The sequence below is a fragment of the Salmo trutta genome, chromosome 8 (assembly GCF_901001165.1).
Source record: "Salmo trutta chromosome 8, fSalTru1.1, whole genome shotgun sequence".
NCBI classification, from domain to species: domain Eukaryota; kingdom Metazoa; phylum Chordata; class Actinopteri; order Salmoniformes; family Salmonidae; genus Salmo; species Salmo trutta.
In genome coordinates this window covers 27,016,297-27,077,244 of record NC_042964.1, presented here as the reverse complement: position 1 = coordinate 27,077,244, position 60,948 = coordinate 27,016,297, and the positions used below count along the sequence as shown (strand labels likewise).

The following is a 60,948-nucleotide window of genomic DNA, read 5'->3' as shown; positions in this document are numbered from 1 at the left end:
GTCCAGCAACCTGGGTGGTGGACAATGGCATTTCAACACATGAAAGATCAATGTCGATGTATTATTTGGAAATATTGCAATGCTATTTTTCTTTTGAAAGAATATATAAACAAAAAAAACTTGTAAAAAGTGTGTGTGACCCTGCAAGCCAGCAGTTCAATCAAGCTGCTGTCTTCCTCATCACTGTGTATGAGAGAGAGAGAAAATCATGCACACCAGACTGCGCAAGGACACACGGCATGCAGCGCACAATAAGGAAGAGGAAGCGGCGGGTGGCGACTAGCGACGGACATAACCGAAATGTTTTCAGAAGTTAGAACTTTTTTCAAGACCATCAGCCACTTTTTTTCCCGTTTCAAAACTGTCTTAATTGTATTCAAATATTTAAATGACTCACAACGTTGAGAAAAGCGCATGGCTTGTGGAAGTAAGTAAAGTTGAGTTGAAGGAAGTTCGGATGGAGAATAAAAATAACCGAAAAGTTGTCTGCTGTCAAATTCTCTGCATTTGTTGGGCGATGGATACCCACGTAAAAGAGGGACAACTTTACGTTCAACACCAGAAGTTTGGCAAGGTAAGACGAGAAAATATTTTAAAAACGTATGTTAATCGTTGACAATTCCAAGAACGGGGTGGATGGACTACTAGGGACCTCACTTAATGTCATTAGAAATAGCGCACATATTGATCCAATTACAGTAAGCTATTGTATCCAGCCGAGTTCAAAGGGCCAACCCGACCATCCTGCAACACTTACAAGTTGTAGTCTCCTTCAGAGATCTTGTTTTGATATTGTGCAAAGTCCAATTATCAAAGAAGTTCCACATGAAGGGGAAGTTGAGGAGGGACCATTTTAGCGCTCTGATTTAGCCTATTGCAACTCAGCATCAATGTTTTGACATGTTAAGGCCCTACTGTGGCCATTTAACTATTTTAACTGCAACCGACTGGATGGGTATAACAGCAGTCTGAACTTGAACGTATCAGTGTTTCTATTCAATAAGTGTTTGAACTACAACATTTAAAAAAAATCCTGTAGTGTCAGCTGCAAGTTTAGTAGGCTATTAGTGTGAGTGGGTGCCATGTGCACGCCTGTGTGTTTACTAAGAAGCCCTAACACACTCTCTCCTCGCTCTCCCTCTCCTTAAAACACTTGTCAAAGACATCCAAATACACTGTACAAAAAACAGAGTTGGCTTGTGGTTTTGTCTTGCCAGCTAGGCTTCTATGCATCTATGCATGGTTGTTTAAACTGAGAGACTAGGAAAAGAGTACAGCACAGTATCAAAAACAACACAAAATCACTCAAAACGATCAACTACTTCTTACATATGCAATCAGATATGGATGCTATGCTTTGACTTAGTGATAAGTGACCTAAGAGACAGTGTTGGCTACAACCTAACTTCCTCTTGTTACTCATTGCTTAACATCCATAGAGTAATCAGGCCTGAAACCGGAGAGTGAGAGAGTTGCACAGCTATGGGTAGATTCCACAGATCTCTATATGGCTGAATTACTTAAAAAATGTGGGAATAGAGTCCAACAATTCATGTCTTACAGATTTACAATTTAGTAATTTAGCAGACATTATCCACTGCTTTTGACTAAGGTATGTAAAAACAACCACATACAGTATCACAATCATTGCAAGTAAAACCTATTAGATCAGTGGAGCTGTGCTGTTGATGTTTGTGAATGAGCAGAGTGGACCCTCCCCGTATAGCCTGTATAGCCTCAAAACATGGTTCAAACTATGATTTTGATATCATGGATGGTAGGTCCTTGCATCCATAGCTCTGTCTATGAATTTGTGTATGGTTACATTTCTCCAGCCCCATCCCTCAATCTTTTACCAAAACAGTTGTGGGGAAATACTTTGTTTCATCTGCGGCTTGCTGCTTTAATATGGAAAATAGTTTTCATTGAGCTCTTACATTTCTTTGCGTGCTCCTAAATGTTTCATTTCTGCTCCTTGTAAAAAAAAATGTCACAGAGAGCCCTGCAATTGGAATTAAATTGTATTAGTTTCAGGAAAATGTCTTACAAAGTTGTCTTTGACAAGAACATGACAGCAAGACACAAGGGTAGCTTAGTTGATTTATAGTCATGGGTGTAGGGGACCCTTAAATCAGACAGAGAGGATATGGCTTAGCAGAGAGACATATCCTGGAGGCATAACTTTCTCTCCAAACTATAGAAGATGAGCTTTGATGGTAAAGTGGTTGTTAAGTTGTAGTGACAGTTAACTTTGGAGTGTAGAGTGCTTTTGGGATCATTATGTCAAGTCCAGTCAGCTACAGAGGGCCTGAACCACAGACAGTCCCAAATGTCACCCTATTCCATATAGAGTTAATTCACAAGTCTGATATAGTCCTGTGTAAGGCTGCTAGGGGGCAATGCAGTTGAATCTACAACAGTCCTTGCTACCTACCAGACGGCGCTCACCTTATTGCTGTCCCCCACCCACTCAGCAATGATGGTGGCTAATGCCATTTTAGGTTCTCTGCTGTGTGCCTCCTGTTCTCAGTTGTCAGTAGGGCTGAGAATTGCCAGGGACCTCACGATATGATATTATTGTGATATTTAGGTGCCGATACGATATGTATTGCAATTCTCACGATTCTACAGTGCCTTCAGAAAGTATTAATTTACTTTGACTTATTCCACATTTTGTTGCATTACAGCCTGGATTAAAAATGTATTAAATAGATGTTTTTTGGTCTCACTCAGCTACACAGAATACCTCATAATGACAAAGTGAATTTTGAATTTTTATTTAATGAAATACAGCACTATCTAATTTAAATAAGTATTTCCACCCAAGTCAATACTTTGTAGAAATACATTTGGCAGCAATTAAAGCTGTGAGTCCTTTCTGGGTAAGTCTCTAAGAGCTTTCCACTCCTGGATTGTGCAAAATTTGTGACTGACGGCCTTGATTCGGTCTTATGTAGCAAAATTTGAATTTTACATTGGATGAAAGCAGAGACAGAGGGCTACAAAATGGTATATCATACACTGCATTTGGGGAACAATGGGAAAGTAATTCTGCTGTGAAAATTTATAAACGTGGAACCTCATTTTTGAGAAAATGGCCTTTTAATGTTTTGGTACCTACTGGAGAGCTCTCCTTTATGTACACCCATTCAGCATTGTTCACACCCTCTTCAGCCAGCCCAACCCATCTCTTTAAGAATTCACATCTGAATTCATGTGCTAAAGAGTGTAGTAAAGATTAAGACCAAAAGTGGTAAAAGTAGTAGCCTACAATAAGGAAATATTCCAGGTAAACAGAAAGTGTCCAAATTAAAAATATTTGTTTAACCTCTCTTGGGTATGTGGGACGTGACCGTCCCACCCGCGGTACACACTATCATCAGCCAGTGAAATAGCAGGGCGCCAAATTCAAAACAACAAAAATCTCATAATTCAAATTTCTCAAACATACAACTATTATATCCCATTTTAAAGATTAAGATTCTCGTTAATCCAACCACATTGCCCGATTTCAAAAAGGCTTTACGGTGAAAGCATAACATTAGATTGTTAGCACATCACCTTGACAAGAAAAACCACACAGCCATTTTCCAAGCAAGGAGAGGCGTCACAAAAACCAGAAATACAGCTAAAATTAATCACTAACCTTTGATCTTCATCAGATGGCATTCATAGGACTTCATGTTACACAATACATGTATGTTTTGCTCGATAAAGTTCATATTTATATCCAAAAACCCCATTTTACATTGGCGTGTAATGTTCAGAAATGTTTTATCTCCCAAAACTTCCGGTGAATGAGCACATCAATTTACAGAAATACTCATCATAAACGTCGATAAAATATTAAACTGTTATTCAAAGAATTATAGATACACCTCTCCTTAATGCAACCGCTGTGTCAGATTTAAAAAAAACTTTACAGCGAAAGCACACTTTGCAATAATCTGAGTACAGCGCTCAGAGACGAAACCAAACCCGCCATTTTGTGGAGTCAATAAAACTCAGAAATAATATTATAAATATTCACTTACCTTTGATCTTCATCAGAATGCACTCCTAGGAATTCCCAGCTCCACAATAAATGTTTATTTTGTTCAATAAAGTCCATCATTTATGTCCAAATACCTCCTTTTTGTTCGCGCGTTCAGTCCACTACTCCAAATGCAGGAAGCGTGCAAAAATGTCACAACGAAAAGTCCAAAAAAGTTATATTTACGTATGTCAAACGATGTATAGCATCAATCTTTAGAATGTTTTTAACATAAATCTTCAGTAATATTCCAACCGGACAATTCCAATGTCTTCAGAAAAGAAAAGGAACACAGCTCACACTCAAGTGAGCATGCACCTCTGAGCTCATGTCATTTCCTCACTCATCTGACTCCAGGCCCTCTCGTTCGCTCAATATTCACAGTAAAAGCCTGGAACAGCGTTCTAAAGACTGTTGACATCTAGTTGAAGCCTTGGGAAGTGCAAAATGAACCCTAAGTCACTGTGTAGGCAATAGGCAATCACTTGAAAAAACTACAACCCTCAGATTTCCCACTTCCTGGTTGGATTTTTCTCAGGTTTTTGCCTGCCATATGAGTTCTGTTATACTCACAGACATCATTCAAACAGTTTTAGAAACTTCAGAGTGTTTTCTATACAAATCTACTAATAATATGCATATCCTACCTTCTGAGCCTGAGTAGCAGGAAGTTTAATTTGGGCACGCAAAATACTGCCCCCTACCCTAGAGAAGTTAACTATTAGATTATGTTTACCCAGACATTTGTCTATATTGGTGGGTCAAATCATAACTCAGGATAAGACCCAGATGCAGACAGCTAGAGTCATATATGTTTATTGACCCAAACGGTGCAGGCAAAAGACAGGTCAAAGGCAGACAGAGGTCTGTAATCAAGGGAAGAGTCTAAGGTACAGAACAGCAGGCAGGCTCGGGCTCAGGACAGGCAGAGGTTTGTAAACGGGTCAGAGTCAGGCAGGTACAGAACGGCAGGCAGCCTCTGGGTCAGGGCAGGCAGAATGGTCAGAGCCAGGGTAACAGTAATTGAGAAAGCAGGGAGACGGGAAAACACGCTGATAATACCTGACAAGACAAACTGGCAACAGACAAACAGAGAACACAGGTATAACACAGGGCCGATAAAGCGGGGGGAAAGTTTGCGGGACTCCACCGGGAGGGGCAGGTCATGAGTGGACAGCCATACCCTCTGCCTGAGACGATACAGGGGAGCCGGGGTCCGGTGGCAGTCCATTTGTCATCGATACCTGGAGGTGGTCTTGAGAAGAGCCAACCGGGCTCTCTTCCAGGTCCCGCGACAGCGGCGTACAAACATCAGGGCCGAAGGTATTCCGACCTCTTCCTCTTGCTCCGGGAAGAACAGGGGCTGATAACCCAGGGAACACTCAAAAGCCGAGAGCTCAGTGTCAGAGCAGGGGAGGTGTTGCGGGCGTATTCAACCCACATGAGGTGCTGGCTCCAGGTGGTGGGGTTGGAGGAGACAAGGCAGTGAAGAGTCGTCTTGATTGGCTCGCTCCAACTGAGGGTGGGAACCCGGAGGACAGGCTGGCCGACGACCAAATGAGCGTGAAGAACGCCTTCCAGAACCAGGACGAGAACTGAGGGCCCCGGTCTGAGACCATGTGCACCGGGTGTCCATAGATCCGGAAGACGTGCTGCACCATGAGCTGGAAGTCTCTTTGGCGAAGGGTAGCTTGGGGAGAGGAATGAAGTGGGCGGCTTTGAAAACCGGTACACTATTGTCAGGATGGCAGTGTTGCCCTCAGACGGGGCAAGACCAATGACAAAGTCCAGGGATATGTGAGACCAGGGACAGTGAGGGACAGGCAGTGGTTGAAGAAAACCAGCTGGAGCTTGCCAAGGAGTCTTGTTCTGCACACAGACCGTGCAGGTGGTGATGAATGCGGAGACGTCCGGGACCATGGTAGGCCACCAAAAGTGCTGTCGCACAAAGGCCAGGGTCCGATGGGAGCCCGGGTGGCAGGCAAGCCTAGAAGAGTGGGCCCACTCCAGGACCGAGGAGCGGACAGCGTCAGGCACAAACATCCGGTTATCTGGGCCCCCACTCGGGATTCAGCTGGGAACACTGTGCCTCACGGTCCTGCTTCCCTATTCCCCAGATGAGTGCCGTCGCCAGAAATGAGGTAGGAAGGATGGTCTCGGGTTCGAGGATGAAATTGCAGGGATATAGCGGCGTGACAGCGCATCCGGCTTGATGTTCTTGGATCCTGGTTGGTAGGAGAGGGAGAAGTTAAACCAGGTGAAAAGCAGGGCCCATCTAGCTTGCCTGGAATTGAGATGCTTGGCGGTGTGGAGATATTCCAGGTTCTTGTGGTCCATCCACATAATGAACTGATGTTCCGTCCCCTCCAACCAGTGTCTCCACTCCTCCAATGCTATTGTCACCGCGAGAATCTCACGATTCCCCACATCGTAGTTCCTCTCCGTGGCGTTGAGGTGATGGGAGAAGGCGGCGCTGGGATGTAAATTGAGGTCCAGGGCAGAACGCTGGGACAGGACAGCCCCCACTCCGACATCCAAAGCATCGGCCTCTACCATGAACTGACGGGACGGGTCAGAATGAACCAATATGGGAGCAATGGTGAAGCGGTGCTTGAGGTCCCAGAACACCCGGTCAGCAGCTGGGGACATTGTGAACTGAATCTTGGGAGAGGTGAGTACAGACGGGGGAAGCCAGGGTGCTGTAACCCCGGATAAAGTGGCGATGGAAGTTGGCAAATCCCAGGAAAAGTTGCAGCTGCACTCTGGACATAGGCTGGGGCCAATCCACCCACCACTCTCACCTTCCCGGGATCCATCTGTACATTCCCTGCAGCGATGATGTAACCAAGGAAGGGGATGGTGGAGCGATGGAATTCGCATTTCTCTGCTTAGCTAGCTAGCTAGCTAACAGTAAGCTTCAACTTGAAATGAAAACAACTTTGGCAAAATTAGAATCATATAATATCTGAAACTGTAGCTATGCTCTTACCCGTATACATGGATGAACGCTTTACGACAGACTGAAACCCCTTTCATGAAATAAGAAGTTCCTTGTTGTTTCCGTTTTGTTTGTACAGCTTGCTTGGCCCATTGTGTCAAGTCACTCTGGTTCACACTGACTGTGTGTAATGCCATAAGAATCATCTTAAGCTTTAGCCCCCACCCAAACTCTGACCATTTTACTCACCCTAGCAGAGTTGGTTAGGCTGTTTTCATGTTATCTAGCGATTTGGTGACTGTAACTGTGCTCCTGGCAACAATTGAATTGTGCTTTTTTGCTGACATTTACTGACACAGGCCATATTCAACGGGTGTTGAGCTTTCGTAAATTCATCAGTTATTCTGCGCTCTGGCACATTCAGACGAGTGCTCTGAAACAGTAGTTGCGGTAACATTCTATTGAAATGTGTACTTGCATAGAGTCTTATGTTTTACTACGCAATACATTTTTTTTAAAGCCACGTTAGACAGGATTACCTACACATACTGACCAGCTCAAATAGACAGAAGCGTTCTACAGTGGTTCATCCTTTAAAAGTTGCGAACTTACGCCGCGGGATTTAGAGGTACCCAGCTTCATTGCTTAAGACCACCACAAGGGGGAGTTAGAGCACTCATTATGCATGTGTGTCCCAAGGTGTTTATATGACCAATTATATCAAGTGGTTAGATTAGAGTTCGACCGATTAATCGGAATGGCCGATTAATTAGGGCCGATTTCAAGTTTTCATAACAATCACTAATCGGTATTTTTGGCCACCGATTTGCCGAATTTTTTATTAATAGTTTTTTTTTCTTTTACACCTTTATTTAACTAGGCAAGTCAGATTAAGAACACATTCTTATTTTCAATGACGGCCTAGGAACGGGGGTTAACTGCCTTGTTCAGGGGGGATTCATTTTTGCAACCTTCTGGTTACTAGTCTAACGCTCTAACCACCTGCCTTATATTGCACTCCACGAGAAGCCTGCATGGCAGGCGGACTACCTGTTACGTGAGGGCAGCAAGAAGCCAAGGTAAGTTGCTAGCTAGCATTAAACTTATCTTAGAAAAAACGATCAATCTTAACATAATCACTAGTTAACTACACATGGTTGATGATATTACTAGTTTATCTAACGTGTCCTGCGTTGCATATAATCGATGCGGTGCCTGTTAATTTCTCATCGAATCACAGCCTACTTCGACAAACGAGTGATGATTTAACAAGCGCATTTGCGAAAAAAGCACTGTCGTTGCACCAATGTACCTAACCATGAACATCAATGCCTTTCTTTAAAATCAATACACAGGTATATATTTTTAAACCTGCATATTTAGTTAATATTGCCTGCTAACATGAATTTGTGTCACTTCTCTAGTGTTCCGTGCAAGCAGTCAGGGTATATACAGCAGTTTGGGCCACCTGGCTCATTGCGGACTGTGCGAAGTCCATTTATTCCTAACAAAGGCCGTAATTAATTTGCCAGAATTGTACATAATTATGACATAACATTGAAGGTTGTGCAATATAACAGGAATATTTAGACTTAGGGATGCCACCCGTTAGATAAAATACGGAAAGGTTCCATATTTCACTGAAATAATAAACGTTTCGTTTTCGAAATGATAGTTTCCAGATTCGACCATATTAATGACCAAAGGCTCGTATTTCTGTGTGTTATTATGTTATAATTAAGTCTATGATTTGATATTTGATAGAGCCGTCTGACTGAGCGATGGTAGGCACCAGCAGGCTCGTAAGCATTCATTCAAACAGCACCTTTGTGCGTTTTGCCAGCAGCTCTTCGCAATTCTTCAAGCATTGCGCTGTTTATGACTTCAAGCCTGTCAACTCCCAAGAGGCTGGTGTAACCGATGTGAAATGGCTAGCTAGTTAGCGGGTGCGCGCTAATAGCGTTTCAAACGTCACTCGCTCTGAGACTTGGAGTAGTTGTTCCCCTTGCTCTACATGGGTAACGCTGCTTCGAGGGTGGCTGTTGTCGATGTGTTCCTGGTTCGAGCCCAGGTAGGGGCGAGGAGAGGGACGGAAGCTATACTGTTACACTGGCAATACTAAAGTGCCTATAAGAACATCCAATAGTCAAAGGTATATGAAATACAAATCGTATAGAGAGAAATAGTCCTATAATAACTACAACCTAAAACTTATTACGTGGGAATATTGAAGACTCATGTTCAAAGGAACCACCAGCTTTCATATGTTCTCATGTTCTGAGCAAGGAACTTAAAAGTTAGCTTTTTTACATGGCACATATTGCACTTTTACTTTCTTCTCCAACACTTTGTTTTTGCATTATTTAAACCAAATTGAACATGTTTCATTATTTATTTGAGGCTAAATTGATAGTATTTATGTATTATATTAAGTTAAAATAAGTGTTCATTCAGTATTGTTGTAATTGTCATTATTACAAATAAATTAAAAAAATAAAAGTAAATCGTCCGATTAATCGGTATCGGCATTTTTGGTCCTCCAATAATCGGTATCGGCGTTGAAAAATCATAATCGGTCGACCTCTAGTTCCAATGACGAATTTGACGGGGGCCACCTGTCCCTGGTGACTTCAGCAAAGATGGCTAACAAAACATTACGGGGAAGCAAATGTATGTAGTTATAACGTGATAACGAGTCGTGCAAAACAATTACCATTGAGAGGAATATGTTAGTTAATGTAGAGCCAAATGATTGTGCATATTTCTTTGTAATAAAGTTCATTTACAAATCTCTATTTAGCAAGTTTTTTTCAGCCACATCCAATACCAGGTGTATCAAACTCATTAATTATAGCAGACAGGGAGCAGGTTTCGAACCCTCAACATTCTAGCCCAAAGTTCAGCACGCTATCGACTGTGCCTAAATGTATTAATTGGGGTTGGGGCCGATTGTGGCTAAATACACTTTGTCTATTGGAATCTTTAACGTGGAAAGAGGAAAAAGTATTATTATTAGTTTTTCACAAGCATAGCAGGATGGGCTATTAGCTGAACAATAGACTATTCAACCTTTACTAAAGAAGTGTATAATTGCCGAGCTAGGCTTTATTTACAAATTAGTGAGAATGTCTCACCCCATGTTCAAGAATTGCCTTTTTCTTGCTCACTCTAGATTAAATGAAAACGAAATCTCTGAAATGTTGTTACTTTTTGAACAAAGCGATTATTATTAATCAATTTAGAATGATATAAAAGCCCATTAGATATTCTCAGATATTTTCACACATCCTAACGGAAAATGCCCCTTTATATTAATATAGAGTCCTCCAATCCTCTAAATGTAATTATTGGCGGAGAGTCACATCATTGAAAAAAGCATTTTTAGATATACTGTTAAAAATGGTGTAGGTCTTGTTTATTTAAGGAGAATACTGAAGTTAGAAGCAAAAGCCTACAACTATTTTAGCACTGTTTGGTGCTGCTCTGAGACAAGCACGACATAGGGATTCTTTAGCTAAATAGCCCAGTACCGTACTGCCGGACATCACATTGTACAGCGCCATATTTTCCGTTCCATCCTAGCAGAAACTCAGAGGGTTTTTGGTTTTTCATGGAATAGAAACATGATAATATTAATCAAATTAATTAAGCAAGTACCAGTCAAACGTTTGGACACACCTACTCATTCAAGGATTTTTCTATATTTTTACTATTTTCTACATTGTAGAATAATAGTGAAGACATCACAACTATGAAATAACACATATGGAATCAGTTAAGGACAAATTCCTATTTACAAGCACAGCCTACTCCTTCCTCCCCAACGGGGATTTGAACCCCGGTCTCCCACGTGCTTCGCATTCTGTTGTACAGACATGGCCAGCTCTCCCTTATGTAAGGAGTTAGGCACTTTCCCATGTTAACTACAGTATGTATTGTAGACTGCACAGTAGCCTAATTGCCATAACAAAGGGGTTGAATACTTATTGACTCAAGACATTTCAGCTTTTCCTTTTTTATTAATTTGTACAAATGAAATTCTACTTTGACATTATGGGGTATTGTGTGTAGGCCAGTGACACAAAATCAAAATTGTATACATTTTAAACTCAGGCTGTAACACAACTAAATATGGAAAAAGTCAAGGGGTGTGAATACCTTCTGAAGGCACTGCATGATGGGCTTCATGATGCGACTATTCCTTGCCTCTGTTCCTTGCCTCAGGCTGCAGATGCTGTTCTCTCATCAAGTGATCATATTTTCACCCATCCGACTATTCTCAATTTAAATCTTGTCTTTACTAATATGTACTGTAAAAATGTTTCGATTTAGAATGGCCCATTATCAAATGGGTAGGAACAGGGGAAAAAAAGACATGTCATATCACTCAAATAGCAAATGGAGGCCGCTTTCATGCCAGTTTGTTTTTCAATCATGCTGGGTAGACTACTCTGGTTATTTCACTCCATGCGTCAACCACTGTTTGAGGAGCATGCAGCCTCTTGCTGCACAACAGGTGATATTCCGCTCATTGCCTCTCCAACCCTTTTGCTGAAGCTACCCAGTGCTTAATTTGGAAACCAAGTAAAATCTGTTCTGGAACATCGATAGTAACATGTTTTCAGAACAAAATATATTTAATTAAACTGTTGACAGCCCCTCTCTGTGCACTCGAGAAAGGATTGAAGGAGAAAGAGTAGGAGATGGAAACGCACAGTGGTGAGATATTCTCTGGGTAAAAAGGTAACGTGTCAGCCTATTCATAATGCAAGTATAAACATTTCCCTATTACGAGGCTATTCAAAATCAAATACAAATTCACTATAATTTAGGCTGACTCTTTAATAAGCCGTCCTGCACAATCAATGAACCAACAGCATCGCCCAGGCCTATACATTCCATAACCAATCAGCGCTGCAGTAGGCCTGTATGCAAATAGCCATTGCCATATATGGATATGTGCCGTTCAAAGCATGAGAGGTCTTTAGTAGATGTGCTTGTTTTGAGATCAAAGCTAGTGCTGCATGTAGGAACCTGTGCACATTTGTTCATATTATTTGCTAATTAGTGAGTTATTAGTCCAGTTATAGCACATTTGTTGTCAAAAATGGGGGAGTGGTTGCTTCCTACATGAAAATGTTATGAGGAACCACTCACATTGCCTGTTTCTTAATACTGGCGCTGAGGCCAGGGGAACAAGCGTGTGATGGCGGTGCAGGAGCGGCAGGTAGCCTAGCGGTTAAGAGCATTGGGCCAGTAACCCAAAGGTTGCTGGTTCAAATCCCTGAGCCAGCTAGGTGAAAAATCTGATGTGCCCTTGAGTAAGGCACTTAACTCTAAGCCACCCTGCTACATGACAAAAAATAAATAAAAGTAGTGCAAAAATGTGGGGGTGTACAATGAATTCTCAGTTTGCATTACCCAGGGTGTCACTGTGCATGGGCACCATTGGTCAAGCAACCTTGTGTCTGAAAGTGGAGAAGGGAAATGTTTTTTTGAACTTTCATGTGGAATACACAACACTCTTGAAACCCGCAAACAATGGTAGCCTACTTGGCCACTGTTAAAACTGTAACTTAAAGCGGGTGCGGCCTCGGTGTTCACAGTAAATGCGAGTCGGAAGTTGCTCAGTATTTTTGCACTAAGCAGACTCCAAAAAATGTGAGGGAACATTGCTCATGACTGCCGGTGTGGCAGTAATACGGTCACCGCAATAGCCCTACTCCTGATTTATATAGGCCTAGAACTAGACAATATTAAAAAACAACAATGCACTAAATTCATACATTTTTAGTGAGGTAAACTTGATAAAGTATTCAATAATTTGTGTGTATTTCAGATGGAATCAAGGCATTAGAATGTACCAGAGGCCACCAATATAGAGCTCCTTCTGCCAAAAAGTTCAAATCCCCTGGCCCCGGGACACCTGGCTGGCTACTTTTTCTATTTGGCTGGCTACTCTATGTACCTGTAGAAAACACTGGTTTACGTGGCAAGATGCATCCAAGCGCGTTGCCTGCAACCAACACTGGAACAGCCGCACCAACAATAGTCCCAGGGGAATGACCACTAATCATAGAAGTCATCAATTCCGGTAGGCGCAAGAACTGGCAAAAATGTACTGTGCGCCTCAATCAAATTGGTCCAAGCAGAGCTGAAACCTGGACAGTCTATCTTGAGACCCAGGAATGGAATGCGCTGCAATTGGGTTAGACAGCTCATGGGACACTAGCCTGAATGGGTGTAACACTTCTTGTTCCCTTGACTGTGCTGCTATCAGCCAATCATCCAGATAGGCCAACCCCCTCAGGCCCTTGGCCCTTATGGGTGCCAGAGCCGCCTCCACCACCTTTGAAAAGACATGAGGCGAGAGGGACAAGCCGAAAGGGAATACCAAAAACTATCGCCTCGTAATGGAACCTCAAGGACTTTCTGTGACTGGGGTATATGGTCAAATGAAAGTACGTATCCTTGAAGACAATGGTGGTGAAACAATCACCAGGACGCATGGACCGTAACAGCCGCTGGTTTATGAGCATTTTGAACTTGTTCAGGGCTCGTATGTCTAGAATAGGATGTAAACCCCCATCCCATTTCGGAACCAGGAAATACCGGCCGTCCTGGGCGTCCACATTTTACATTTTTACATTTTAGTCATTTAGCAGACGCTCTTATCCAGAGCGACTTACAGTAGTGAATGCATACATTTCATACATGGCCCCCCGTGGGAATCGAACCCACAACCCTGGCGTTGCAAACACCATGCATTGCAAACACCATGCTCTACCAACTGAGCTACAGGGAAGGCAAGAGCGTCTGACAGAGGAACCACTCACATTGCCTGTTTCTTAATACTGGCGCTGAGGCCAGGAGAACAACGACGTGATGGCGGTGCAGGAGCGGCAGGTAGCCTAGCGGTTAAGAGCATTGGGACAGTAACCCAAAGGTTGCTGGTTCAAATCCCTGAGCCAGCTAGGTGAAAAATCTGATGTGCCCTTGAGTAAGGCACTTAACCCTAAGTCGCTCTGCTACATGACAAAAAATAAATAAAAATAGTGCAAAAACGTGGGGGCGTACAATGAATTCTCAGTTTGCATTACCCAGGGCGTCACTGTGCATGTGCACCATTGGTCAAGCAACCTTGTGTCTGAAAGTGGAGAAGGGAAATGTTTTTTGAACTTTCATGTGGAATACACAACACTTGAAACCCGCAAACAATGGCATTGTTTCAATGTGTTTAGGTGCAAACGTTTGCCTGAAGCCAGTCCACTCCGGGTTTGGGGGTTTAGGCCATCTGTTACGTACCCTGATTGGCCGTGCCACTTAGGGTTACTGTTGTCACCATGGGTGTTTGGAGCGGTTGGCAAGGGAGAACCCAATCCCGTGCCACCCCCCTTCCCTGCGCCAAGACCATCTCTCACCTCGCTCCTGGACCTCTGAGGGAGAAAAGCGTGCTGCGCCTCTTCCTGCTTCTTTTTGTTCTCAAACCGGGCCTGCATAGACTCCAGGGCCTAACCAAACAACCCTGTGGGAGAAATCGGCTCATTGCGGTACAGCTTGTCTGTCCCTCTTCGGCACCGGCGAAAGCGTCAGCCAAAGATGACGCTTGTTACACACGCCTCTTGGAGGAGGGAACGCAACACCCTACTACACTTAACTCCCAGTGGAGTGAAAGAGGTATGTGATTGTAGGTGTGGGTAAAGATGACAGAGGCAGAGAATATTACCATTTACTGGGAATTTATTTCCTTAACACGGTAAGGTGGGGAAAAGGGGCTGGATGGAACCAAAGCAAAGAAAGTAAAAGTTAGAGTCCCCTCTCCTACTTTACCTGCCTACCCACTACTTACCTAACCTTAACGCCACCTGGCGTGATAACCAAAATACAGGGGGTGGTCCGCCCAGGTCTTACCTAGTGTGCATAGACAGAGTACATACTATGGGTATATGTATGCCCGCAGGTCTCTTGCCTAAGCACTCCCAAGGTGCCTTCCCCTTCCCCCCTGGGAACAAATGAAACAGCATAATACAAACTTAAAGTGAACAAGTTCAATAATCAAAAACACAGAGTCCTATTTGCACACACATCTCAGAAGTAGCGGCTACAAAATATTTTAAACAAAACTGTCTCTGAGCAACAACCAACACAGGACATCCAAGAAGCTCTGTCTCCCAACAAAGGAACACTGGCTTTTATCTAGCTGCAGAAGGAGTCTGTAATTGCCGACAGCTGTATCCCCTAACGAGAGGGCGGGATCAGAGCTCCAATCTGCAATGGGGCCGACCAATCAGCTGCTTGGGGGAATCCAGGAAGCCATTTCCTGAAATACACACATACACAAACCCACAACACAGAAACTGGGGAACGTAACAATGCTGTACCACCACAGTAGCTCCCATGCTATTCCCGAGCGCCAGAACGGTGCACCGGGACATGTGCAGAATGAAGTCGGCTGTAACACAGTTCTCATACAGGAGCTCTGCGTAGAGCTCTCCTGCGGTCAAAGCCGTGCCGAGCTCCGCAAGCAACAACTGGTTACTGTCATCCATTGCCAAGCTAATCTGACCCATTGGATCCTCACGGGACAGTCATGACATCGGCTTACCCATCATCGTAAGGTGGAGGTCATAAGTTATTTGGGTTTTTACGAATTATCTTTGAAAGACAGGGTCCTGAAAAAGGGTGGTTTCATTTTATATATATATATATTTATTTATATATATATAATTACATCTGATGTGGGTCGAACATCTGAATCTCTCAATCTATTCTCGCATTCACAAAAAAATGTATCCTCTCTTTCGCTCCCTCTATTGTTCAGCCATATAATGTACTTTATCTAATGGCTGTGTCAGAGGACTGTTGGCACAATTTTAATGGTAGGTTTATTTGAACAGTGAGAGACAGAATAACAACAAGAAAAATGCATGTCAAAATGTTATAAATTGATTTGCATTTTAATGAGGGGAAATAAGTATTTGACCCCTCTGCAAAACATGACTTAGTACTTCAAAAAGAAAGGAGGACCAAGGCACTCTTCATATAATAGATTAAAATGCCTTTATTGGTATGGCATGTTCAATAGAAACAATGTTTTTAAAAATCCGATGCGTTTCGGCTGCATGGCCTTCGTCAGGGAGTACAAATAAATAATACAATGTTCTCTTTTTAACAGCTTTTCCAATTAACCCTAATTTGAAGAGGGAGTGGTTAAAATTGATTGGACACACCTAGTAAGCAATACTATACACACTTTAAAGTGAAATACTGTAGCTATGTTATCATAAAAATGTAACTCCAAGCTAGAAGTATCAGAACACTTAAAGGTAGTTCTAACCTTAAATATGGCTGGGAGAAGTGTCAAGAATAAGAAAGCAATATATTCCATAGTACACAAGAACACAGCAAAACATGAACAACAAGTGTCTAAACATAGCTGAGGGCAATTGAGCAAAATGTCCACTAGATGACAGCAAATGGACCCATCACAACCCTACAGGAAGGGTGAGAAATCCATATCTTCATTTAAACCCGGGTATTTAGTGGCCTGTAGTTTGTAAATCCAAAAACTTTCCCTTTGGTTCAACTGTTTAAGACGGTCCCCTTTTCTAATAGAGGCCAGGATATGATCAATACCCATAGCTTGTAGGGAGGCAGGGTTGCCATGGTGTAAGGACTTGTAATGCCTTGCCATGGGGTAGTCTTCATTGCCTACCCGTATGGCGTACTTGTGTTCCGCTAGGCGATCTTGAAGGCGTCTCTTTGTCCGTCCAATGTAGAACACCTTGCACTGTGGACTTTCCAATCTATAGATGACATGAGTGGTTTTGCAATTAATGAAATGCTTGACGTAATACTCCATTTTGGAAGCTGTATCAACAAAATACTTTTTCTGTGCAATATTTCTGCAATGGTTGCACCGGTTACATTTAAAAGAGCCCTTGGGTTTGTGGCCAAGCCAAGTTTTTTGAGAGTCACCCGGAAGATAACTGTGGACTAATTTGTCCTTTAGGGTAGGACATCTCTTAAAGCTTATGACTGGTGGCTCAGGAAAGACTTGGCGTATCACTGCGTATCACTTTGGATGATAATCATAACATCTTTATCTTTCAGGACCGTATTTTTAAACAGGTCAAAGGATGTGCCATGGGAGCTTGCTACAGCCCTTCCTACGCATGGCACATGTTGTTATTCTGTCAATTTTAACCTCTCCCTCTTCAAATTAGGGTTAATTGGAAAAGCTGTTAAAAAGAGAACATTGTATTATTTCTTTGTACTCCCTGACGAAGGCCATGCAGCCGAAACGCGTCGGATTTTTAAAAACATTGTTTCTATTGAACATGCCATACTAATAAAGGCATTTTAATCTATTATATGAAGAGTGCCTTGGTCCTTTCTTTTTGAAGTACTAAGTCATGTTTTGCAGAGGGGTCAAATACTTATTTCCCCTCATTAAAATGCAAATCAATTTATAACATTTTTGACATGCATTTTTCTTGTTGTTATTCTGTCTCTCACTGTTCAAATAAACCTACCATTAAAATTATAGACTGATCATTTCTTTGTCAGTGGGCAAACATACAAAATCAGCAGGGGATCAAACACTTTTTTCCCTCACTGTATATAGGGTGTAAAGTGTATGTCTCAATATGTCTTCTCTGTTAAAATAAAGGTTAAATAAATGTAAGAGTGCCAACAGTCCTCTGACACAGCCATTAGATAAAGTACATTATATGGCTGAACAATAGAGGGAGCGAAAGAGAGGATACATTTTTTTGTGAATGAGAGAATAGATTGAGGTTCAGATGTTCGACCCCACATTACTCAACTCTCGTCATGTATTGTGTGTGCGCACACATCAATGTAATTTTGGATCCTGTAGGATCTAGTTTCCCATCTGCCTCATCTCTCTCTCTCTCTCTCTCTCTGTCTTTCCTCCTCTTTCAGATTTAGATGCCATGGTGGGGCCTCAGCAGTTCAGAGGCTTAGCCAATTTTAGCACCTTTCTATTGGACCGTTCATCTGGGGTTCTTTTCCTGGGTGCGAGAGACGGCATACTGGCTGTGGATACACACAACTTGGCAAAGCAACCACACACGGTGAGGGAGGTTGTGTGTTTGTGTGTTGGTGGAGGGGTTGGGTGTGTGAAACTGAAATGCCTTGAAATGTGTTTTCTCATCTGTGCATGTTTCTCTCTCCTCTCTTATCGCTCTCTCTCTCTAGATCATGTGGGATGTTCATGAGGAGAAGAGGAGGTCCTGTGTGGCTATAGGAAAGACAGAGGTGAGAAATGTGTGTACAGTGGCTTGCGAAAGTGTTCACCCCCTTGACATTTTTCCTATTTTGTTGCCTTACAACCTGGAAATAAAATAGATTTTTGGGGGGTTTGTATCATTTGATTTACACAACATGCCTACCACTTTGAAGATGCAAAATATTTTTTATCGTGACACAAACAAGAAATAACAAAAAAAACAACTTGAGCATGCATAACTATTCACCTCCCCAAAGTCAATACTTTGTTGAGCCACCTTTTGCAGCAATTACAGCTGCAAGTCTCTTGGGGTATGTCTCTATAAGCTTGGCACATCTAGCCACTGGGGTTTTTGCCCATTCTTCAATACAAAACTGCTCCAGCTCCTTCAAGTTGGATGGGTTCCACTGGTGTACAGCAATCCTTAAGTCATACCACAGATTCTCAATTCGATTGAGGTCTGGGCTTTGAATAGGCCATTCCAAGACATTTAAATGTTTCCCTTAAACCACTCGAGTGTTGCTTTAGCAGTATGCTTAGGGTCATTGTCCTGCTGGAAGGTGAACCTCTGTCCCAGTCTCAAATCTCTGGAAGACTGAAACCGGTTTCCCCTCCAGAATTTCCCCGTATTTAGCGCCATCCATCATTCCTTCACTTCTGACCAGTTTCCCAGTCCCTGCTGATGAAAAACATCCCCACAGCATGATGCTGCCTTCCACCATGCTTCACTGTGGCAATGGTATTCTCGGGGTGATGAGAGGTGTTGGGTTTGCGTCAGACATAGCGTTTTTCTTGATGGCCAAAAAGCTACATTTTAGTCTCATCTGACCAGAGTATCTTCTCTCATATGTTTGGGGAGTCTCCCACATGCCTTTTGGCGAACACCAAATGTGTTTGCTTATTTTCTTCTTTAAGCAATGTTTTTTTTTCTTCTGGCCACTCTTCCTTAAAGCCCAGCTCTGTGGAGTATACAGCTTAAAGTGGTCCTATGGACAGGTACTCCAATCTCCGCTGTGGAGCTTTGCAGCTCCTTCAGGGTTATCTTTGGTCTCTTTGTTGCCTCTGATTAATGCCCTCCTTGCCTGGTCCGTGAGTTTTGGTGAGCAGCCCTCTCTTGGCATAATGGATTTAATGGTGCTCTGTGGGATGTTCAAAGTTTCTGATATTTTTTATAACCCAACCCTGATCTGTACTTCTCCACAACTTTGTCCCTGACCTGTTTGGAGAGCTCCTTGGTCTTCACAGTGCCGCTTGCTTGGTGGTGCCCCTTGCTTAAATGGTGTTGCAGACTCTTGGGCCTTTCAGAACAAGTGTGTATATATACTGAGATCATGTGACTTAGATTGCACACAGGTGGATTTTATTTGACTAATTATGTGAGTTCTATAGGAAATTGGTTACACCAGATCGTATTTAGGGGCTTCATAGCAAAGGGGGTAAATACATATGCACGCAATGTTTTTCATTTCACTTCATCAATTTGGACTATTTTGTGTATGTACATTACATGAAATCCAAATAAAAATCAACTTAAATGACAGGTTGTAATGCAACAAATTAGGAAAAACGCCAAGGGGGTGAATACTTTTGCAAGGCACTGTATATGTGTTGAAACGTTTAAACGAAAATGGGATCCTTAACATTAAGAAAGATTCTAACTCTGTCCCAATCCCCCCCACAAAACTAAAATCACAGTGCTAAACTAAAAATCACACAATCACAGAGAGGAAGAGGCAAACATTAGGCTACTTTGGTAAATTTGTGAGGCACGCAAGACAGGACAATGCTAGATACAGATTACCAAGACATACTATATGTGCATGGTTCTTTCTGCCTGCCCCCTCCACTCTCTCCCTCGCGCTGGCTCGCCTCCTCTTTCTCTTTGCTAATGATGCAAATGTGAGTTTAGTCTTCGGTCTGTTGTGTGTGTATAATATCCTAGCCTATTCATTGATAATTGGTCCTGCTTTACTGAAGTTGCGAGACATTGCAAGGCATGAAATTGGGAGATACAGCCTTCCATTGCGAGATGCATATATTGATTTCCAATAGATTGGCCAAGTGCACGGTGGCCGACCTGCGTATACTGTGCCCCTCCCCTCGCTAGCTCGCTATGAAAGATGCGAGTGTTTGTGTTTTCAGAAGTACGGCAACTAATCATTTTCTCCTCAAAAATACTGAATGTTTGGAGTACTTGACACTCAGAAATGGGAGTCGACACCGGGAGTCGATGTGCAAGGAGTCAAGGAATCAATTATTTTGGAGTCAACTTTGGAGTCCTGTATGGCAATACTTTGAGAAGTTAAATTAGGAGGTGGTGAAATGCAAACTTTGCAAAGTGGAATTGAATGGTAGTACTGGTGTAATGCTTAACCATCTTAAAGGGACTAACCATGAGACCCAAACTGTTGCTGGCAGCAGCACAGCTGCATTGTGAATTAACATGGAGTTTTATTTTTTTTTTTCTTATCGTTTTAATGGAAAAAGTAGGAGGATTAAAAGGGGCTAGGAGAGGAGGAATAAAGAGAAGAGGGGAGGGAGGAGGGGAGGGCGGAGAGGAAGGAGGAGAGGGCGGAGAGGAAGGAGGAGAGGAGGAGGGGAGAGGAAGAAGGAGAGGGGAGAGGGCGGAGGGGAGAGGAAGGAGGAGAGGGCGGAGAGGGCGGAGAGGAAGGAGGAGAGGGCGGAGAGGAAGGAGGAGAGGGCGGAGAGAGGAAGGAGGAGAGAGGAAAGAGGGGAGAGGAAGGAGGAGAGAGGAAGGAGGAGAGAGGAAGGAGGAGAGAGGGGAGCGGAAGGAGGAGAGAGGGGAGCGGAAGGAGAGAGGGGAGCGGAAGGAGGAGAGAGGGGAGAGGGAGGGGAGGGAGGAGAGGAAGGAGGGAGGAGAGAGGAGAGAGGGGAGAGGAAGGAGGAGAGAGGGGAGAGGAAAAAGGAGAGAGGGGAGAGGAAGGAGGGGAGAGGAAGGAGGGGAGAGGAAGGAGGGGAGAGGAAGGAGGAGAGGGCAAGGAGGGGAGAGGAAGGAGGAGAGGGCAAGGAGGAGAGGGCGGAGAGGAAGGAGGAGAGGAAGGAGGAGAGGGCGGAGAGGAAGGAGGAGAGGGCGGAGAGAGGAAGGAGGAGAGAGGGGAGAAGGAGGAGAGAGGGGAGAAGGAGGAGAGAGGGGAGAAGGAGGAGAGAGGGGAGAAGGAGGAGAGAGGGGAGAGGAAGGAGAGAGGGGAGAGGAAGGAGAGGAAGGAGGAGAGGAAGGAGGAGAGGAAGGAGGAGAGGGCGGAGAGGAAGGAGGAGAGGGCGGAGAGAGGAGAGGAAGGAGGAGAGAGAGGAGAGGAAGGAGGGGAGAGGGGAGAGGAAGGAGGGGAGAGGAAGAAGGAGAGAGGGGAGAGGAAGAAGGAAAGAGGGGAGAAGAAGGAGGAGAGAGGGGAGAGGAAGGAGGAGAGAGGGGAGAGGAAGGAGGAGAGAGGGGAGAGGAAGGAGGAGAGGGAGGAGAGGGGAGAGGAAGGAGGAGAGGGGAGAGGAAGGAGGAGAGAGGGGAGAGGAAGGAGGAGAGAGGGGAGAGGAAGGAGGGGAGAGGAAGGAGGAGAGAGGGGAGAGGAAGGAGGAGATGGGAGAGGAAGGAGGAGAGGAAGGAGGAGAGGGCGGAGAGGCAGGAGGAAGGAGGAGAGGGCGGAGAGAGAGGAGAGGAAGGAGGAGAGAGAGGAGAGGAAGGAGGGGAGGGAGAGAGAGGAGAGGAAGGAGGGGAGGGAGAGGAGAGGAAGGAGGGGAGGGAGAGAGAGGAGAGGAGGGGAGAGGAAGAAGGAGAGAGGGGAGAGGAAGGAGGAGAGGGGAGAGGAAGGAGGAGAGTGCGGAGAGGAAGGAGGAGAGGGCGGAGAGGAAGGAGGAGAGGGCGGAGAGGAAGGAGGGGAGGGAGGAAAGAGAGGGAGGAGAGAGAGGAGAGGAAGGAGGAGAGGAAGGAGGGGAGAGGAAGGAGGGGAGAGGGGAGAGAGGAAAGGGGAGAAGAAGGAGGAGAGGGCGGAGAGGAAGGAGGAGAGGGCGGAGAGGAAGGAGGGGAGGGAGGAGAGAGAGGAGAGGAAGGAGGAGAGAGAGGGGAGGGAGAGAGAGGAGAGGAGGGAGGAGAGAGAGGAGAGGAAGGAGGGGAGAGGAAGGAGGAGAGAGGGGAGAGGAAGGAGGAGAGGGGAGAGGAAGGAGGAGAGGAAGGAGGAGAGGGCGGAGAGGAAGGAGGAAGGAGGAGAGGGCGGAGAGAGAGGAGAGGAAGGAGGAGAGAGAGGAGAGGAAGGAGGGGAGGGAGAGAGAGGAGAGGAGGGAGGAGAGAGAGGAGGGGAGAGGGGAGAGGAAGAAGGAGAGAGGGGAGAGGGGAGAGGAAGGAGGAGAGGGGAGAGGAAGGAGGAGAGTGCGGAGAGGAAGGAGGAGAGGGCGGAGAGGAAGGAGGAGAGGGCGGAGAGGAAGGAGGGGAGGGAGGAAAGAGAGGGAGGAGAGAGAGGAGAGGAAGGAGGAGAGGAAGGAGGGGAGAGGAAGGAAGGGAGAGGGGAGAGGAAGGGGAGAGAGAGGAAAGGGGAGAAGAAGGAGGAGAGGAAGGAGAAGAGGGCGGAGAGGAAGGAGGAGAGGGCGGAGAGGAAGGAGGGGAGGGAGGAGAGAGAGGAGAGGAAGGAGGAGAGAGAGGGGAGGGAGAGAGAGGAGAGAGAGGAGAGGAAGGAGGGGAGAGGGGAGAGGAAGGAGGGGAGAGAGGAGAGGAAGGAGGGGAGAGGGGAGAGGAAGGAGGGGAGAGGGGAGAGGAAGAAGGAGAGAGGGGAAAGGAAGGAGGGAGGAGAGGAGAAAGGAGGAGAGAGGAGAGGAAGGAGGAGAGGGGAAAGGAAGGAGGAGAGGGGAGAGGAAGGAGGAGAGGGGGGAGAGGAAGGAGGAGAGGGCGGAGAGGAAGGAGGAGAGGGCGGAGAGGAAGGAGGAGAGGGCGGAGAGGGCGGAGAGGAAGGAGGGGAGGGAGGAGAGAGAGGAGGGAGGAGAGAGAGGAGTGGAAGGAGGAGAGAGAGGAGAGGAAGGAGGAAGGAGGGGAGAGGAAGGAGGGGAGAGGGAGGAGGGGAGAGGAAGGAGGGGAGAGGGAGGAGGAGAGGAAGGAGGAAGGGGGAGAGGAAGGAGGAGAGAGGAGAGGAAGGAGGAGAGGGGAAAGGAAGGAGGAGAGGGGAGAGGAAGGAGGAGAGGGGGGGAGAGGAAGGAGGAGAGGGCGGAGAGGAAGGAGGAGAGGGCGGAGAGGAAGGAGGAGAGGGCGGAGAGGGCGGAGAGGAAGGAGGGGAGGGAGGAGAGAGAGGAGGGAGGAGAGAGAGGAGGGGAAGGAGGAGAGAGAGGAGAGGAAGGAGGAAGGAGGGGAGAGGAAGGAGGGGAGAGGAAGGAGGGGAGAGGAAGGAGGGGAGAGGGAGGAGGAGAGGAAGGAGGAAGGGGGAGAGAGGAAGGAGGAGAGAGGGGAGAGGAAGGAGGAAGGAGGGGAGAGGAAGGAGGAGAGAGGGGAGAGGAAGGAGGAGAGGGGAGAGGAAGGAGGAGAGGGGAGAGGAAGGAGGGGAGAGGAGAGGAAGGAGGGGAGAGAGGGGAGAGGAAGGAGGAGAGAGGGGAGAGGGAGGAGGAGAGAGAGGAGGAGGAAGGAGGACAGGAGGAGGAGGGAGGAGAGAGAGAGGGGGGAAGAGAGGGGGGGGAGAGGAAGGAGGAGAGGAAGGAGGAGAGGGAGAGAGAGAGAGAGGGGAGGAAGGAGGGAGGAGAGAGGAAGGAGGAGAGAGGAGAGAGGAGAGGAAGGTGGAGAGGGGAGAGGAAGGAGGAGAGGGGAGAGGAAGGAGGGGAGAGGAGAGGAAGGAGAGGGGAGAGGAAGGAGGAGAGAGGGGAGAGGGAGGAGGAGAGGAAGGAGGAGGGGAGAGAGGGGAGAGGAAGGAGGGGAGAGGAGAGGAAGGAGGGGAGAGAGGGGAGAGGAAGGAGGAGAGAGGGGAGAGGAGGAGGAGAGCGATGAGGAGGAAGGAGGACGAAGGAGGAGAGAGAGAGAGAGAGAGAGAGAGGGGAGGAGGGGAAGAGAGAGGGGAGGAGAGAGGGGAGAGGAAGGAGGAAGGAGGAGAGAGAGGGGAGAGGAAGGAGGAGAGAGGGGAGAGAAAGCAGGAGAGAGGGGAGAGGGAGGAGGAGAGAGAGGAGGAGGAAGGAGGACAGAGGAGGAGGAGAGAGAGAGAGAGAGAGGGGGGGAAGAGAGAGGGGAGGAGGGGAAGAGAGGGGAGGAGGAGGGGAGGAGAGAGGGAAGGAGGAGGAGAGAGAGGAGAGAGGGGAGAGGAAGGAAAAGAGAGAGGAGAGGGAGGGGAGAGAGGGGAGAGGAAAGGGGAGAGAGGGGAGAGGAAGGAGGGGAGAGAGAGGGGAGAGGAAGGAGGAGAGAGGGGAGAGGAAGGAGGAGAGAGGGGAGATGGAGGAGGAGGAGAGGGGAGAGGGAGGAGGAGGAGAGGAAGGAGGAGAGAGGGGAGAGGAAGGAGAGGAGAGGAAGGAGGGGAGAGAGGGGAGAGGAAGGAGGAGAGGGGAGAGGGGAGAGGGAGGAGGAGGAGGAGGAAGGAGGGCAGAGGAGGAGGAGGAAGGAGGAGAGAGAGAGAGAGGGGGGGAAGAGAGAGGGGAGGAAGGAGGAGAGAGGGGAGAGGAAGGAGGAGAGAGGGGAGAGGAAGGAGGAGAGGGAGGAGGAGGAGAGGGAGGAGGAGGAGAGGGAGGAGAGGAGAGAGAGAGAGGGGAGGAAGGAGAAGAGGAGAGAGGGGAGAAGAGGGGAGGAAGGAGAAGAGGAGAGGGGAGGAGAGGAGGAGAGGGGAGGAAGGAGGAGAGGAAGGAGGAGAGGGAGGAAGAGAGGGCGGAGAGGAAGGAGGAGAGGGCGGAGAGGAAGGAGGAGAGGGCGGAGAGGAAGGAGGAGAGAGAGAGAGGAGGAAGGAGAAGAGGAGAGAGAGAGAGGGGAGGAAGGAGGAGAGAGAGGGGAGGGAGGAGAGAGAGGGGAGGAGGAGAGAGGGGAGGAGAGGAGGAAGAAGGAGGGGAGGAAGGAGAGAGGGGAGAAGAGGGGAGGAAGGAGAGAGGGGAGGGAGGGGAGGAGGAGGAGAGGAAGGGGAGGAGGAGGAGAGGAAGGGGAGGAGAGGAGGAAGGAGGGGAAGGAGGAGAGAGAGAGGGGGAAGGAGGAGAGAGACAGGGGGAGGAAGGAGGAGAGAGAGGGGAGGAAGGAGGAGAGAGAGGGGAGGAAGGAGAGGGGAGGAAGGAGGGGAGAGGGGAGAAGGAGAGGGAGGAGGAGAGGAAGGAGGAGAGGGAGAGAGAGAGAGAGAGAGAGAGAGGGGAGGAAGGAGACAAACATTGGCAGTAGAATGACCCATACTGAAGAGCTCAGTGACTTTCAATGTGGCATCGTCATAGGATTTCACCTTTCCAACAAGTCAGTTCGTCAAATTTTTGCCCTGCTAGAGCTACCCTGGTCAACTGTAAGTACTGTTATTGTGAAGTGGAAACATTAAGGAGCAACAACGGCTCAGCCGCGAAGTGGTAGGCCACACAAGCACACAGAACGGGACCGCCGAGTGCTGAAGCTCGTAGCGTGTAAAAATCATCAGTCTTCAGTTGCAACACTCACTACCGAGTTCCAAACTGCCTCTGGTAGCAATGTCAGCACAAGAACTGTTCGTTGGGAGCTTCATGAAATGGGTTTCCGTGGCCGAGTAGCCACACACAAGCCTACGATCACCACGCGCAATGCCAAGTGTCGGCTGGAGTGATGTAAAGCTCGCCGCCCTTGGACTGAAGGGAAATCTTAACACTACAGTATACAATGACATTCTAGACGATTCTGTGCTTCTAACTTTGTGGCAACAGTTTGGAGAAGGCCCATTCCTGTTTCAGCATGACAATACCCCCGTGCACAAAGCGAGGTCCATACAGAAATGGTTTGTCGAGATTGATGTGGAAGAACTTGACTGGCCTGCACAGAGCCCTGACCTCAACCCCATCAAACACCTTTGTTTGCGAAAGATTCAGCAAGCTACTGGCATTACACATCTGGCTAAAAGACTACTGTTGCTATGTTGGCATAACTTTTATAGATAACTTTGACACCTTTTGGAAACAGAAGATGCTCTACAGGAATGATGGAGTCCATACAAATCATCTTGGTGTCTGGACCCTGTCCTCACATTTCAAGGCCGTGTTGAGACAATTACTTATCATTGACCCACGCCCAGATAATCCCTACCATTGTGTTGCTGAGCTGTCATAGTGCTGCTGCAAATGTACATTTTCCCAGGGTTGTTGGCAGTCATAATGTAAGTAACCATATTCATGTTCCTCTAAATTCCTCTGTCAATCTGACAGCTATTGTCGCAGTAATCATGTGCCTTTGAACCTGAGTTATACTGTTAGCACCGAGACATTTGACCTAGTAGGAAGCCCACTGTGAGCAGTTCAAATGTAAATATTGCTGTCATGTCTACCTAGTACTGAGCGATTAGTGCTTCTTGAGGTCGGTTTCGTTTCGATTATATAAAAGAATCACTGTTTTCGATTTCGGTTTTGGTTATTTAGGTTGAATGCTGTAACAATACAGAATAAAACAATTAATAAAAGTCCCATGATGGTAGTGACTGCCCATTACTGCTTATCACTTATTAACATTACTCTACTTTTATAAAATATTTCAGTTGTGTATATTATATTTGTTTTATTTGATGACATTATTATTTCATTCCAAGTCATCATCTCATCTCTATAAAGATGCTGCATATGCTGTCTGACAAAAATCGCTATTTTATGACTGCTGAATACCAACTATCAATCACTTAGATCATGAATTTTCAGGTAGGGATACCTCACGAAGCAACAGCTGCTCTCTATATGCCCTCACGGTTGCGCATTTCTCTCTCTCTTCCGTAGCAGGTGTAAAAGGAACACAGTAGTAGATGGTCATTGTAGTTAATTGCCAAGTTTTATGCGCTAAACTATGTAGAATATTGGCCTGTTGGAAACTACAACTCCCTATTACATTGCACAGTTCAGCCTGGATCTGATTTACCTCTGTGCAATGTGTGCATTGAACTCACATAAAAAATAAATGGTCTGTGCGCGTTCACAGGGGCTGTTCAGAACTACCACCAACCCCTTCTCTCTATAATCTCTAGGGTTGCAAGTGTATATCTATTGTCATGGTGAAGAATAAGAGAGGGGTTGAGGTTGGAGGGGTTGGACACACACTATTGAAAAAGGGTTTTATGTCATGGTAAAGAGGTGGGGGGGGTGGGCTAAGGTTGGATTGATCAGTTGGGTCTTTCTGTAGCAGAGTGAGGTGGGTTGGGGGAGGTCTCATATGTCTTTCACCAATGGGGGCCCTCTGGTTTCTTATCGGAACCATCCGTGGTTCTGGTGTTCAGTATAGTCCTAGTCGGTATTAGATAGAATGTCGCGGCCCCTCCCGCCTGTGGGGAAAACTAACCTGTGGTTACTTAGATTACTTGACTGGTTTCAAATGTAATGGTCTTGTTATGTGTTTGTTTTAGTCAATTACAAAATTACATTTAAGAAAAGAACAACATGTCTAAGGATTACTGCCCTCCCAAGCAAAAAGTAACTGCTCATTTGGTCGAAAATTAGCTAATGTAATTTTTGTTACATTAAATGCATGCTTAATCATGTGGACAAGTATCCTGCCTCTATTGTATTGTGTTTTGGAGAAAATGGGGGTCGTATTAGCAGTAACTGCAAAAGGTTATTGTGAAACCAAGGTAAATGGCAGTAACTGAACTTACTGCCTTTTAGCTTGGTTTCAACCTGCCCTTGGCTGCAGTTACTGCGTTTTACCTTGGTTTCATATCATTTTATTCTGATAGTGATGCAATCGAATCTGTATGGCACTGATTGACAGCTACACACACATACATTGCTAATCTAGGGATACAACACCATGACACAGCATTCCCGGTTGGAAATTATGGTTTAACTTGCTCTGAAACACCGACATCCTGACACTGCTAAGAACTAGCTAGCTAAGTAGATCTGAGATCAAAATGTATTAGCTAGCTAGCATGCTAAGCTAGCTAGCTAGCATGCTAAGCTAAGCTAGCTAGCGAGCATAGACTAACAATGCTACCTGCTCTCATAAGAGATCTGCAATTGATACTAACTTCAATCTATTAGCCATATAATGAATTATATTCTGAAATTTCATATAATTAATTATATTCTGAAATTTCGCGCCCCTACCAAAACGTCAAAAGCTACCTAGCTAGCATTAGCATGAAGCAATAGAATTGTGCTACATGTTCCCATAAGAGACGATCAGCAGTTTATACTAGCTTCAATCTATTATACCTATAATTAATATAATCTCTGTAGTTGTATTCTGACATTCAATGGGTTATTTGAATCCATAACATTACACCACACACACGATCTCTAGACAGCTGACGGTCAGTTGGACGTGCACCCCATACTGAATTGTCAAAATCCACGCACACTTGTTTTCCGGATGAGCGCACACACAGCATTGCTAGCTCATTAATAATATATCTACTCACATGTTCATGGTTTCCTTTTATATTCCAGTATTGCGTGACTGTCCCGGTCAGGAAAGTTAAAATCCCAAATTGTATCCATGACCTTTTGTTGGTGTCATATGTAATTAGTACAACAAGCTTTGACATGCCAAATGTGTGCTCAATGTGTCTGCTTCAGTGCCATCATTGCATGAATGCTGAAAAAACTATTTTGCATGACTTCCACCAATCCCTGTGGTCTAGATGATTAGTATCTATGCGGATCAAAGTTGCCATGTGAGGGTGTATTAGGACAGTACAACCACTTCAATACTTGGTTTTATTCCTGTCAATGTCCATCCATGCAATTTTTTTTTTTATTTGTAAATAAAGATGAATATTTAAGAGAACTTTTTGGGAGCAGGTATGAAATGAATAGATGAACTGAGTTATGACAGTGAAAATTATTATGATAAATGTTTGCACAAGATAAAAATCAACATTGATTACATTATAGAATAACTGAAAAGGATTATGATCATATGTTTGCACACCACAACATGTCAGTATTAATTATTATCATCCATGACAGAATACAATCATTAGGATGCATGTTCCTGATTATTTGCTCTATTTATTTCAGTTGAGCTTGAGGGCCACATTCCAACAAAGATTCATGATCTACCCCCTTTAACTGAAGTCAGTGTCAACACTATTTGAAGAAATAGAGAACCAGTGAGTGGTCTCTGACTCCTTAGACATCAGTCTATCAGATGAGAAATCAATTGCCGATGATGATGAGGAAGATTATCATCCACCTTCAGAGTTGGATGTTCCAGCACAAGTGGCAGCTGAGCCCGTGGACACAACTCCAGACAACCTATCAAACAAGAAATCCAAGATTCCACCAATGGGTAAGCCATGTGGTCCCAAATGCAAGAGACAATGTACTCAGAATATTTCAGAGGGTAGACAAATGGAAATATGGGAAAAGTATTGGGAGATGAAGTATAAGGAGAAGAGAACATGGATCTTCCACATGATGGCACAGCAATCTAAGAAAAATATCACTGTTGGCGCTGACAGTCGACGCAGCAGGTCGTTTCTGTACCATCTTCCAAACCAGAGCGGTTCTGCACAACAAGTGTGCAAAGTGTTTTTTCTGACAACATTGGGCTACCACCCCAAAAATAACAGGCTGATTGTCACGATGATGGGCAAGACAATCACCACCAAACTGAGGGGAAAGAAATCTATCGCAATGCGGTAAAGGGAAGGAACATCAGCTTTGTGAAGCTTGGAGAGGAGGAGTGCAAGCTCTGTTTGTTTGGTGCAGGGTCATCATCTGAAGATGGAGCACAGGGAGAATGAGGCCATGGAAACCCAAGCTTGCCAAGACAACAGCCATGCAACACCTGAATTCACCATCACCAACCCTGACTGCATGCAATGTAGGAAAGATGAGGAACATAAGAAGTCTGCATGGCAGAGCAGAAGCCATTACCAGGCTGGTGCACAGAAAGATTGTCCTGAGGACTGGTCTCTTAAGGAGTGTTGATATGCAAAAAGTCATCATGCTCCCTCGCATGCCAGGTGTGAAAACAGCATTGTTCACAAGAAGAATCATTGCCTATCACGAGACATTTGCCACCATTGGAAAGAAGTCTCAAAAGACAAAGAAAACAATATCAGTGGTATGGCATGAAGGAAAAGCTGGTCGGAAGGCAGAGGAGATTACTTCATCTTACGTAACAACACTGGAGAGGGAGAGAGATGTCAAGCATGCAGTGTATTGGGTGGATAACTGCACTCTCAAAACAAAAAACTGGTGCCTCCTAACATCACTGGTGAGTGTTGTCAATGCTGACTCAACTTTGATGGAGGACATAACCCTCAAGCTCTTTGAGCCAGGACACACCTTCATGAGTGTAGACATTTTCCACCATGGTGTGGAACATTACATGAAAGCTCGACCTGGAGGTGTGGTGTACGACTTCGGGGACTTCCTCCATGTGGTCGCCACCTCCAATGCAGGCAAGGTGGAGGTGGTCGAAATGAAAAAGGAAAACATCCTGGCATTTAAAGCTGGCCATTCCATCATCAAGCTGAAGAAGGCAGCAGTACCAAAGCTGGCAGAGATGGCTGAGATCCAGTTGAGGCGTGGATCCAGGAGCCTCTTCTACAAAGTCTCCCATGAAGAAAAAGACTTCACAGAGCTTGACTTTATCATGAAGAAAGTCACTCTAGAGACACCCTCGACACTACGTACACACTATAGAGGGATAGAAGAGTCCAAGAAGATGGACATAATCACCAAGCTGTGTCCTCTGAGGCCTGCAAATCAAAGGCAGTTCTGGAATGCTTTGGCTGTGAACAGCATTGATGAGGAGTGATATGGAAGTTGAAATGAAATGTTACTTAAAAATGTCATTTGGGTCCTCTTATGAACATGTAAATATGTTTAAAATGTATTCTTAAAGCTGTTATTTATTCATTCATTCAAAGTGTCATTTGAAAAAATACAAATAAAATGCTAATAAAAACAATCTCATGGTCATTTTTTATAATTTGTGTTACCCTACGTCATACTTCTATCATGTTCCATCATTATATATTACAAGACAGGTCATCATTTAATGTAATTCAAACAATTGCAGTGCTTCTTTTCACATTTATTCTTATAACAAGACATGGGCTACTTGTCAAACACAGTATGTAATGTGACTGACGCAGAACCTACAGTACATCTCTATGTAAATGGAACTGGTACTTTAGTGGAAGACACACAAAGGATGCAGTTTCAACTCTGTTACACTGTCAGTAATTACACTGCTCTTGTATTAATAGCATAAATGAGAAGTATAGTAAACTAACAAATGAAAATGGCAGATACTGCTCTTTGCTTTGGCATTACCCTTGTTGGCATGTGGACTAATATGTTGTTGAGCTGTGTTCTTACACTGGTACAGTCATGCCCTATGAGAGATGTATGACTGCGCATGTGCGAAAATAAATAAAGTGCATTTTCCCCCGTTCTGGTTAAGACACCAATGATGAACATGTGTGTTTATTCCTCTGTTAAGTAAACCGGTATTCCTGTCCTGAAGATGTCAGCACCAACAGGTTATGGGCCCAGGAGGGAACATGGAAGCCGATGGAATAGATTATATTTCGACGGAGATGAAAAAAACTACGAGTTATGGGAGACAAAGTTTTTGGGGCACTTGCGTTTGCTTGGGCTAAAGGCCGCCATATTGAGCGTGGATGAAGATGAAGAAGACAGAGAGAAAAATGAAGAAGCCTACGCCGAAATGATACAGATTGTGGATGATAAAAGCCTTTCCCTGATAATGAGAGAAGCAGCAGATGATGGGAGAAAAGCGTTGAAGATATTGAGGGAACATTATGCAGGTAAAGGGAAGCCACGTGTGATTAGCCTCTACACTGAACTAACTTCTCTTCAGAAAGCCGCTGACGAAAGTGTTACGGACTATATCATTCGTGCTGAGACGGCTATTACAGCACTGAGAAATGCTGAAGAGACTTTAAGTGACGGGCTGTTGATTGCAATGATTCTGAAAGGTTTGCCCGAATCATTTAAGCCGTTTGCCATCCACATAACGCAGAGTGACGAGCCGACAACTTTTGGCAAGTTCAAAACCAAGTTGAGGAGCTATGAAAGCACCGAGAAGTTTAGCGCCATTTCCACTGACGACAACGTGATGAAGGCAAGTAACATTAAAGTTAGCTGGCCAAGAGGGAGAGATAAAGGGACCGAGATAACCTGCTTCAACTGTGGCCAAAAAGGGCACAAGGCCCGGGAATGTACCGTTACTGGAGAGCGCAAAGAACGGAGACAGTGGTGTAGTTTTTGCAAGAGCTCCACTCATACTGACGCAAATTGCAGACGAAAAAGAAGAGACAATGTGAAACAAGCAACAGATGCTGAATGCCACACATTTGCATTCAGGATAAGTGACTGTCAGGTTAGTGGACTGAAACAGAAAGGGCTGATGGTTGATATGGGAGCAACGTCACATATAGTCACGGACATCGGGAAGTTTAAGGAGTTTGACGAGACTTTCAAACCGGAAAAACATTCCGTGGAGCTGGCTGACGGAACAAGCACGAATGGTGTCGCGGAGAGGAGAGGTGCAGCGGAGGTTTACCTGAGAGACAACACGGGTCGTCAGGTAAAAACAACGCTGACGAAGGCGCTGTACGTGCCGTCGTTTCCACAGGACATTTTCTCTGTTAAAGCAGCGACAGCCAACGGAGCTTCAGTCAACTTTCGACAGGGGTGTAACAAGCTCATCCACAAGAACGGTACCACTTTTGACATCGAGGAGTACGATAGTAAAGTCTATCTTAACACTGTAAGTGATGAATATGATGATGGATGTCATGGGTGCTATGATATTCACACATGGCACAAAATTCTTGGACACTGTAATTTTGAGGATGTGTCAAAGTTAGAAAATGTGACAGAGGGAATGAAAATCACAGGTAAGATTGACAAATCTACCCTCAACTGTGAAATCTGCACTCAGGGAAAATTTGTTCAGAGCAGAAACAGAGAGCCTGATGAAAAAGCAAAAGCGGCTCTTGAGCTTGTGCACACTGATTTGGCTGGCCCTATTGAGCCAGAGGCGAAAGATGGGTTCAGATATACTCTAACATTTACGGATGATTATTCAGGGGCAGTTTTTGTGTATTTCCTAAAAGCAAAGAGTGATACTGTAAAAGCAACTGAGAAGTTTATTGCTGATGTGGCCCCTTATGGGAAAATAAAGTGTGTCAGGTCAGATAATGGCACAGAGTTCACAGCCAAAGAGTTCCAGTCACTGCTCAGTAAGAACGCCATAAGACATGAAACTTCAGCCCCTTACTCACCCCATCAAAATGGGACCGCTGAGAGAAATTGGAGAACACTGTTCGAAATGGCAAGATGCATGCTACTTGAAAGCAACCTACCAAAGAACTTGTGGACATATGCTGTAATGACTGCTGCAGTAATTCGCAATAGGTGTTACAATAAGCGTGTAGGACAGACTCCACACTACATGTTTACTGGGAGAAAGCCTGATCTTTCAAAGATGAAAGAATTTGGATCTGTTTGCTATGCATATAGACAGAACAAGAAAAAGTTAGACTCAAGATGTGAAAAGGGTATTTTTGTCGGGTATGATAAAAATAGTCCAGCATACCTAGTCTACTACCCAGACACTGGGAAAGTTCTTAAAAACAGATTAGTCAAGTGTGTTACAAAAGGTGTAGTCGAACACCAAACTCAGACAGATTTGGAAATCAGTGATGATCTTCATGGGGAGAGATTTGAAAACCCCATGCCGAAAGCCAAGATGGCAGATCAAAACTCAGAAGAGACACAAGATGTGCAAATTGAGACTTCAGATGGTCAGAGTCCACGCTATCCAGACAGAGCGAGGAAGAAACCCCAGTACTTAAAAGACTATGAGTGTAAAGTGAAATGTGATGACCAGATACCACCTAGTGTTGACTACTGCTACAGAGTAATGTGCAATGCACCACATACCTTCAAAGAAGCAATGATTTCACCAAAATCAGAGATTTGGGCTACTGCTATGAAGGAGGAGATGGATTCCCTTAGGGAAAATGATACATTCACATTAACCACACTGCCAGAGGGTAAAAATGCAGTGGGGGGCAGGTGGGTCTATGCGGTCAAAAACAATTCAGATGAGACTGAGACATACAAGGCAAGATATGTTGCAAAGGGGTATAGTCAAGTGGCAGGAATAGACTATAAGGAGACTTTTTCTCCAACTGCAAATATGACATCAGTACGCTGTTTGATGCAGCTAGCAGCTCAGTATGACTTAGAGTTACATCAGATGGATGTCAAAACAGCATATCTACATGTTCCTATTGACTGTGAAGTGTACATGGAGCAACCAGAGGGTTTTGAAGTCAGGTCAGATACAGGTGAGCAACTAGTCTGCAAACTGAACAAGTCACTGTACGGCCTGAAACAGTCAGGAAGGAACTGGAACAAAATGTTGCATGATCACCTTAGTGAAAATGGTTTTACACAGAACCCAGCTGATCACTGTGTTTATAACAAACAAACTGCAACAGAAAGGATCATTTTGATAATTTGGGTCGATGATCTAATTATCGCTGCTAGTGATAGTGACTCACTCACAAGTGTAAAAGAAATGTTAAGTGAAAAATTTAAGATGAAAGATCTTGGGAGGCTTGGACATTTCCTAGGCATTGATTTTACACAAAGTGAAGGGAAAATAAAGATGAACCAAACAAGGTCAACACCATGTGAACAAAAACTAAACTCAGTGATGGTAAAATAAGTATTGAATATTGTCCAACGGCAGACATGGCTGCAGATGTTTTGACTAAACCTGTAACGAAGTTCAAAAATGAAAAATTCTTGGGTTACATGTTTGGAATATAAACTGACATTTGTGAGATGAATAACTGTAAGCTAAATGTGTTGATAAAGTTAGGTTGAATACGACTTGTACAGTATAAGAGCAAGTGGGGGTGTTGGCATGTGGACTAATATGTTGTTGAGTTGTGTTCTTACACTGGTACAGTCATGCCCTATGAGAGATGTATGACTGCGCATGTGCGAAAATAAATAAAGTGCATTTTCCCCCGTTCTGGTTAAGACATCAATGATGAACATGTGTGTTTATTCCTCCGTTAAGTAAACCGGTATTCCTGTCCTGAAGATGTCAGCACCAACAACCCTGCAATAACATATCATGCCAAGGAAAAAGGCAGTAACTGCCGTTTAAGGGTCAAAGGTCATGTCAGGGTCAACATGAATAAAAAATGTACTCAGAGTAAGGCAACAAATCATTACATCTCCAATGATCTCCCTAGAATTCATTTGGCCGGACAATTAAAACACTTTGAAGCCATTTTTCTCAGTTCCACTCTGAGCAGTTACTGCCTGTTTGCTTGGGAGGGCAGATTACTTTTCAACACTGCCTGTTCCTGATTATTCTCTCTATATTGAAAAACGTAATATTGTAGGGCTTCCCTCATGCCCCTTTTCATTACGGTGCTAGCAGCCAAGTGAGTGCTAGCTAGCTACTGACAGGAACATTAAGCTATCCAAGACCAACGACACAAACAGACTATACCGCTACAAGTAGTGAGTGGAGTTACAAATGGACTATACTAAACAAGTTAAATGTCTTACCTGTTATTAAATGTTTTCCACACACATAGCTACGTGTAGCCTACTTGAACACTGGATCGCCACATTTCCCACTCTCCCACCCCGAATAGCCTGAAGCCACAGGGCTCTTCTCGCAGGCTCTATTTCCCTACGTAGGAGCATTGCGAACCGTAGGTCGGGATTTTTCACCTGGTTATATGTATATGGAACAACACATAAGCTTTTCGGCAATGTTTTATTATTTCTAAGTAACAAAAAATCGACAACAATAGGAAGTAATGTTTGTTTTCCCCAATTTGTGGGCGTGGTCGAGGGGAATTCCTTATTATTACGTGAATATCAACTTGGAGTATAGATGCGGTAAAGATGTCAATTGAACTCAACCCAAACAATGGGAATGCGTGGGGGAAAGATGCCATGGGGGGAAAAAATCCAGAATCTCCTCATTGACCCCCAGCAAAATGTACCTATATTTAGGCTATTGTTTATATGTGTATTTCACACTATGTTGAAGTAAAAATAGGAGTATAATGCTTGTATGGATGTCAACCCCAATACCACCAATAAACTGCATTGCCGTTAAAAACAACTTTGACTACCACCACCGATTTCTGTATGCTAGCTATGCTACCAGTTTATACGAACGGGAGTTAGAATTTACAGTAGCAGTCACTTCTTCTAAACCTGAAAAATAACAACTTCTTTATGTTATGCAGCGAAAACAGCCAAATGTATCCAAATGAGACTTTATTAACCACATTGATGTATTGTAACAGGCCCACAATTGTAATTTTTGATTGTAATTTCACTCATCCCCCTGTCCTCTGTCTCCCTCTATAGGGTGACTGTAATAATTACATCCGCCTGCTAGAGTTTCTTGGAGACGGGCAGATCTACGCCTGTGGCACCTACGCTTTCGACCCGCAGTGTGCATTCCTGGTGTGTGTGTGTGTGTGTGTGCGTGCAATGAGCTGCAATTGAACCCTTCTGACATGTTTTCACACTCGTTCACACACCAAAGTGACAGGCAGACACACACACACACTCCGTTTGACACACATTTGATTGACAGGTACACACATATATGTTCATACAAAAACACATACAAGCAGACTTCATGCACACACACACACACACACACACACACACACACACACGTACACACACACACACACACACACAGAAGAAAGAAAGATAGAGAGCGAAAAAAAGCGAGAAGCATTTATCCCTCTTTCGTTCTTTCTTTCGTTCTTTCTTTCCTTTGTTCTTCGTTTTTTCTTTCACGTGCTTTCGGAATTTTTTTGTTATTTCTTTCTTTCGTTCTTTCATTCTTTATTCTTCCTTCTCTTGCTGGCCTCTTAGAATGACCTCATCTCTTTGCTTTTTCCCTTTTCTCATCCCTCTTTTTTCTCTCTTTCAGAACATGTCTTCATTCTCTCTGGAGCGATGGGAGGATGAAAGGGTGAGGACGGAGACAGGAAAAGGGAAATGTCCCTTTGAGCCCAGCCAGCACTATACAGCTGTCGTGGCAGGTAATAACACACACTTTACATACATACACACACAAACAAACAAACAAACAAACAGGTAATATAAACATTGAACATAGTGGCCACCCTGAGGTTAGCGTCCTATCCAGGGACGCTACTTGTACATCAAGCTGCCTCACGCTACAAAAACAGGAGATAGGCTCCTTCCCTATGGGCCGTTCTGGCTCAGACAAATCTTACTTACTTTACACATACTAATCCACTCTCAGAAATGCCTACAAATAACCCTCCCCTCTCTGTTTTTATGTCCCCTCTCTCACACTCTCAAATAAAATTTCATTGGTCGCATATACAGTTTTGCAGATGTTATAGCATGTGCAGCAAAATGCTCATGTTACTAGCTCCTAACAATGCAGTCAAATGTGAAATAGTATAAAGTACAGAAATAATAAAAAATGTGTAGGAAAAAAAACGGGAAAAAATCAAGAAATGTTGGAACGAATACAATTAACAACCGAAATAGCACTGTAACAGTAATCAAAATGCAGTCTATACATAGTATATACACACTGGATGAATTTACACAAGATATAATAATAATCTTAAAAAGTCTTAAAAACCTCATGGCAAAATGGATAGAATTGCAGGAAATTAGCTTTCGAACCAGAGTCCGGAATATAAATATATTCTCTCTCTCGCTCTCTCTCCTGCTCTCTAGGTGGTATCCTGTACACTGCCGCCACCAGTAACATTTTGGGAACGCTGTTCGATATCTCACGGGCCACCGGTCAGGAGCAGGAACGGATCCGCACTGAGAGATCCATCAACTGGCTCAGTGGTGAGAGGACACAAATACACACGCGTACACACACATACACACAGCGTGTGCAGACAAAACACACAGGCGCAATGCGCACACACACAGACCAAAAGCACATGCACAGACACACACACACACACACAGTGCTTCACAGACTTGTTTCACACGTCTCTCTTTCTTTCTTTCTTTCTCTCTTTCTCTCTCTCTCTCTCAAGTTGTTCATACCTGTGTGTGTTTCTCTCTCTCTCTCTCTCTGCAGACCCAGAGTTTGTGTCCTCAATGTTCATAAAGCAGGATGAAGACAACAACCCAACAGGAGACGACAACAAGATCTATTTCTTCTTTACCGAGGTCGCCAAGGAATACGACCTCTACACTACAGTCAAAGTTCCCAGGGTCGCACGTGTTTGCAAGGTGAGTGTTGGGCGTGGTGGAGGGTGTGGGGGTGAAGGGAGGTGAGGCGGTTGGATGTGTTTGTGTGTGTGTGTGTGTGTGCGTGCGTGCGTGCTTGAGCTTGCATGCGTTCTTACTACTCTTTCTTCATTTATCGATCCCTCTCCTTCCCCACCCCCCTTCTCTCTCTAGTCTGATGTAGGTGGTATGAAGACATTGCAGAGACGTTGGACCACCTTCATCAAGGCTCAGTTGGTGTGTGAGGACAGAGCCAGCGGACAACGCTACAACATACTAACAGATGTCTACACAACCCAACACACACCTAGCGATCCAAGCTCTACACACTTTTATGGGCTCTTTACTTCTCAGTGGTACGTATGGAGGGATGGAAGAAAGGATGGAGAAAGAGGTAGGGATGGAGTCCTTGTGTACTGCTCTTGTTTACACACCTTTTTCTTTACCAAAATCAAATCCTTCTCTCTATCTCTCTTTCTCCTGTGTATATACAGTGGCAAGAAAAAGTATGCGAACCCTTTGGAATTACCTGTATTTCTGCATAAATTGTTCATAAAATTTGATCTAATCTTCATCTAAGTCACAACAATAGACAAACACAGTCTGCTTAAACTAATAACATACTAACAATTATACGTTTTCATGTCTTTATTGAACACACCGTGTAAACATTCACAGTGTAGGGTGGGAAAAGTATGTGAACCCTTGGATTTAATAACTGGTTGACCCTCCTTTGGCAGCATTAAACTCAACTTAACGTTTTCTGTAGTTGTGGATCAGATCTGCACAACAGTCAGCAGGAATTTTGGACCATTCATCTTTACAAAACTGTTTAATTTCAGCAATATTTTTAGGATGTCTGGTGTGAACCGCTCTCGAGGTCATGCCACAGCATTTGAAATCGGGTTGAGGTCAGGATTTTGACTGGGCTACTCCAGAAGGCATATTTTCTTCTGTTGAAGCCATTCTGTTGATTTACTTCTGTGTTTTGGGTCGTTGTCCTGTTGAGCTTCAATTGGCGGACAGATAGCCTTACATTCTTCTGCAAAATGTCTTGATAAACTTGGGAATTTATTTTTCCATCGATGATAGCAAGCTGTCCAGGCCTTGAGGCAGCAAAGCAGCCCCAAACCATTGATGCTCCCTCCACCATACTTTACAGTTGGGATGAGGTTTTGACGTTGGTTTTACTATGCCTTTTTTTCTCCACAAATAGTGTTGTGTGTTCCTTCCAAACAACTCAACTTTAGTTTAATCAGAATATGTTGCCAACTTCTTTTGCGAACTTCAGACGTGCAGCATTGTTTTTTTTGGACAACAGTGTCTTCTTCCGTGGTGTCCTCCCATGAACATCATTCTTGTTTAGTGTTTTACGTATCGTAGACTCGTCAACAGAGATGTTAGCATGTTCCAGAGATTTCTGTAAGTCTTTAGCTGACACTTGGATTCTTCTTAAACTCATTGAGGATTCCACACTGTGCTCTTGTTGTCATCTTTGCAGGACTGCCCCTCCTAGTGAGAGTAGCAACAGTGCTGAACTTTCTCCATTTATAGACAATTTGTCTTACCTTGGACTGATGAACATCAAGACTTTTAGAGATACTTTTGTAACCCTTTCCTGCTTTATTTAAGTCAACAATTCTTAATCTTAGGTCTTCTGAGATCTCTTTTGTTCAAGGCATGGTTCACATCAGGCGATGCGTCTTGTGAATAGCAAACTCAAATTTTGTGAGTGTTTTTTATAGGGCAGGGCAGCTCTAAACAACATCTCCAATCTCGTCTCATTGATTACATTTACATTTATGTCATTTAGCAGACACTCTTATCCAGAGCGACTTACAAATTGGTGCATTCACCTTATGATATTCTATTGGACTCCAGGTCAGCTGACTCCAGGTTAGCTGACTCCTGACTCCAATTAGCTTTTGGAAAAGTCATTAGCCTAGGGGTTCACATACCCTTTCCAACCTACATTGTGAATGTTTAAACGATGTATTCAATATAGTCAAGAAAAATACAATACTTTGTGTGTTATTAGTTTAAGCACACTGTTTCTCTATTGTTGTGACTAAGATAGAGATTAGATAAAATGTTCTGACTAATTTATGCAGAAAACTAGGTAATTCCAAAGGGTTCACATACTTTTTCTTACCACTGTATGTGTGTGTTTGTGTGTGCATGCACGTGTGTGTGTGCGTGTATGTGTGTGTTTGTGTAGGGAGCATGAGGAGTTGTCAGCGGTTTGTGTGTACAGTCTGGCTGACATCAGCAAAGTGATGGACGGACCTTTCAAGGAACTGAAGAAGACCTGTGAGAATTGGATCAACCCAGAACCCGAACCTACACCCAGACCAGGACAGGTAATGTCTAGAACACAAAACCTAGAACCTACACAGTCTAGAACATAAAACCTAGAACCAGCATAATCTAGAACATAATGTCTAGAACCAGTAGCAACACCTAGACCAGGGCAGGTACAGCGTAGAACAAACCAGTAGAGGTAAGGCATCTACTGGCATCTAGAACCCCAGGCCTCTGTACCCCTATGTAGATATTCCATACAAAATCAGCAGTTTCCAGCTGCAATAGTCATTTACAACATTAACAATGTCTACACTGTATTTCTGATCAATTTGATGTTATTTGAATGGACAAAAAATGAGCTTTTCTTTTAAAAGCAAGGACCTTTCTGAGTGACCCCAAACTTTTGAACAGTAGTATATGTATACAGGTTAAGTCGGAAGTTTATATACACTTAGGTTGAGTCATTCAAAATTATTTTTCATCCACTCCACAAATTTCTTGTTAAAAAACTATAGTTTTGGCAAGTTGGTTAAGACATCTACTTTGTGCATGACACCATTTTTCCAACAATTGTTTACAGACATAATTTCACTCATATTTCACTATATCACAATTCCAGTGGGTCAGAACTTTACATACACTAAGTTGACTGTGCCTTTAAACAGCTTGGAAAATTCCTGAAAGTGATGTCATGGCTTTAGACGCTTCTGATAGGCTAATTGGCATCATTTTAGTCAATTGGAGGTGTACCTGTGGATGTATTTCAAGGCCTACCTTCAAACTCAGTGCCTCTTTGCTTGACATCATGGGAAAATCAAAAGAAATCAGCCAAGACCTCAGAAAAAAAATTGTAGACCTCCACAAGTCTGGTTCATCCTTAGGAGCAATTTCCAAGCACCTGAAGGTACCACGTTCATCTGTACAAACAATAGTACGCAAGTATAAACACCATGGGACCACGCAGCCATCGTACTGCTCAGGAAGGAGACGCGTTCTGTCTCCTAGAGATGAACGTACTTTGGTGCGAAAAGTGCAACTCAATCCCAGAACAACAGCAAAGGACCTTGTGACGATGCTGTAGGAAACAGGAACAAAAGTATCTATATCCACAGTAAATCGAGTCCTATATCGACATAACCTGAAAGGCCGCTCAGCAAGGAAGAAGCCACTGCTCCAAAACCGCCATAAAAAGCTAGACTACGGTTTGCAACTGCACATGGGGACAAAGATTGTACTTTTTGGAGAAATGTCCTCTGGTCTGATGAAACAAAAATAGAACTATTTGACCATAATGATCATTGTTATGTTTGAAGGGAAAAGGGGGAGGCTTGCAAGCTGAAGAACACCATCCCACCCGTGAAGCACGGGGGTGGCAGCATCATGTTGTGGGGGGTGCTTTGCTGCAGGAGGGACTGGTGCACTTCACAAAATAGATGGCATCATGAGAAGGAAAAATATGTGGATATATTGAAGCAACATCTCAAGACATCAGTCAGGAAGTTAAAGCTTGGTCGCAAATGGGTCTTCCAAATGAACAATGACCCCAAACATACTTCCAAAGTTGTGGCAAATGGCTTAAGGACAACAAAGTCAAGGTATTGGAGTGGCCATCACAAAGCCCTGACCTCAATCCTATAGAAAATTTGAACTGAAAAAGCATGTGCGAGCAAGGAGGCCTTCAAACCTGACTCAGTTACACCAGCTCTGTCAGGAGGAATGGGCCAAAATTCACATAACTTATTGTGGGAAGCTTGTGGAAGGCTACCCAAAACATTTGACCCAAGGTAAACAATTTAAAGGCAATGCTACCAAATACTAATTGAGTGTATGTAAATGTCCTGACCCACTTGGAATGTGATGAAAGAAATAAAAGCTGAAATAAATCATTCTCTCTACTAATATTCTGACATTTCACATTCTTAAAATAAAATGGTGATCCTAACTGACCTAAAACATGGAATTCTTACTAGGATTAAATGTCAGGAATTGTGAAAAACTGAGTTTAAATGTAATTGGCTAAGGTGTATTTAAACTCCCGACTTCAACTGTGTGTGTATGTATATATGTATATTTATCTGCCTCAAGGTGTTGACGTTTATGAGAGACCACCCTCTGATGGAGAACAGTGTGATCGCAGCGCCCTTACTGGTGAGGAGGGGAATCACATACACTAAAGTAGCTGTTACCAGGACGATCACAGGGTCGGATGACGACCAGAGCAACGCAGCCACCGTGTTGCACCTCGGCACAGGTAAGAGGGGAGGGATAGAGGGGTGGTGGAGGGAGATGTGAGGAGAGAGAGAACAGAGAGAGAAAGGGAATGGAAGAGTAGAGGGGTGGTGGAGGGGGAGAAAATAGTGTTGGTGTGGTAACTTGGAAGGAGTGATGGTAAAGTGAGAGAGAGTAAGACTTCTGGGAGGAGTAAGGAGGGATATGGTAAAGACTTAAAGGAGGAATGAATGTGAGAAAGATACAGATAAATGAGAATGTGCTTTAAACCTTGTGTGTGTGTGTGTGTGTGTGTGTGTGTGTGTGTGTGTGTGTGTGTGTGTCTAACCTACAGACCGTGGAGAACTCCATAGAGTAGCGGTGGTAGGACAGAACACTACCATATTACAGGAGATCCCTCTCTTCACTGCACAGGAACCTGTCAACAACATACTGCTGCACAAGGTAACAACCCCACACACACAGAGAGAGAGAGACATACACACGGAGACGCAGAAATATTTACATAAATGCATATGTACACACACGCCGCATGTGCCAAACACACAGAAGAATGTGTACACACACACACACAGGCATACACACACACACACAAGTACACACTCTAAAACAGTAACACACAGTAAACACCTTTTGTTAGGCCCAAATTATGTCGTTACATTAGCGCATTGCCATTGCAGTGTGCTTACACTTTCAGTGATAATAGTTACACTTTGATGTTTGCTGTTTGTGTTACCAGACATTGACATTATTACATCTTCTCTGTCTCGCTCGCTCTCTTCTTCTCTCCCCTCCCTAGGGCCAGGCTCTGGTGGGAACCCAACTGTCCCTGGCCCGTGTGGGGGCTGATGGGTGCAGCCTATACTCTTCCTGTGAGGAGTGTGCCCGGGCGAGACCCGTGGGGTGTGTGTGGAGAGCCAGCATGACAGGGTGCGTAATACACACACTCTATTACAAAAGTATTTTCAAACACATTCAGACTTGATACACACAGACAGACAGACAGACAGACAGACAGACAGACAGACAGACAGACAGACAGACAGACAGACAGACAGACAGACAGACAGACAGACAGACAGACAGACAGACAGACACACACACACATTGGGTTTCTGGCTGAACTAACTGTGTGTGCGTGCGTGCGCAAGTGTGTGCGTGCGTGCGTGTTTTTTTGCAGGCCCATCCAGGGAGAGGAGATAGAGGATGCTCTGAGGCTGTGTGACAGTGGAGAACATGAGTTAACTACTTGTTAATCAATGAGAAATATCATCTATACATTTACTTTACAGCAAAGAGATTCCAGGCTATAGCTGCAATTGAAATCAATAAAAAACACAGTAATATATATTTTTAACTCCCACCTCCCTCTCTCTCATTCCCCTCTCCTACTCCTCCCCCTCCCTATCTCCTCCTCCCCCTTCCTCTATCCCTCCCTCTCCCCTCCACTCCCCCCCTTCAGGTTGTTGCTCCCCTACCCAGAGGGTACTGCTTGTCTCAGGGGTCTCCGTGTCCTTCTCCCCTGTGTCCAGGTGTCACCACATCCCTGTACCTGGGTACACCCACCACACAGGTGATACTTAGTAATAATAGGAATAATAATAACAACAATAATATCTCTCAATGCTTGCAATGTTTTTCTTCCAGACACACCCGTCAGCACCAGTCTGATCTGGAAGTCACTGTCATAGCGGAGAGCCTGGGGACATACACCTGTCTGTGTCAGGTAGGCTGAGCACACACACACACACACACACACAAGCACCCTTTGCTGCTCCCAAAATGTATCTCTCTCCATCCTGTCCCTTTTTCTCGCCTCTGTCCCCCTACTCCTCTCTCCCCCCTACCCACCTTTCTCCCCCCACCAGGAGGGTGGATCAGGGGGTAAGGAGGAGAGTCCTCCCTGTAGTAGAGCCTACTACCAGCTCACCCTGGAGGGCCCAAGCACCGGAGGGGTTGTGGCGTTGGCCGGAGGGCGCCACGTACTGGTTGTCTACATCCTCTGCTTCAGGTAGGATAAACATACATACACACGCACGTATGAAAACACATACATACATGCACATATGGACAAATGCGTGGATATGCACATGCACGTACGCACACGTGCATCCAAACGTTAATAAACCTTTCTCTCCCTCTTCCCTCTCCTCCCTCCCCCCTATCCTCGCCATCTTTGCCCCCAGCTTGAGTGTCACCCTCGGAGGCTTCATCCTTTACTGCCTGTCCCACCGCTGTGGGATTGTCCAGCGCCACCCTGACCATTCCCTATCCTCGGAGAAGGGACGGGACTTGCTTGGCTCCTCGGCGACGCCTCAATATCCTAGCAGTGCCAGTTTGTTGTCTGAGGGTTTACCGCTCACAGAGAAGAGAATGGGGAACGGCACGCTGCTCCTTACACACCACCACAATAACGGCAACGGTAACTATGGTGGCGGCAGTGGCTACTACGGTAACCGTGGCAACGCTGGCTATTCTAACACGGCTAAATCGAACACGCCGGTGATGTTAGCAACGTCGAACGTGGCGGAGGAGCTAAAGCTTCACGTTCAGGAGACTGTGACGGACGAGAAGAGGAGGGGAGATAGGGGGAGGCCGGAGGGAAGAGATGGGGGATGAGGAGAATGAGGGGCTAGGGGAGGGGTTGGGGGGACTGGAGGAGGAGCTAGCGGGGTTTGCATTGTTTACGTTACCAGCACCATTAGCCCAATGTGAGGAGAGTTCTATCTGAAACACTGGAAGGACACAGCAGACACACGCATACACATCTTACATGTGAGAGACATGGAAAACATGATGTGATATGGGAGATAGATACATAAACAAAGATGTTATGTTGTTATGTGTCTCTCACACAGGATGGACACGGAAGATACACAGAAGAAACATGAGCATAAACATGACAAAGACATGACAGAGACATGGGAGAGATACACATGTGACACACATGTTGAGAAACTGGGGCAAGACAACATGTGTCCCAAATGGCACCCTACTCCCTATACTGTATAGTGCACTTTTTCTGACCAAAGCCCCATGGACCCTGGTCAAAAGTAGTGCACTATTTTGGAAATAGAGTGCCATTTAAGACACTGCTAAAAAGAGAGACATTACAGGTTCATAACATTATAGAGCTCTACTCCCTCTTGTTATGTGGCAGACTGCACCAATCCTGTGCATGATGTGGTGAGAGGTCAATTCTCTGCCAATTCTCCAGGACACCTCTAGGACCTCTATTAATGGAGGCTGATGTTGCGTCCCAATAATCTCTCCTTTCTCCCGAAGTGTGCACTTGTTCACTTCCCTCTTGCTTGTGGATTTAAAAGCATTGGATTGGTGTAAGTGTTGGCCGGAGGGGGTTTCCACCATTGAAGTCCATGACTGGGAGTGTGCAAGAAGTGTAATACTTTGGGAAAAGGGTGGAGAATCGATACGCAGCCTGAGAAAATATGGATCTGTCTCTGACCTCTAAGATGGAATGTACTGACCGAGGTTAGAGGTCAATCATTAGGTCAGGAGGTCAAAATTCATTATAAATATAAAGACATCAACTGGAGATCGAAGCGGAACGTTTTTGGGGGAGAATAGGGTAAGTTGAGCCAAAGGGGTAACTAGAGCCACCCTTGTTTCTAGGGAACCATACACAAAATTTAGAATTTGACCAAATATTTAGGAAGAGGTCATCATTTCATGGACTCTGTGAAGGAAGAACCACACGGAAAAAGTGGTAAGCAAGTTAGGTCCAAAAAATAGATTTTCACCAAGTTAAATTAATTGATTGTGTTAGAGGTTTCATGATGCTTGTACCTAAACCAAAGTACAGTCGTGGCCAAAAGTTTTGAGAATGACACAAATATTAATTTTCAAAGTCTGCTGCCTCAGTTTGTATGATGGCAATTTGCATATACTCCAGAATGTTATGAAGAGTGTTCAGATTAATTGCAAAGTCCCTCTTTGCCATGCAAATGAACTGAATTCCCCCCAAAACATTTCCACTGCATTTCAGCACTGCCACAAAAGGACCAGCTGACATCATGTCAGTGATTCGCTCGTTAGCACAGGTGTGAGTGTTGACGAGGACAAGGCTGGAGATCACTCTATCATGCTGATTGAGTTTGAATAACAGACTGGAAGCTTCAAAAGGAGGGTGGTGCTTGGAATCATTGTTCTTCCTTTGCCAACCATGGTTACCTGCAAGGAAACACGTGCCGACATCATTGATTTGCACAAAAAGGGTTTCACAAGCAATGGTATTGCTGCCAGTAAGATTGCACCTAAATCAACCATTTATCGGATCATCAAGAACTTCAAGGAGAGCGGTGCAATTGTTGTGGAGAAGGCTTCAGGGCGCCCAGAAAGTCCAGCAAGCTCCAGGACCGTCTCCTAAAGTTGTTTCAGCTGCGGGATCGGGGCACCACCAGTACAGAGCTTGCTCAGGAATGGCAGCAGGCAGGTGTGAGTGCATCTGCATGCACAGTGAGACGAAGACTTTTGGAGGACGGCCTGGTGTCAAGAAGGGCAGCAAAGAAGCCACTTCTCTCCAGGAAAACCATCAGGGACAGACTGATATTCTGCAAAAGGTACAGGGATTGGACTGCTGAAAAGTCATTTTGAATCCCCTTTCCGATTGTTTGGGGCATCTGGAAAAAAGCTTCTCCAGAGAAGACAAGGTGAGCGCTACCATCAGTCCTGTGTCATGCCAACAGTAAAGCATCCTGAGACCATTCATGTGTGGGGTTGCTTTTCAGCCAAGGGAGTGGGCTCACTCACATTTTTGCCTAGGAACACAGACATGAATAAAGAATGGTACCAACACATCCTCCGAGAGCAACTTCTCCCAACCATCCAGGAACAGTTTGGTGACGAACAATGCCTTTTCCAGCATGATGGAGCACCTTGCCATAAGGCAAAAGTGATAACTAAGTGGCTCAGGGAACAAAACATTGATATTTTGGGTCCATGGCCAGGAAACTCCCCAGACCTTAATCCCATTGAGAACTTGTGATCAAACCTCAAGAGGCGGGTGGACAAACAAAAACCCACAAATTCTGACAAACTCGAAGCATTGATTATGCAAGAATGGGCTGCCATCAGTCAGGATGTGGCCCAGAAGTTAATTGACAGCATGCCAGGGCGGATCTTGAAAAAGAAGGGGCAACACTGCAAATATTGACTCTTTGCATCAACTTCATGTAATTGTCAATAAAAGACTTTGACACTTATGAAATGCTTGTAATTATACTTCAGTATTCCATAGTAACATCTGACAAAAATATCTAAAGACACTGAAGCAGCAAACTTTGTGGAAATTAATATTTGTGTCATTCTCAAAAAATTTGGCCACGACTGTAGATATTGTTAAGATTATTCTATACTTTAGTTGGGGTCTCTATAAGCTTCAATATGAGGTCCTAAACCTAGCATGAAAGTTCGTCTTTGTAGCTGTGTGGGCTAATATAGACCAAATGTTTGCCTTGGGGTAAGTTGAGCCAATGTTTGAGCCAATGGCAAGTTGAGCAAATTGTGTATGAGGTAACAAAAGGGCCTCGCCTATGTCAAAAGTGCTTTAAAAAAGTGTTTGTTAGGTGTTAAGCCTGTGTTAACAAGTGCTTAAAATTATTAAAAGACAAAACATAATTGTCATTGTGTTGAATTGTGTTTGGGAAATAACGATAGACATGGTTTTAAAAAGGTAGTCATAATATTTACATCAGTACAGAAATTTGTTGGAGGCTTAACTTACCCTGTCCCGTGGTTCAACTTACCCCATATCCAGGGTAAGTTGTGTCAAGAGTACACTTTTTTGAACACGTTTTTATTTTGCAAAAAAATACGAAACAGAAATACCTTATTTACATAAGTATTCAGACCCTTTGCTATGAGACTCAAAATTGAGCTCAGGTGCATCCTGTTTCCATTGATAATCCTTTAGATGTTTCTACAACTTGAATAGAGTCCACCTGTGGTAAATTCAATTGATTGGACGTGATTTGAAAAAGGCACACACCTGTCTATATAAGGTCCCACTGTTGACAGTCCATGTCAGAGTAAAAACCAAGCCAAGAATTGTCCGTAGAGCTCCGAGACAGGATTGTGTTGAGGCATAGATCGGGGGAAGTGCACCAAAACATTTCTGCATCATTGAAGGTCACCAAGAACACATATAATTCTTAAATGGAAGAAGTTTAAAACCACCAAGACTTTTTCTAGAGCTGGCCGCCCGGCCAAACTGAGCAATCGGGGGAGAAGGGCCATGGTCAGGGAGGTGACCAAGAACCCGATGGTCACTTTGACAGAGTTCGTCTGTCGAGATGGGGAAAAAATTCCAGAAGGACAACCATCTCTGTAGCACTCCACCAATCAGGCATTTATGGTAGAGTGGCCAGAAGGAAGCCACTCCTCAGTAAAAGGCACATGACAGATCGCTTGGAGTTTTCCAAAAGGCACCTAAAAGACTCAGACCATGAGAAACCAGATTCTCTGGTCTGATGAAACCAAGATTGAACTCTTTGGCCTGAATGCTAAGCGTCACGTCTGGAGGAAACCTGGCACCATCCCTACGGTGTTGGCAGCATCATGCTGTGGGGATGTTTTTTAGCAGCAGGGATTGGGAGACTAATCAGGATCGAGCGAAAGATGAAAGGAGCAAAGTACCTTGATGAAAACCTGCTCCAGAGCACTCAGGACCTCAGACTGGGGCAAAGGTTCACCTTCCAACAGGACAACGACCCTAAGCACAAGGCCAAGACAACGCAGGAGTGGCTTCAGGACAAGTCTCTGAATGTCCTTGAGTGAGCCAGCCAGAGCCCGGACTTGAAGCCGATCGAATATCTCTGGAGAGACCTGAAAATAGCTGTGCAGTGACGCTTCCCATCCAACCTGATCTGCAGAGAAGAATGGGAGAAACCAAATATAGGTGTGCCAAGCTTGTAGCGTCATACCCAAGAAGACTCAAGGCTGTAATCGCTGCCAAAGGTGACTCACCAAAGTACTGAGTAAAGGTTCTGAATACTTACGTAAATGTGATATTTGGCAGCCCCCCGCACCCTCTCTGATTCAGAGGGGTTGGGTTAAATTGGGAAAGACACATTTCAGTTGAATGCATTCAGTTGTACAACTGACTAGGTAACCCCCTTTCCCTATTTACATATCATTTTTTTATACATTTGCAACAATTTCTAAAAACCTGTTTTTACTTCGTCATTATGAGGTATTGTGTGTAGATTGATGGAAAAACGATTTGTTTCATTTTAGAATATGGCTGTAACAAAATGTGGAAAAAGTCAAGGGGTCTGAATGCACTGTATTCATAAAGCATGTTGAGTAGTTTTTATGCATGCCTGTATCCTGGGGAATAGGGGAGCGCATACTTACGTTTTGCCTTGCATGCTCAAATCCTTTTGATGAACTGAGAGAGGTAGGCATATTTTTCTTCAGAAATATTGTATGTAATAAGCACAAAAGTCACGATACACAGTGTTTTGTTCATGAATATTGGTGTATATTTGGTGTTTACTCATAAGGTGATGGTATTGTCAAGATGCAGTTATAATTGTACTTTTTAGGATGATATTAACAAGCTTGCTAATCTTTTATATGTGTGAATGATGGCTATCTCCTTGACTGATCCTCGTCCTTTGTATTGTGTGTCTGTTGTAGAGAGAGGCGACAATTTGGCAGAACATATTTGTGCTCTACAAATGTTTTGTCTTTTCCTTTGGATGCATAGGAATCTGATACATTAAAACAGCCTGATCTCTGAAGTCCACGTCTTCGGTCCTAATCCATCACACACACACAACACAGAGCTACGGCGGTGCAGTAGTACAGTACCGGCTACATTGGTGCCTTCTAGACCCGGATTCATCGCTGAGCAATATCAGCTCAATCACTGCGGCATTACTGCTCTAGAGACTGTTTACATTATTGACTTACTCATATCGCCCTGTGGCGAAAAGTGGAACTACAGTATCATTTATTTCATTTAAACGATGTATTGAGAGTGATGTTTATGTTTAACCAACATAAAAGTGTGTTTACCAACAGAGATTTGAACATACCATTAGTGTACTGACCCCCAACTGGCAAGCAGTATTCCAATACAAGTCAACTGAGAAATGGGACTGCGAATGAAGTACAGGAGAGAACCTATGAACATGAGTCTCTCACAACAAGCCTCCGTGCATTTGTTACAGTATCCTCAAAGCAAGTAACAGTACAGCTCCATTTGAAGGCTGGGCTAACGCTGGTGCGTGCAGTGACAGTTCTCTCACATTAGACGCCAGACAAGATGGGCAGACTGCAAGTACCGAGAGGCTCATTCACCTGCTTGAACGTACCTTAGAGAAGAGCATACCACCTGTCATGGTTTCACAGACACAAGCCAAGGCGCCATCTTTCCCTGCCCAGCCCTTCAGGTGTAGGGAATGCAGGGTTTGTGGCTCAACAGATCACTCCACTGTGATGCACTGTAGACATGGGAACCTATGCCTCTGGTGACTTCATCCTGATCATTGGAAGTCAAATTGTTCAAAACAGGAGGAAATCTATGCCAATCCCAGTGGTGAGAGATGCCCAACACAGCAGCAGAGAAACCCACCACAGCAGTAACCGTTAAACTGACACGCCCACAGGTGAAAGTGGTAAATGTGAGTGTTCAAGTGTCTGCCACTAAGAGAGAATCTGATGATCTTGAGAAAACATGAGTTTGTGCACTGATTACATTTTTTTACATTAGATTGACAAGAGGTTGAGGCTTTACATGGGAAAGTGCAGCTTAAGGGCATGCTTGACATTGAGTCTATGGCCTGTAGATTGAGTGAAATCACTGTGCAGATGTAACTGATGTGAAATGGCTAGCTAGTTAGCGGGGTGCGCGCTAATAGCGTTTCAATCGGTGACGTCACTTGCTCTGAGATCTTGAAGTAGTTGTTCCCCCTTGCTCTGCAAGGGCCGTGGCTTTTGTGGCGTGATGGGTAACGATGTTTCGAGGGTGGTTGTTGTCGATGTGTGCAGAGGGTCCCTGGTTCGGGGCGAGGAGAGGGACGGAAGCTATACTGTTACATTGGTGCCGTGACCCGGATCAATGGTTGCTGCGGAAAAGGACGAGGTAAAAAGGGGGTGAGTGTAACCGATGTGAAATGGCTAACTAGTTAGCGGGGTGCGCGCTAATAGCATTTCAATTGGTGACGTCACTCGCTCTGAGACCTTGAAGTAGTTATTCCCCTTGCTCTGCAAGGGCCGCGGCTTTTGTGGCGCGATGGGTAACGATGCTTTGAGGATGGCTGTTGTCGATGTGTGCAGAGGGTCCCTGGTTCGAGCCCAGGTATGGGCGAGGAGAGGGACGGAAGCTATACTGTTACAGAGACCTTTGGAAGCAGGTACCCTTCCTTAGCATTATCAGCCTCCTAAAAGTTAGCGTTAGTGGGTTGTGGGTGGAAGAAGGTCTCACCAAAGTGTTTATTGTAGATGACTTGGAGATGCAAATCTATGGGATTGATGTTAAAGTGACCGCCCTGGTTGTCCCTGGACAGCACAATGATTTTATCCTGGGATCAAATGTCATTAAGCATCTACTGCATGAGATACAGGGCACTGACAAATACTGGAACTTAGTCAACATGGATGGCCAGACTCCCTCACTAGAGGGTGAGCAATTTCTATAGATGATGACAAGTGTCACAAGATGGAAGGGATGTGAAGTTGATGACAAGATTGGGACAGTGAAGCTCACTCAAGCTGTGACTCCTCTTCCCAAGACTGAGCACTTAATCTGTGTTAAACTTCCCAACTTTGCCATTGTCTTCAGGCAGCACTGTAGTAGTTGAGGTTATGCCCAGAGACATACTTGTGGGTAGAGTTATCACGCCTATGTGGGGAGATGGCTGTGTCCCCATGAAGGTAGTAAACTGTTCAGATGAAGGTAACATGAAGCTGGCTGTCTATATGCTTGGCTGTTGAGGATGCAACAATCTTTCATGGCCTTAATGAGCTGAGGAAAACCCCAATTGAACAGAAGCACGAACAAGGCTGACTGATTTAGGATTTGGAGATATTGACATTGATGGATGTCAAGTGACTGACCAGTGGAAGGAGAAGCTAGTGAACGCCATCACTGAATGTGAAGACATCTTCTCAAGACATAATCTGGACTACCGCGAAGCAAGGGGTTATGTTCACCGTATCCACCTGATCAATAACAAACCCTTCTGCCTACCATACAGAAGGGTTCCTTCTGCCTGCTCATTACCTGAAGCTGAGGAATATGTTAACAGATATGGAGGAAGTAGGCCTTATACACAAGTCGGTAAGTGAGTATGCCTCCCCTTTAGTCATGGTATGGAAGAAAAATGGGAGTTTGAGGTCATGCACTTACATCAGGTGGATGGATACACACCCTTTACCACACCATTGGACTGTGCACAATTCCTGGAAGCTGGACATGTCCCAGTTCTTCCATGGCCTGCATACTCACCAGACATGTCCCCACCCATTGAGCATGTTTGGGATGCTCTGGATTGACGTGTACGACAGCGTGTTTCAATTCCTGCCAAAATCCTTCGCACAGCCATTGAAGAGGAGTGGACAACATTCCACAGGCCACAATCAACAGCCTGATCAACTATATGCGAAGGAGATGTGTCGTGCTGCATAAGGGAAATGGTGGTCACACCATATACTGACTGGTTTTCTGATCCACGCCCATACATTTTGTTTAAGGTATCTGTGACCAACAGATGCATATCTGTATTCCCAGTCATTTAAAATCCATAGATTAGGACCTAATGAATTTATTTAAACTGACCGATTTCCTTATATGAACTGTAACTCAGCAAAATCTTTGAAATTGTTGACTGTTGAATGTCTATATTTTTGTTCAGTGTCTACATTTCTCAAGTCTTCTTTGCTATCTGGACAACTTGGTCTTTGCATCCACTGAGGAAATGGCTCTGCAGCACCTTGAAGTGTTTAGCCGTCTACGTGCCAACAATCTCAAACTAGCACCCAAGAAATTCCACAGTGAAATTACTTGGACATATCGTTAACGAAAACAGTGTGTCGGTAGACCCTGAAAAGGTGGAGGCCATTACCAAGATGAGCCAAGCTCAGCTGATGAAAGTGGACTGATGCACTCACTCTGCACGGAGCCTGAAATCCTTCTTGGGTATAGTATTATATTACCAGCATTTTATTCCTAACTGTTCTGCCATAGCCAAGCCCTCGTTTGCACTCAATCGGGGTCAAAAGAGAAGCAGAAGAGATGGGAAGAAGGGCAACAGTGGGATTTTCCGCAAGTTAACACAATCGGATTGGACTGAGGAGTGTGTCGTTGCATTCCAGAAGCTGAAGGATGCTCTTCTGAGCTGTCATGCTGCTTCACCCTGATTTTGAGAGGCTGTTCATTTTCTTCAGGGACACCTCTTTGGATGTGCCTGGAGATGAAGATAAAGCAAGTCCCATACAGTAACATTCGCAAGCAAGACCCTGAGCAAGTTGCAGAGAAGTTATCCAGTATACAGACTTGAATTTCTAGCACTGAAATGGAGTGTGTGTGAGCTATTCAGTCACTGTCTTAAAACCTGTTAGGGATAGGGGGCAGTATTTTCACGGCCGGATTAAAAACGTACCCGATTTAATCTGGTTACTACTCCTGCCCAGAAACTAGAATATGCATATAATTAGTAGATTTGGATAGAAAACACTAAAGTTTCTAAAACTGTTTGAATGGTGTCTGAGTATAACAGAACTCATATGGCAGGTCAAAACCTGAGAAGATTCGAAACAGGAAGTGCCCTGTCTGACAATTTGTTCTCCTACTAGGGCATCTCTATCAAAAATACAGCATCTCTGCTGTAATGTGACATTTTATAAGGCTTCCATTGGCTCTAGGAAGGCGCCAGAAAGTGGAATGAGAGCTCTCCAGTCTCTGGGCGAAAAACAGCAGGGGTTTTTGTGAGTGGTCCTTCTGAGAACAATGACACTGGAGCGCGCATGCACGAGACGACTCCATGTGTAACTTTCAGTGTTTGAACGAATACAACCACACTGTCCGATTTCAAAAAGGCTTTACAGCGAAAGCAAAACATTAGATTATGTCAGCAGAGTACCCAGCCAGAAATGACCAGACACCCATTTTTCAAGCTAGCATATAATGTCACAAAAAACAAAACCACAGCTAAATGCAGCACTAACCTTGGATGATCTTCATCAGATGACAATCCTAGGATATTATGTTATACAATGCATGCATGTTTTGTTCAATCAAGTTCATATTTATATCAAAAAACAGCTTTTTTACATTAGCATGTGACGTTCAGAACTAGCATACCCCCCGCAAACCTCCGGTGAATTTACTAAATTACTCACGATAAACGTTCACAAAAAACATAATTATTTTAAGAATTATAGATACAGAACTCCTCTATGCACTCGATATGTCCGATTTTAAAATAGCTTTTCGGTGAAAGCACATTTTGCAATATTCTCAGTAGATAGCCCGGCATCACAGGGCTAGCTATTTAGACACCCAGCAAGTTTAGCCTTCGCCAAACTCCGATTTACTATTAGAAAAGTTTGATTACCTTTGGTGTTCTTCGTCAGAATGCACTCCCAGGACTTCTACTTCAATAACAAATGTTGGTTTGGTCCAAAATAATCCATAGTTATGTTCCAACAGCGGCGTTTTGTTCGTGCGTTCAAGACACTATCCGAAGTGTAAATAAGGGTCACGAGCATGGCGCATTTCGTGACAAAAGATTTCTAAATATTTCATTACCGTACTTCGAAGCATGTCAACCGCTGTTTAAAATAAATTTTTATGCCATTTTTCTCGTAAAAAAGCGATAATATTCCGACCGGGAAAGCGTGTAAACGTACAAAGAGAGAGAAAATAAAAGCATGCTATTCCTCTCGTGCACGAGCCTGAGTCTCATAGTACTGTTACTGGCCACTATCCAAACGCGCTAATGTTTTTCAGCCAGAGCCTGCAAAGCCACGATTCAGCTTTTTGCCGCCTTCTGAGATCCCATGGGAGCCGTAGGAAGTGTCACGTAACAGCAGAGATCCTCTGTAATGGATAGAGATAATCAAGAAGGGCAAGAAATGGTCAGACAGGGTACTTCCTGTACAGAATCTTCTCAGGTTTTGGCCTGCCAAATGAGTTCTGTTATACTCACAGACACCATTCAAACTGTTTTAGAAACTTTGGAGTGTTTTCTATCCAAAGCTAATAATTATATGCATATTCTAGTTTCTGGGCAGGAGTAATAATCAGATTAAATCGGGTACGTTTTTTATCCGGCCGTGAAAATTCTGTCCCCTAGCCATAACAGGTTAACGAGAGTCTTATCTTTAAAATGGTGTAAAATAGTCATATGTTTGAGAAATTGAAGTTATAGCATTTTTGAGGTATTTGTATTTCGCGCCATGCTATACTATTGGATATTGGTGAGGCGTTCCGCTAGCGGAACGTCTGTCCCTAACAGGTTTTAAGGGGTACGAGTTCACTGTCTGGACAGATAGTAAGTTGTTCACATACATCATGATGAAAAAACCCAAACTGGATGCTTTTGAGCAAACTTTGATCTGAAGCACATCCCAGGCAGCAAGAATACAGTAGCAGATGCTCTGAGCCGCGACCTCAACGCAGTAACGGTCGCGTGGAGACTGATGAGAGAGTCATACCAAGCACTTCTGCGTGAGGCTGTTGGAATGGTGAATGATGATGTCCAAGATGCCTTCTGGTGAGTTTCATATCCCCAACCTCCTTGACCACTGCTGAAGTGATAGCTATACTGTATGTCAGCACCGACTGGGAATGCTCAACTGAGATGCAAACAATTCAGCTTTGTTCCAATAGCTGCTTCCTCCTGGTATTGATACTTTGCATGAACATGAGGAACTTTGAGATCTCCAGCTGCAAGACTCTGTGATATCCAAGGTTATCTCTTTCAACTTCAACAAGAAATGGCCCACTAGACGAGACCTATATGCTGTTTCTTCCAAAGTATTGTTACTGATGAAGCAGTGAGACCGCTTGATCCTAAGAGAGGGAGCTCTGTATCGTGTCATTAGGGAGAGCCACACAACCGGATACATTTCCAGTACGTCTTACCAGAGGCATTGAGACTCAATACAACCTTGCAGAACATCAAGGCCAAGCTAGAACTCTAGCCCAAGCCAGACAGAAGTTTTTCTGGCCTGCAATGGAGAGAGACATCAAGGAGTATGTACGATGCTGCCAGAGATGCGTTCTAACAGACTCCAGAGCCAGCGGCTAAATCCCGTCAGAGAACATCAATACCTACTCTCCCATGGGGTTGGTGTGTTTGGATTTTTGGACAGTGGAAGACAGAAAGAAGAACTCAGTTTATGTTCTGGTGGTGACTGACCGCTTCACTAAACTTGCCCATGCATGGCCATGCAGAAACCAAACAGCCAAGCAAATAGCTTGTAAACTGTGGGGTCATGTCGCTGCGTCTACGGATTTGCTGCAAGGATCCATACAGAAATTAAATCAAATCAAATTTTATTGGTCACATACACATGGTTAGCAGATGTTAATGCGAGTGTAGCGAAATGCTTGTGCTTCTAGTTCTGACCATGCAGTAATATCTAACAAGTAATCTAACAATTTCACAACAACTACCTTATACACACAAGCGTAAAGGAATGAATAAGAATATGTACATATAAGTATATGGATGAGCGATGGCCTTACGGCATAGGCAAGATGCAGTAGATGGTATAGAGTACAGTATATTCATATGAGATGAGTAATGTAGGGTATGTAAACATTATATAAAGTGGCATTGTTTAAAGTGACTAGTGATACATTTATTACATCAATTTTTTATTATTAAAGTGGCTAGATTTTAGTCAGTATGTTGGCAGCAGCCACTTAATGGTAGTGATGGCTGTTTAACAGACTTATGGCCTTGAGATAGAAGCTGTTTTTCAGTCTCTCGGTCCCAGCTTTGATGCACCTGTACTGACCTCGCCTTCTGGATGATAGCGGGGTGAACAGGCAGTGGCTCTGGTGGTTGTTGTCCTTGATGATCATTTTGGCCTTCCTGTGACATCGGGTGGTGTAGGTGTCATGGAGGGCAGGTAGTTTACCCCCGGTGATGCGTTGTGCAGACCTCACTACCCTCTGGAGAGCCTTACGGTTGTGGGTGGAGCAGTTTCCATACCAGGTGGTGATACAGCCCGACAGGATGCTCTCGATTCTGCATCTGTAGAAGTTTGTGAGTGTTTTAGGTGACAAGTAAAAAAATTTCAGCCTCCTGAGGTTGAAGAGGCACTGTTGAGCCTTCTTCACCACACTGTCTGTGTGGGTGGACCATTTCAGTTTGTCCGTAATGTGTACGCTGAGGAACTTAAAACTTTCCACCTTCTCCACTACTGTCTCGTCAATGTGGATAGGGGGGTGCTCCCTCTGCTGCTTCCTGAAGTCCACGATCATCTCCTTTGTTTTGTTGACGTTGAGTGTGAGGTTATTTTCCTGACACCACACTCTGAGGGCCCTCACCTTCTCCCTGTAGGCTGTCTCGTCGTTGTTGGTAATCAAGCCTACCACTGTAGTGTCGTCTGCAAACTTGATGATTGAGTTAGTCATGGGTGAACAGGGAGTACAGGAGAGGGCTGAGAATGCACCCTTGTGGGGCCCCAGTGTTGAGGATCAGCGGGGTGGAGATGTTGTTTCCTACCCTCACCACCTGGGGGCGTCCCGTCAGAAAGTACCAAGTTGCACAGGGCGGGGTCGAGACCCAGGTTCTCGAGCTTAATGACGAGTTTGGAGGGTACTATGGTGTTAAATGCTGAGCTGTAGTTGATGAACAGCATTCGTACATAGGTATTCCTCTTGTCCAGATGGGTTAGGGCTGTGTGATTGCGATTGTGTCATCTGTGGACCTATTGGGGCAGTGAGCAAATTGGAGTGGGTCTAGGGTGTCAGGTAGGATGGAGGTGATATGATCTTGACTAGTCTCTCAAAGCACTTCATGATGACGGAGGTGCTACGGGGCGATAGTCGTTTAGCTCAGTTACTTTAGCTTTCTTGGGAACAGGAACAATGGTGGCCCTCTTGAAGCATGTGGGAACAGCAGACTGAGATAGGGATTGATTGAATATTCAGTAAACACATCAGCCAGCTGGTCAGCGCATGCTCTGAGGACGCGGCTAGGGATGTCGTCTGTGTTAACCCAGCCTTGCGAGGGTTAACACGTTTAAATGTTTTACTCACGTTGGCTGCGGTGAAGGAGAGCCTGCAGGTTTTGGTAGCGGGCTGTGTCGGTGGCACTGTATTGTCCTCAAAGCAAGCAAAGAAGTTGTTTAGTTTGTCTGGGAGCAAGACATCGGGGTCCGCGACGGGGCTGGTTTTCTTTTTGTAGTCCGTGATTGACTGTAGACCCTGCCACATACCGCTCGTGTCTGAGCCATTCAATTGGGACTCTACTTTGTCTCTATACTGACGCTTAGCTTGTTTGATTGCCTTGCGGAGGGAATAGCTACACTGTTTGTATTCGGTCATGTTTCCGGTCGCCTTGCCCTGATTAAAAGCAGTGGTTCGTGCTTTCAGTTTTGTGCGAATGCTGCCATCCATCCACGGTTTCTGGTTGGGGAAGGTTTTAATAGTCACCGTGGATACAACGTCACCGATGCACTTGCTAATAAACTCACTCACCGAATCAGCGTATACATCAATGTTGATGTTCGACGCTATCCGGAACATATCCCAGTCCATGTGATCGAAGCAATCTTGAAACGTGGAATCAGATTAGTCGGACCAGCGTTGAGCAGACCTGAGCACGGGCGTTTTCTGTTTTAGTTTCTGTCTATAGGCTGGGAGCAACAAAATGGAGTCGTGGACAGATTTGCCGAAAGGAGGGCGGGGGAGGACTTTGTATGCGTCGCGGAAGTAAGTGTAACAATGATCCAGGATTTGCCAGCCCGGGTCGTGCATTCAATATGCTAATAAAATTTAGGGAGCCTAGATAAGGGCGCGAACTTCGAGAGCGAGCTAAAAGCAGAACTGCTTAAGCTCTCCGATGTCCAAAAGTCAAGAACCACGGCGTATCACCCCACGGAATGCTTCAACAGGACTAGGCAGCATGCTCAGCAGTCTACCCCTGAAAGCCAAAGAACGCTGGCCTGAAAAAATCCAGTCATTGACATTTACCTAAAATGCCGCTGTTCACGAGACTACAGTTTTACTCCATTCTTTCTCATGTTTGGTAGGGCCCCTCGGTTACCAGTGGATATGATGTTTCGCAATGTTTTGGACAACTCCATTGTTGTGGATTGCAACAAGTATACATAGACTCTGATCACTGGGATGAAGGAAGCTATGAGTGTTGCCTAAAGACACACTAACGAGCAACAGATACGACAAGCTGGAGAGTACGAAAGGAGTGTTAGAGGCATCAGCTTGTCCATTGGGGATCGTGTCCTCATCGGCAACAAGGGTGAAAGGGGCCGCCGCAAGTTGGCTAACAAGTGGAATCCTGAGATATTCACAGCGACTTGAGTCAATCCACAAACTCACACATATAGAATAATCCAAGACCACGATGACAGAGGTGTTCAAAGAAATCTACTGCTGCAGGTGAACTTCCTGCTATTTGAAATCAATGATTAGAGCACACTTCGATGACAGTGATTCTGCAGTACCTTTGGTCAACGTAGATGCAGTAGAGTGACTGCTCCGAGCTCTGGACATCAGATGGAAATACAGGACCAGACGAATCTCCCATGCCTGAGGAAAATAACTTGGAAAGCACCTCCGAGATCCTGGGGCTGACTCCTTCA

General features: G+C 44.7%; 1 protein-coding gene across 1 annotated transcript; it reads left to right on the top strand.

The window, feature by feature from the left end:
• Positions 1 to 250: 250 nt before the first annotated feature.
• On the top strand, positions 251 to 45,759 carry sema4f (sema domain, immunoglobulin domain (Ig), transmembrane domain (TM) and short cytoplasmic domain, (semaphorin) 4F). The gene is made up of 16 exons (XM_029759612.1): positions 251 to 574; positions 17,919 to 18,070; positions 18,195 to 18,254; positions 36,727 to 36,825; positions 37,307 to 37,418; positions 38,095 to 38,214; positions 38,456 to 38,610; positions 38,782 to 38,963; positions 40,826 to 40,967; positions 42,997 to 43,162; positions 43,475 to 43,584; positions 43,940 to 44,070; positions 44,603 to 44,713; positions 44,788 to 44,866; positions 45,009 to 45,151; positions 45,327 to 45,759. The coding sequence occupies exons 2-16, from the start codon at positions 17,930 to 17,932 to the stop codon at positions 45,757 to 45,759; spliced, it is 2,184 nt and encodes a 727-aa protein (XP_029615472.1). The 5' UTR covers positions 251 to 574; positions 17,919 to 17,929.
• The last annotated feature ends 15,189 nt before the right edge of the window (positions 45,760 to 60,948 follow it).

What these genes read in the sequence shown, in the direction of transcription:
- sema4f (XM_029759612.1), top strand. Translation starts at nt 17,930, where the DNA reads ATGGTGGGGCCTCAGCAGTTCAGAGGCTTAGCCAATTTTAGCACCTTT. An exon ending in TGGCTATAGGAAAGACAGAG is followed by an intron (nt 18,255 to 36,726) that starts GTGAGAAATGTG and finishes CTCCCTCTATAG; the next exon opens with GGTGACTGTAATAATTACAT. An exon ending in CATACACCTGTCTGTGTCAG is followed by an intron (nt 44,867 to 45,008) that starts GTAGGCTGAGCA and finishes TCCCCCCACCAG; the next exon opens with GAGGGTGGATCAGGGGGTAA.